Raw genomic sequence first — 69,594 nt, 5'->3', positions numbered from 1 at the left:
ATCCTTTTTGAAGGAATAACAATACCGGTATAGTGATGTGCTATGAAAATAATATAATCGTTACATTTGGATTTTATTTTGTAGATAACTAATCCACTTGTAAATTACTCGTAATTTTTTAATATTTTGTGATGTACAGACTGCTACTTTACAACCAAGGGATGGAATGCACAAAATTCTGGAGCTGCAGCAGTTCTTGTTGCAGATGACAAAGTAGAGCCTTTGATCACAATGGACTCTCCAGAATCTAGTGGTACAGAGCACATGGAGAACATCACTATTCCTTCAGCACTTGTGACAAAGAGATTTGGTGATGACCTCAGGAAAGCTCTGCAAAATGGAGATATGGTTAATGTCCTTCTGGACTGGAGGGAATCCCTGCCCCATCCTGATGAGCGTGTGGAGTATGAACTCTGGACAAACAGCAATGATGAATGCGGTGCTAAATGTGACATGCAAATGAACTTCGTGAGGAGCTTCAGAGGAATAGCACAAGCCCTTGAGAAAAGGGGCTACACCCAGTTCACTCCTCACTATATTACATGGTATTGTCCAGAAGCTTTTGTCCTGAGCAAACAGTGCAAATCGCAATGTATCAATCATGGGAGATACTGCGCACCAGATCCAGAGCAGGATTTCAGCATTGGATATGACGGCAAAGATGTTGTGCTTCAGAACCTGATTCAAATTTGTGTGTTCAAAGTTGCCAATGAAAGTCGCAAGCCCTGGATGTGGTGGGATTATGTGCACGACTTTGCTGTTAGGTGCCCAATGAAGGAGAAGAAATACACACGTGAATGTGCTAACGGTGTTATCAAATCACTTGGTGGGTCTTGCTAACTTTGTCCATGAGATTTCATTTGCTGTTATATTGGTGGTTGTTTAACTAAAAGAAAAATGAATATATCTTTCTTGGACTATTATCAATCTGCCGTTTTACAGGATTGGAAATTGAGAAAATCAACAAGTGCATTGGAGATCCTGAAGCCGATAAAGAAAATTCAGTCCTTAAAGCAGAACAGGATGCTCAAGTAAGATAAACCATAATACTTCATTATGTAGGATATACATCTAGATATTTTTCATTAGTTTTATAGCTGGCTAATCTTTATGCTTCTATCCTTAAGATTGGTCATGGTTCTCGTGGCGATGTCACTATACTGCCTACTCTTGTCGTCAATAGCAGACAATACAGAGGTATGGCTAGTATCATCATGTACATTTTTTCTTATATAGCCAATGCTCTTTTTATGTAGCTCATTTTTAACCTTAACTTTAGGTAAACTGGAAAAAAGTTCTGTGCTAAAAGCAGTATGCTCGGGATTTGAGGAGACAACTGAACCTGATATCTGCTTGCGCGAAGGTTTGTTAAATTTTACCATTTCGTTGAGAACTGTCCCTGAAATCCTGGACTTCCTATAACTCTGCATTCCTTCTTTGTGGGGTGTTTTTTTTTTTTTTGTAGATATTGAGACAAATGAATGTTTGGAGCACAATGGAGGTTGCTGGTTAGACAAGGCTACCAATGTTTCTGCGTGCAAGGTACAATTTTAATAGGGAAAAATGCTACTCGTTTAACTTATTCATCATTGTTCATGCCTAGGTAAAAATTTCTAATTTACTGAGTTTCATAATTCTAGGATACGTTCCGCGGTCGTGTTTGTGAATGCCCTAGTGTCAATGGCGTAAAGTTTGTTGGTGATGGGTACACACACTGTGAAGGTATACTCTCAAGTTTTGTTTCTCGAAGTTTTTTTTTACACCATCTGTTTCGTAAGGTCTATGTTCCGATCTACCTTTTTTTTTCCAATGCTAATGGACTTGCCTTTGGCAGCTTCTGGCCTCGGTAGGTGCCAAATCAACAATGGGGGCTGCTGGAAGGAGACTAGGAATGGGAAGACTGTCTCAGCCTGCTCAGTAAGACAACCTCTTTCAGAGATGATCTAGTTTTCAGTTTTGCTTGTGGCTGCTGTTTGAAACACGAAACTAATTCCGGAACTGTACAGAATGAAGAAGCTAAAGGCTGCAAATGCCCAACAGGTTTCAAGGGTGATGGAGAGAACAGTTGCGAAGGTACTACTCTTAGAAAGGAAAAATAAAAAGAGTTGCCTGGCAACCCTGTGCATGTTGACATAATATGTTCATTTGTATCTATAGCTTGGCATAATTTATATTGCAAGACTAGTGCGTTTCCTTTTTTTAAAAAAAAGAATAATATCTTGAAACTCACTAGACTGGTAGGTGGGCAGTGTGCTCGTGCTTATGACCATTGCTATAGAAATTCCTCCATCAAAGCACTATATATCAAACACAATGATGGCTCCAAGTTTGCAACAACTCGAGCTTCTTGACTCTATGTGGAATATCTTTATTTCCGCTTGCATTTGCAGATGTCGACGAATGCAAAGAGAACCTTTACTGCAAGTGCAAAAATTGCGCCTGTGAGAATATATGGGGAAGCTACGAGTGCAGCTGTGGCGGCAGCAATATGCTGTACATCAGAGAACATGATACGTGTATCAGTGAGTCGTCTATCCTGAAACCTTTTAAGAGCTTATGGTCCAGTAATCTGAGCATCTGTAGCCTGGATCTCGATACCCTCAAAATGGATAGCCAATCTATTTCCAACATTAGTAATGTGATGCTACTTTTGCCCTTAATACTGCAGGCAAACATTCTACCTCGACAATTGGCTGGGGCTTCCTATGGGTTATTTTCTTTGGCCTGGCCTTGGCTGGAGCAGGAGCATATGCCGTGTACAAATATAGGCTACGGGTAAAACATCTCCCGTCTTTCAGTTCACTGTACCCCTGCAGGCTGCAGTCTTTCAATTCAACGTATATATAGCTGACTCGTAACTTTCCTGTGATGCCACTTCAGAGCTACATGGATTCAGAGATTCGCGCGATCATGGCTCAGTACATGCCCCTGGAGAGCCATGAAATGCCGAGTCAACAGCGCCCGGTCGAGCACGCAGACATCTGAAACAGCAAACCTTAAAATGAAGCAAGCGTAAGAGCTAGGAAATCGCGTCGGTGGCAGTCGCAGAGAAGTCGGCTCGGAGCTGCCCTTTGTGTGCAGAATATTGATCCTCCATACAGCCTACGATTGGTTCTGAAGGACAGAGTATCGATGGATAGACTGTTTTACTCCCCCTTTATTTATTTTTTCTTTTCAGAAGATTACAGGGCAGATTAGGTTGTGTCACTGCAGTTTAGAATTCATTGGTAGTCATCTCTCGATTTTATGGTCGTGTTCTGCATTCCACAGTAAATGTTGCCATTCTGTAAATACTGTCGTTCAGACTTGGGACATAATATAGTAGTGTTTTGATTGCCTGAATAAAAAGGCCCGGATCTGTTTCCAAAAGGTTGTCAAGGTTGTCGATGTTCAGTAAATGTTGAGCCTACTACTACTACTGTTTCCAAAAGGTATCTGCTGCAGCCTTAATCTGTGCAGCTCCATTTTGTCAATTGCTGAGGGTGATCTGCGACCGTGGCAGGGTAGACAGGCTGGCCAATGTGACAAGTGCCATGATGCGTGCTGTTTGATGATAGCTTGTGATTGGAAGAGCGCCCTTCTGCACTCGATCAGAGAGGTTAAGTGATGATGCGTGGTGGACCATGACCAGACCGGAGGCAGTGGATGAATCGATCAGTGCAAGCAAGCAAGCAATTTGGAGAGTCGCAGGACGAGGCCGCACCTGGGTGGGGGATTCGCTTTGCCTGCTGATGGGCGGTGGGGATCGCGTGTTCCCTGCCGGGGAGGGTGAGGAGCTGTTTGCGGATGGATCATGGCGATTGGCAGAGCCAGAGCTGGGCCCAACCAACCCCCACTGGCTGGCTACTGTGGGCCTCCGTTCGTGATATTCCCTCAGATTAGGCCCACATATAAATGTAGCAGGTAAAGATAGGGCGGCGTGCATTTCCCCTTGTCCACCACACACAGACACGGTCGGGTCGAGGAGCACGCATGAAGCACTCACTGGTGGTGACTGGTCGGTGTTGGGTCCGTCCTATCAACAAATAGTTCCCGACCCAAAAAAAAACAACAACAAAAAGAGCATAGCAGTTGTAGCAACGGTGCCGAACTACACTGGCCCTTGCCTGATTGATTGGCTCATCTGTTCTCGAGAAAAAGAAAAGATTGATTGGCTCATCCATGCCCGGACATGGCAATCGGCAAAGGCCGTCCGAAAAAGCGGTCGTCGTTGTCACTGCCGAAACCCGCCTTGGCACGCCGCATGCCGGACAGCTCGATCGAGCCGCCTGTGCTCTCCTGGGTTTGTTTGTTTGTTTGGGATCCCAGCTGGTGACCAGCTCCTCCTTTTCTCACTGTTTTACTGTGGCACGGCCGCGCACGGGACGCCCGGGGCGATTTGACTGCGGTCTACGTCGAGTCTGTGGTACACGTACTCTGGACATGACTACTGGTCCTACATACGGACATGTCCAATCGGTTTGACCATGATCCGCTAGCTGGAAATGAATGGTCATTGGCCCATTGCCCTAGCAGCCTACCTTTTTCTTTGGCGGGCAAAGATATCTCTTCGGTTAGTTCTTCAACACCGTCGTCACACCACGCGCGACACGGTGTATCTTGCCCGTGTTACGGGGGTACTTTTCAGATTTCACGCGATAATCTCGATCCCACCACACCAGAAAAAGTTAGTCGGATTAGATTCCCAAGCATCTATCGCCGTCGCAAATCCACGCCCCGATGTAGATTTACCAACAACCGCCTCTGCTTAGCTACCACTACTACTAGCACTTCCCGTGTAACGCAGTTCGTCGTTGCCAAGCATGTAACCATATCTTAAGCTCTCTTTTTTCTGGGTACTTTTGCCTTGCTTTCTACTGTTTCCCAAATGGACGGTAACACTCTTTTCTGTAGTTGCCTTTGCTTCTCGCAAGCTAGTTGAACTACCAAGATGGTCCGCGCAAATAGCACGGGTAGCTAGTTTTTTATGCTAATATCTGGATACTTTATTTCAAAATAAATAGACATAAATAATTGCATTTAATCGTGTCATGATAATAGACCAATATATTATCATATATTTTATTGTCATATTTTGTGGCATATCTTTTTTAACATGAATTAAAGAGAAAAGGTAATACCTTATATATAAACATATTTTTTGGTATTTACTTAAGCAACATAAAAATTTATACATTTTTCCACGAATATATTTTTTAAATTTGTTATTTGTGATGTCTTTTTTTTGTTTGTAAGTTTTTGCTGCGATTACAAAAAATCCTTATATTTTAGTAGAAGGTTCAATGTATATTGCACGAGTAATAATTAGAATTTAATTTTGAGTTTGACTTTTTAGTTGTTATTATATCCAAATCTCCTTTCTTTTCTTTGTTATCCAATCACCGGTTGCTACAGCCCCATGCATGCATGATCCCATTTGTTGCACCTTTTTTGCTATTATAAATTTTGCCCTTGGGTTCGTAAATACATTGTTGTGGCTACCAAGCTATGTCCTTAATCGTTGTGCTCATCACCTCTCTCTCTTGCTTGTGCCCTGAAGGCATCACCTCCTCTCTTGCTTGGGCCCTGAAGTACGTTGTGGTCACCAAAGACACATCCTTGATTGTAAATGTTGTTCCCTCTCGTTAGACATTACATGCAACATGCTATGGCGCGCTTCACTATTTAATACGGCTATATTGGAATTGTCGCCTTGTGGCTAGTGTCAAGTTGTTCCACCAGATCGTCCACTATTCTAATGGATCCAACAACTATTCTATCAAATCGACACCGTCTCTGTCTCCTGCTAGTGCCCTGTCGCGCAATCGCAGGCAACAACTACGGTGAATCGTTGAGTTTTGGGCCGAGGACAGACAGGTTGGTTGTATATTTTCTTTCTCATTAGTCTAGTTATGGGTGTTAGCCTAGCCTTACTCATTAGTGGCTGAAAAGGTCGGCAGCAAACAACAGTATACTATTGCATACATTGTTCGTCCTCTCTTGCTCTCTCGTGGCACATGAAAAATTTTAACCTATCATAGGATGATTGTTGTGCTAGTAAAGGTGATCCTTTCTCTCGATGTGGATGTGTGTCAATGGAGCTGGCTGCAATGATGATGGCTTTTTATCACTACTATAGAACAGGTCATCACTGGCGGTTTGAACCAAACCGGTGGTGATACGTTTTCACCGTCGGTTCGTGAGTAGCTAGGCGTAGTGAAGGTTGAAACCGGTGGTGAAAATGTACATTATCGCCAGTTTCATCCACGAACCCACGATGAAAATTGGAATCAGTTTTCACTGCCAGTTTGTGGTATAACCCGTCTATGAACCATAGCCCTTCTATATCTCATCCACATCTATCCTCTTCTCTCCGTTAGCCTCCCCCTTCTCCCTTCTATCTCCTCCTGCGCACCTCTCCCTCCCGACCTCCGATCCCCTCCGCCTGCATCTCCCTTCCCACCTCTTTCTCACCACCTCCCCTCCCTCCTCCGCTTGCCCCTCACTGGTATTGAGGAGCAGCGGCAGCGCACAAGGAGCAGGAAGTGACGATGGGCATGGGTGGTGGCAATGGCGGTGGTGGGTGCGGGCATGGGATGCATCAATGACAACACGCGCAGGCCACGATGGTGGGCATAGGCGCGGGGTGCAGCAGAGGTGACGTGGAGTTCATCTCCCCCACGGTACGATGCCTCCCTTAAGCTACTGCATTAGGTGGCTGGCTCCGGCAGCGTGGCAACCGAGAGAGCTTTGGCAGTGCCTTTTTAATTTTTTTGAATAGGCTTCACCATCAGTTCAAGGTTCGGCAGTGATGGGGACACTATCGCTGCTGATCTAAATCCAACGCGAGCCAGGTGGTGGTGTTGGTTTTAGGGCTAACAGTGATAGGCCAGTCTAAGTAGTGGATGGAAATGCGTGAGGCTAGCACCGTGGCCTCATCATCATGCAAACTGACAGGTCCATAGACCTGAGGTCCCCAATGGGCTCGCTTTCCCACAACGCCTGGCCCAACAAGAGGCGCAACGATACTGCACGCCTGGGCTAACCCAAATATGCAATGCCAGGCCGAGACCATGATCCAGCCACCAACCGGCGCCTCCGACTAGGAGGCCTGGTCGGTGCCCCGACCAGAAGGCTTGGTTCGGGCCGGGACCACAGTCCGACTCCCCCGAGTTCCCCTGACCGGGGCTATGCCGGACCGACGCACTCCGCTCCTCCCCGACCAATATGGTCGGGACCGACCGGGACAACCGATCGGGGATGCCCGCTCGGTGTGGGCCCGGGGAGTAGGTGGAGCAGATAAGGGAAAACACTCAGGTCAACCACCGTACAGAGGACCGTACCTTGCCACGCCCCGCGCACACACCGCACAATGTTGTCGTACGATGTCAGGCGGACACTATGCTACCTGCCCATCACAACGGAGCATGAACAAGGATGGAGGGCGATGGCCATACCGTACCCGGCGACGTGGGCAATGACAAGACTAGGCGGCGCCCATGCATTCTCTCTCCCTCTCTCTGACTTGTAAGGTCGTCCCCTTGGACTATAAAAGGGGGTGAGCCCTCTCTCTCCTAGACACACACGAAGCACATCAGAGACTCTCTGACTCTCTCCAACACTTAGCGCACGTTTGAGCCCCCGTCACTCTCCTTTACTCAGACCAGAGCACGACCGGGTCTCGAACACCCCCTTTTCTACTCCTCACTCATTTGTACCCCCACTACAAACTTTGAGCATCCGGGCTCAGGAAAACAATCGACCGACCGACCCCCGACTGGACGTAGGGCCCGTTGCCCGAACCAGTATAAATCCTGAGTCATTGTGTGTTAGGCCATATCCGATCTAATGCACGGCAAAAATACTTGAATTTACTAGTCGATCAGATTCCGCACCAACACAACCACTTAGTGAAGCTACTCTAATTTGTCACAAGTGTTCTCCTCCTCACACATTACAATGGCTATGGTGGCTGCCTCACCATCGCTGGTGCCAGCATGGCCCTCTTTCATGGTGATTTTGTCGTCATGATCTTTCACATATTTTTTTCTCTCTATAACCTACACTATAGTTTTGCAGTCTCGCACAAATTAATGGTTTTGCGTATGTTGGTGTTGTGTTTGTGATGCAAGCTGCTCCTGCCTACATCCGCACTTCCGTTGCCAGGTGTCCAATTTATGCATTTTGCCCTTGATGGCACATGACTTGTATGTCTTCGCTCTTCAGTCTCACTACTATTCTATCTCGTGGCCTTGAGACGCCAATTGAAGTCCATCGAAATGCTAAGTTTGGTCTCATTGCAAAAATTACATAGACCTAAATTAGATGAGTTTTGGTCACATCACAAAAGTTACATGCTTTAATTGAGAAAAGACCAATTTCCAAACACTTTTTTTCATCCCATACCGCATCTATCGACATAGAGTTCATGGAAGATTCAAACATGGTTTATTTCCATCCCATACAATATTTTTCAAAAACTTTCTTGTTTTATATTCCAAAATTACTTAATTGTTAATCAGATTGATATGAACTTTTTGATCGAATTAGTCTAGACCATTAGATCATAATAAATTCTAACGGTATATTTTCTTTTTTCCCTTAAACATCCCTTTTCTCTCTCCATGATTTCAATCGTTTAGTCAAAATTGGTCGGAATCCGGAATCATTTTCCCTATATACCTACCCACATGTGCTGCAAGCAAAGCAAGCAACTAGCCAACTAATGACAGTGAATAAATATGGAATTGACTTTCATCCACTAGATAAAATACCACACCAATTGTATCTTAGTAGCACCTTTAGATAAAATTCAATCTCTTATTTTATCTCGGCCTCATCAAAGAGAAATTATGGGGACTGAAACAGGTTTTTTCTAGTTGAAACGTTGATTTTCTATTCCTCAGCTGAGCTGATGAGCCGATGAAGATCTTCTTTCATGTCGCCGTATCTATTATAATAGTTTAGATTTGATATTAGAATTTGCTTTAACTGATATACTGGATACGTGATAGTGAACCTTTATAGTTATCCCAGTAGGACTAAAGAAACTAAGAACATGGCAATAGCTGCCAGTTGCTCAGGAAGGTTACATCACAGCATAAAGCAGCGAGCGTGCCCGCTCAAAATAAGACAAAATTGCATCTTGCCTCAAGAAAACAAACAATAGCAGTGATAACATCCAACACTTATAGCATTATATGGCACCACTGCTTCACAGAACGTGATACTACATTGCCAAAAAAGTTTAAAAAATATGGCATACAATCCCAATAAAAAGGGGTGATAATAATGCTATTATAACCTATCTTGTATCTACCCAACAGATTGTTTCACTTGATTCATTAGCCATTACAACAGGATCACATAATACTGCGTTGGCCTGGTAGTGCTCTGTCAAACGATATTTACAGTCAACCAAGACTACCACAGGAGAGGGAGTTACCTTCCGTATTACTGTCCCATCATTTTAGCTATCTCCCAGGCTTTTGTTATACAACAGTCCTTAAACTCATCCCTATCACTAACGCACATACTCCCTCTACAATCAAATGACAAACCATAAGCACAAGCTGAAGGCCGAAGGTTATACCACGGTTATGCGCTACGTGATAGTGATGAACCTTATATTTATCCCAATAGGACTAAAAAAACTAACGGACGTGGCAATAGAAGTCAAAAGTCCTATTGCCATATTGGTATTTTTTTAATTCCAAATTCAGTTATTTAGTAATTGTATTTTGTATGGAACCTTTAGATTAATACAGACCGTTAGATCTTCATAAAATCCGACGGTGCATATTCTTCTCTTTTTTAATTAACATGGGAATTTATAGATTCTCTTAGTGAACGTGGTGGCTTCTTTTAATACGATTGTATTAAGATAATAGATTTGTCCTTCTCGAACGGGAAAGACCCCAGGAGTCTACTCTGGCAATATTCTTCCTTTAACGCATATAAGTATATATGCAATTCCAAATGTAGTTGCTGTCTAATTGTACTACTCCTAGTTATTAATAGTACAAGCCGTTGCACATATCCACGCCTTTACAATGTGGCCGCGCATAGACCGGCGTGGTGCCAATCCTTCTCCTTGCATTGTGTGATTTCTTATCCGTGTCAGGTGTCTATTTAACCGTCGCATAAAGCAATGTCGATTGATATGATGCGTTTGCAGAGATAGCTACGTAGGACTAGCTCCCATGATGCTAGGTCAATTTCGTACTAGCGAATAGCGATTGTTGAGTGGGTAGCTAGCCACATAGCGGCGAGTTAACATTGTCTGCTCACGCTTATCATGTGTTTGGGTTTTTGTCTTCACACAATCGCCAAGTTTAATTTCCTTTGCCTTTTTTTTTCCTTTTTAATAAAACATTCGGCAGAAAGGCTGCGTATTACTCGCCGGAGTAAATTGTACGTAATGCTACAGTACGGACGTTTGGACTTTAAAAAAAAATCGGACGCTCCTACATATATTGCAATAGTTAAACATCGATGTCGCAACTATTATTTATGCATGTTTCACAGTGCATGTTGCATGAAACATAGTGTTCATGTTGCGGTGGGAATTTTCTATCCTAGATTCGAACGACGTAGTCATTTTTACACATCATTTTTCATGTTGCAAATAGTGACCGCTGGTGTTGCACTAGTTAATTTTCAATATTTCGTTGGAGTGTCCGACGGACGTATGAGCGACGTAAATTGTATTCTTAAGGCCAAAACCTATATAAATGATGAATTCTTCCTCGCCCAAAAAAAGGTAGATTTTGTGACTGGCAGTATTAACAAAAAGCCTATGAAGATATTCATGAACTGTACAAGCGAAGCGTGCGTGTATGGTGGAGCAGCGCCTTTTAGTCGATCGTCGTCACAGGAAATCATGGTCAAATCACACACATCGTACTGGTGCGAGAGCTTCGTGGTGCACGGCGCTGCAGCAAAGAGTTACTTACTCCTGCTACTGCTACTTGACACTGTTACTGTAATGACGACCAGTCTTTGCCCGTTGATGTGCGAACAAGTGGTGGGAATTGTCTGCGGTCGTTAGCGCTCTGGCGGGGTCCCTTTCCTTCCCTCCGTTAGTTCCCCTGTTCCCTACCCCGGCAGGACAGTACGCTAGAGCCGCCTCCTCCGTTATAAAAGTCAGAAACAAAAAGCGAACCCGTGCGGTGACAAGGGCGGGGAAAGTCGACACGCCCATGTTTTCTTGGCTTCCGACCCAAGCGGGCGTGCCGGCGTCTCCGACCGAGCTGCCGCCGGCCACCATTTTTAACCCAAGCAACTGAGGGCGTCCTGCATGCCGTCCTCCGAGCTCCGACCTCCGAAGCAAAGCGCGACGAGCCGCCGCGCGCGGGGGCCCTACAACGGCCACGGCGCCCAATCACCGGGCTCCGTCGTGCTTCATCTCCTGTTTCTCCTACACGCCCCTCCCACACGCGCAATGCCCATGCTAGGGAGCTACCAAGGCTAGGCTGACTAGTAACGTGCTCCTCCTGTTCAACGCCCTCATGATTCGTCCCCGTCCCCTCGCTCGAGCCGGGGAGACCCGAGCGCCCCGAGCCGTCACTGTCGGCGACGGAGACCCACGCCGGGTGCACGTAACCCCTTCGTCGTGGACACGCGGAAGACAACGCTCCTACGATCCCACTCCTACCTGGGGGCCCTACCGATACGGCAAGACCCGACAGCGACCCGCGGGCTCCACGGCGCACCGCTAGCTCCGGCGGGGCCCGGCGGTCCGCGGGAGCGGCGGATGGCGAGCGTGGCGTGACGGCAGCCTTGTCGTTGGGGCGCAGCGGCTTCACGCCGAGACTTCCACGACGTAAGCCAGCCGCGACGTGAAAGGGGGCAAGGACCAAGGAAAAGGAGGCCCCGCCGGTTGCGGTGTCCACGTCGCCGCCGACGAGCGCGCCGTGGCTGGCGAGCCACACCACACCACACCCACCCCGCGACGTCACCCGGGCGTGGTGGCCTGGCCTGGCCAGGCCTCACGGGTCCAAGCTTCCGCCGGCGGAGCCGCAGCCTGTACAGCCTCAGTCGAGCCCTTGAGCTAGGCTCGAGTCACACGGGCCATGCTGATATGATGCTGAGATGTTGATTGGTAAATCTGTACTTCGTGATACTAGCTGAGCTAGAATGATATTTATTAGGGTGGACAACATGATAAGCAGATCTTACATTGAAAATGTGGTAGCTTTACCACCATTCCATCTTCTTACTTGCATCCAAGTTGCTTCAATAAAGAGCACAAGCAAAATGCTCTTGCTTCGTTCAATCAATCCAAACAAGTCACTACTAATCGATCCCCAAACATGAATTTATCCGTGATCTCCAGGCCAAGCCAGGCAGCAGCCAAGCAGCCCTGATTTCTTCGCCTCCTCCACTCTGTGCCGATGAGGATGGTGAGCAGAAGTGCAGAACCGCGGTGGATGCAAGCCCCCGCTTGGAGATGGGACCTTAGGGGCGGAGACGGACCACGGGCATCGACGGTGGAGGCAGGAGGATTCGGGCTGGCAACGGAGAGCCGGAGATGGGGGCCTCAGGCGCGGCGGCGCCGACGGGCCCCTAGCGCGTAGTGGGGGTGGGGTGTTCGCGGCACCTGTGCGCCGCCGCTGCGCTGCCCTCCACAATCGGCCCGAGGAGTGGGAAGGCCGTCCTCATCACACCCATGTGCAGGATCTCCAACCGGATCCGCTGCTGCACGCCATCGACAACAGTAGCACAACGCAAGTCGCACGCCCCGCCGCGCCTCCGGTCAACGACCTTTGAGTTCTGTAGCGTTGCGTGAACAAAATTGAACCGGGGGTCACCGCAACCACCTGCATCGCGTGGAGCGATAGATTTTAGCGTTCCACGCTATGCAGGCTGATGGACCGTTTTTCACCGGGCATGCCTGGTCCAAGAAGCCGACTAGGCTAGCAAACACAGCTGGTTGCACCAGCTAGCTCTAGCCCGACCTCCCTCCGCGCTGCCAAACGGACCCAAAGCCACAGCCGCCGGTGACGAACTGTACTCGTGCTCCTTTGCTCGTTTCGCTGGTTACGAGGTGTGCTCCAGCTGCTTGAGCCCTGGACTTGGGCCTTGTTTACTTCCCAATCTGGGAGTGGCAAAGTTTGCATTTTGCCATAAATGCGCAACTGTAACATTTCGGTTGTATTTGTGAATTATTGTCCAAACATTGACTAATTATGCTCAAAAGATTTGTTTCGCAAAGTATAACAACACTGTGCAATTAGTTTTTGATTTCGTCTACATTTATTACTCCATGCATGTACCGCAAATTTGATGTGATGGGAAATCTTCTTTTTGCATAGTGATAAAGTTAGAAAAAAGTGGGGAACTAAGGCCATGTTTAGTTACCCCCAACTTCCAACTTTAACACTATGCAAAAAGAAGATTCCCCGTCACATTAAACTTGCGGTACATGCATGGAGAACTAAATGTCGACGAAATTAAAAACTAATTGCACAGTTTTGTTGTACTTTGCGAGACGAATCTTTTGAGCCTAATTAGTCAATATTTGGACGATAATTCATAAATACAAACGAAACGCTACAGTGTGCTACAGTGCTGGCACAGTAATTTTGCATCTCCAAAGTTAGGCAACTAAACAAGGTCTAAACAAGACCTCCTCCGGGCTCGAGTTCCCCACTCCGATCCCACCTGACGGCTGAAGGCGACGTTACATTACATACGTGGGAGCCGAGCCCGGCGGATCGGACGGCTGGGATGGCGCCGGCGCGGGCATTCAAGGCCTGCCGCGCGCTGGCAGGTGCCCACATTCGGCTGGCATTCCCTCCTCATTTATTACTACTCCCATCCTGTGTCTGCGCCTGCGACTCTGCGTGCGGTGCAGGGCCAGGCCAGGCCAGGCCAGGGATTGTGCATTGACATGCATGCGCCACAGAGGCAGCGCAGTTTCATGTATTCTTCCCGGACAATGTATCCAGCTGGCTGCGAAAAAACTCTGTTCTGTTCCTCCGCATGTGGAATCAACTACACGTGCGAATAGTTGTACTAGTATTTTGCCAGCGAAAACAAAAATTTCTTTCTAGTTTTTCAACTAGACGAAGAAAGAAAATTCTTTAGGCCACCTAGTACTTGGCACCTTTTTGAATCAATGAGACCATGACGATGGTACAGGCGCGGCAGACAGCAAAGTAGCACGCCTGCGGCACGAGCAGCTGCAGCCCAGGTCCAGTGTCCAGGCAGGCAGCCCAAGTCGTGGTCGCGGTCGTGTAGGGGTGGGAGCAACGGCCAGCGCAGCTCCTACTACCTCATCGATCTCCCGGCAGCAGCCAGCGCAGCAAGAAATACAAAAAGGAGCAGAGCATGTCGTGCGTGCATGCTTTGCGCTCGCAGTTGTTGCTGCAGTCCCGTCCCAAAAGAAAGGGCCCCACGCTTTGCTTTCCTACCAATTTTTTTACACAAGAAATAGAAAAAAAAATTCCCCCACCTGCAACTCTCCTGCGAGTGAGTTGTGAGGGAGCACTACTCTGATTCTTTATTACGGAGTGGTCGTTAACAACAACAACAACTACTAGGCAGAGGCAGCTGAGGTCTCAGGAGGAGGATGGGTTGCTGTTACTGTTAGTAACACCACGGCACCACGGGGCTTGGCTTCGTCCCCCCCATCCCCTCTCCTCGAATTCCATTCCTTGTCTTCCCCGCACCCGCATGCACCAATCGCCAGCACTCGCCTGCCGGTGTTCGTGCGTTCGTTGCCCCCTCCACATCCATCGGAAAGCTACGCATCCCCAACCGCCTCTCCTCTCTGCTCTCTGTCTCTGTCTCCCGGCGCGCCTCCCTCCCTCCCCCTTCTCTCTCAAAGGGGGTGATGATGCGCTCAGGTGGTGAGGTCTGATCGGAGGACTGACTGGGGCAGGGCAGCGCTCGCCGGCCGGCCATGGCTATGGCGGCTGCCGGCGCCGCAGTGGTCGCCAAGAGGTGCATGAACCCGGCCTGCGGCGCGCCGGCGACGGCAGGCGGAGGGGACTGGAGGAAGGGCTGGCCGCTGCGATCCGGCGGCTTCGCCCTGCTCTGCGACAAGTGTGGGTACGGCCTCCTCATCTTCCCCTGTCCGCTCTGCTTGTCCTACCTATCCGCCCTCGGCTTCCCGACTTCTGAATGGGGGCGGCATGAATCGGTTCATGCCGTCTTCCCCTCTTCGCGTTTTTTCGATGCTTTGCGACTTTATACCCCTTTCTATATTTTTTTTTCTTTTTCTAAAAAGTGATGATGATTTTACAACCTCTTGAAAGTGCGGCGATTTGTGGATTCGTCCTCCTAGTGGATTCCCTAACAAAACCCAGCGAATAACCTGATTTATGCGGAAACCGTGCCGAGGTGGAGCCTGTGGAAACTTGCAAAGTTGCGTTGACTCTCTGCATCCACTGCTGCTTGGGTGGGTGGTAAAATTCAGACAAAGCAATTTCGATTTCGTAGGATTTGTTGATTCACGAGAGCGGAGAGCTCACGCTCGAGCGGACAAGCTCAGCTGGGAATTTCGTCAGTGTTCAGTTGCCCAGAGCTCAGCTGTTCGTCACTGAAAACTAGAAGTACACTGACATAGTGACATGGGCATCGGTCACTGTGGAATTGCCCCCAACCAGTTCTGATTGGATTGATGTCAGGGATGACCTATACTTCTGTAGTTCTGTTTGTAGAAGCGACTATTTGCCGAGCCTCTTTTGTGCTATGTGATTGGATCAAAACTGCTCTTGTGGTAGCAATACTTTTGCCCTTAGTTATGAATTGGTTTTGTGCATGAGGCCGTCATATTTGATAAAGGAACTACCGTTTTTTGCTTGATTGGCCCTTTTACTCAGCAAAGCTTTACTGTTTAATTCCGTAGATTGGTCAGTTTCTGATTTCTTTTGTGTGGTTTCTGGTGGACATAGGTTGGCATATGAGCAGTTTGTATTTTGTGATATATTTCACCAAAAGGAATCAGGATGGAGAGACTGCTCATTTTGTGGGAAGGTGAGGAGGTGACACAAGTCGCAAATAGTATGCAAGTTCTTGCGCTGAGTTGCATTGCAACAGTATTCTGATGAAATTTTACTATTTCAGCGTCTCCATTGTGGATGTGTTGCTTCCAAAAACTCTTACGATCTACTTGATAGTGGAGGAGTTCAATGTGTCATTTGCATGAGAAATTCAGCAGCACAGTCTGTAAGTATCCTTTTGTCGCATTATCCACCTTCCTCTTCCAAATCATCTGATTGTGTTTTTTACAGGCTTCTGGTCAAGTGGTCCCAAAGCTTTTTCCATGTCAAAATAATCAGCGCATCTTTGGTAAAAGCGATGAGTTATTGTTAGGAAGAAAATTTGAACAATCACCCTCCCTTATGCTGGATTCCAGAAATGATGATATTGCTATTGTAAATAAGAGCAATCACCCATTCATGGTGAAAGGCATAGAGGCTGGCCAAAGCAGTAGCATCTTGAGGCAAAAAGACATAGAGAATGGTTCAAGGCAGATTAAATGGGAACAACCAACCCTTAGTATTGGGGACATGGGAAGGCCTTTCTTAACTAGGTCTCAGAGTGCATTAGAGTCACCTCAATATACTCGAAGAGATGACAATAAGGATCCAACTACAGATAGCACAACAAGTGAGTCAATTTCAGAGGCATGTCTTAGCATGAGCTTGGGTATTGCTAATAATGGAAACAAGATGGAGGCTACTTCAACAGTGGAAAGACCTATACTATCACCCACGACATCCATTGCTGAAGGAAGAGAAATTACCACTACATTATCTCCCTTTCAGCATGCACAAAGGGCTCGGCATTTCCTGACCAGACCACCAAGGGTTGGTGAAGGTGCTGTTTTTGATCCAACGAAAGATATTTTTCCACATCTTCGTGTTGCTAGGCCACCTGCCGAGGGAAGGGGCCGCAATCAATTACTTCCTCGGTATTGGCCAAGAATAACAGACCAAGAGCTGCAACAAATATCTGGAGAGTATCCTTGATGAATTTATGAACTTCCTGGTGACATTGACTATTGACATTTAGTTACTTATAAATACCCCAAAATAGTTCATTAGGCTCGTAAACCTTTATAATATGCTGCATAATAGTCTATTTTGTCATGGATGGTAGTTTTCTTTTGCCTTCCTTGACTATATTTTGCGTGAAGTTCGAATTCCACAATTGTTCCATTGTTTGAGAAGGTCCTAAGCGCGAGTGATGCAGGCCGCATAGGGCGCCTTGTTCTTCCAAAAGCCTGTGCTGAGGTAAGTTTAACATCCCTTTAGCTTCCTTTTATAATGCAAGTATGGTTTTATTATACATTGCTGATTTATGTTCCAAAAGTTAATTGGAAAGGAAAACCGAAAGCATGACTTTCCTCATGTCTATATTCCATATAGGAAAAGGACCTTAATCCTGTACATTGAATATAGATAACATGGAGAGACTGATCCATGTAATGCCTAGCACTATCGTATCTATGTAGTATTGCCTTGATGTTACTTGAGTTCCTATAGTATGTGTCCACGGATACTCTTGTAGTCTTATGCAAATAACTAAATCAAATCTTTTCATTGTTATGATCTACTGCGTCTGTTCACAAAATTACTGCTAGTGCAGGAAGCTGCTTCAGGCTAGACCATCTTCCTTTTCCCATTGTTTCTCTGTCATCCTAAGTTAACAAGGTGCTTTGTGTAGGCATATTTCCCCCCGATTTCTCAACCGGAAGGTCGCCCCTTGACAATTCAAGATGCAAGAGGAAAAGAATGGCATTTTCAGTTTAGGTTTTGGCCAAATAATAACAGCCGAATGTACGTCTTGGAGGGTGTCACACCATGCATACAGTCCTTGCAATTACAAGCTGGTGATACAGGTGATTAGCAACTCATTTCTTTGGACACGTTCATAAGAATCGTCACTGTTTGCAGTATGCACTTCACTATTTTCTTGAATGAAGTCCATTTTTTTAGACTACGCATGCCATGTGAATCTTATTATTTCTTACATGCTTTCCATGCTATAGTAAATTATGTTATAGAATTATGACATGTATTCCATGTTCTCTGAATTTTTTTTACTGGAAAGGTTTCTGTAATTACTAATGGTTGTTTTTTGCAGTGACCTTTAGTCGGATAGAACCTGGAGGGAAACTTGTTATGGGCTTCCGGAAGGCCACAAATACTGTCAGTCTGCCAGTAAGTTAGATTTTCCTATTAATTTCTCAGTTAATCTATTGTTGTTGTGGGTGTTTATTTTTCATCTGCTTTCTCATGTTTCACTTTGATGTTTGTATATTACTTTCACACAGGACTCGCAGATCTCAGCTATTGCGAATGGTTCCCTTCTCAGTGAGACACTCTTTTCTACTGCAAATGAGAACTTAGGAGTAGTAAGTGGTTATCCCGGATTCCTTCAGACAATAAAGGGGACTGCGGATCTCCATCCAAGCTCTCTATATGATCATCATATGAACTCAGCTGATGGGGATGTTAGTTGGCTTAAGGCAGATAAATTCGGCAGCAGGCCAGATGAGGGGTCTCTGCAGTTTCTACAAAAACGAAGTCGCAATATTGGTTCCAAAAGCAGGAGGTTCTTAATGGATGCTGAAGATGCCATGGAGCTAAAGCTTACCTGGGAGGAGGCCCAGGAGTGGTTGCGTCCTGCTCCCTCTGCAAAACCAACTATTGTGATGATTGAGGACTATGAATTTGAAGAGTATGATGTAAGTTTACTGTTCATTTTATTGTTCATGTTCTGGATTATGCAGCATCCTCTCTGGCAGGCACAAAAAGCAGATCATTGTTCATGGCAAAATACTTGGATGATCTTCAACCTAATCTTACTGTACTCCATATATGCAGGAACCCCCTGTCTTCGCAAAGAGATCAATTTTCACCATCCGTGCAACAGGGTAAGTAAATTATTGGACAAAAGATAAAGTATCATTAATTTTTGTTTTCTTTTGAGTGATTCTGAATAGTATACACAATGGATGACTTGTATATTTTTCACAAAACATTTTAGAGACCTTTCCCAACATAAAAAACCTGAAATTACTTATGTGCTAAGATCTTTTGCCTCATAATCTCATTGAGTGAGATGCATCTAGTTCCAGGGTGATGTCTTTACTAGTTATAGAAGATACTGGGACAGGATTTTATACCTTCCGCCAAAAACGACATGCCAGAATACTTTGAGAGGTGGAAATGAAAAGAAAAATAATTGAAAAAGTGATGATATTCAACCAGCTATTGCATTAATTGTGGAATCATACCATCTTGAAATGTCATGTACATATTATTCGCATCAGTGTGCCAGTTTTGTCATTTTTTTTTCATTTTGTATTTGTAGGGAACAAGATCAATGGATTCAGTGTGATGATTGCTCAAAATGGCGCCGGTTGCCTCTTACTGTTATTGTTGCTTCCAAATGGACGTGCACTGACAACTCATGGGACCCAAAAAGGTAATGCTATATTGTGTTCTCTGCTGATATGTTGGGTGCTGTGTGGTCAAATCAATATTTTAGTTAATCTTGAAATTCTGAAACCTTGGTATGATGATCACATTGGTGTGAAACAATGCATTGTATATGGTTTTCATCTGTTCTGTCATTTTGTTATGGAGGCTTATCCATAGTCTTGGTAGATCATGAATTTCGGTTACACTTAATCCTGGATTTTCTAGATTTATCAATATACTTTAAAAGATGACATTTTTCTCTCTTGTATCTCTCTCAGTAATTCTATCTAAAAAACTTCTTTGCATCAGGCCCATCTTTCTGTGATACTATCCCTTGCCAGAATCTTTATTCTCATTTTCTATAATACTTCAAATTCAACTGTTTCAGCTGCTCCTGCTCTGCCCCTGAAGAATTGACCCCGAAAGAGTTGCAAAGTGTTCTGCAGCAGTATGAAGGTACAATCTACTTATACTTCCTAACCTTTGATAGAGAATTTTTAAGATGCCGAGGACATGCCATGTAAGGACATTGGGTTAGCTTACTTGACCTTGTTAAAAATGGGAACTTTGTGCACTATACATAACTTTTACCATATAACAGTTGACTGGTTGAGTAATGAGGCAGCGAGGCACGAGATAAGTCAAATTGATCAGTACTATGCATAGAGCTCATGCTGCATCTTTTGCTAGTTACTCCCTCCGTTCCAAATTGTAGGTCATTTTAGCTTTTTTAGGTTCATAGATATTATTATGCATCTAGATATAGTGTATGTCTTGGTGAATAATAATATCTATGAATCTAGAAAAGTCAAAACGACCTACGATTTGGAACGGAGGGAGTACAACATAACAATGGAACATAGTACCAACTAGTTACCTGTTACTGCAGAAATGAGGAGGCGAAAGGGCAGCTACGGTCTGAAGCTGAATGTGGCTGAAATGGATGCATCCAGCCTTGATGCCTTGGCCACTGCTGCGGTGTTTGGTGATGTCGGGAACCAAGGTACAGCTTCAGTTGCGACAACCACAAAGCACCCCCGGCATCGCCCTGGCTGCACATGCATTGTGTGCATCCAGCCACCCAGCGGCAAGGGCCCGAAGCATAACCCTGCATGCACCTGCAACGTCTGCATGACCGTCAGGCGCAGGTTCAAGACTCTGATGATGAGGAAGAAGCAGCGGCAGTCGGAGCGAGAGGAGGCCGAGGCGAGCAAGAAGATCACATGGGCGAACAGAGACGAGCCCGAGGGGAGCAACCTGTCAAGATCCCCACAGACGCTGGACACCACCCGAGACAGCAGTGATGTAACCATGTTCGACAAGGTGGCCGACCCGAACAAGGGGCACATCGACCTCAACTTCCATCCTGCTGTCCGGGATGATCATCAGGGACAGCACGGTGCGCAGCAGCCCCGGCCGGTGAGCATGATGGGCCTCCTGGAAGTCGCGACCCGGCCCCTGGACAACTACATGAAGCAGAACGGCCTGACGAGCCTGGCCGGGGAGCAAGCGGGCGGCAGCTCCAGCACTGCCACGGTCCTGCCGGCTCCGGTGGAGAGCGAGGAGCGGACGTCCAACGAGGGCCGTGTCGCGTCGGTGGAGCGGAAACGGGAGCCTGACGCCATGGCCGTCGACGAGGCTGGCGACAATCAACAGGACAAGGCTGCCGACGATGCTCCTCTTCCTCCTCCTGCTGCTACTTGACAGCGTGCGTGCGTGCGTGATTGATGGGTGTTGTCAGTGTGTTGACGTGCGTATCTTATCGGCTACTCTTGGTGTTTTTTCAGGAACAGCTGGTGAGTTTTGTTGTGAAAAATCAAATTACGATAGGTTTTCACCGTGTTGCTTCTCCTGGAGTAACTTACGTGTACGTATGAGGCTGTTCAACCGCAGGTGCGCTCTGTGTTGGTTGGTGTTGTATCTAACGCTTAAACATTGGTTTCAATAACTCACATATACCTGATTTGTACTGTACATCCTATCTATTGTACTGTACCAGGCTTGCATGCCCATAGAAATTTGCATCCTCCTGAGTAGGGTTTTACACCAGTAGAAAAATAAGTTTGCGGAAGGAGCATGTTAGTGTGGGTGAGACCCTGTTGCGAAAAAGACGTCCTCGAACAATTAAAGTTCTGAAAGAAAGGCCTAAATGCAAGAATGCAACCTTGGCACCAATGTTTACCCAGCAAGCCCATGTATGCTATGGACTTTCTTTCAAGAAGGCCAGCCAGCTCATTTACGTCGGCCCAATGCATGCCCGGCCCACCGTGGCGCCGCCCCCGTGGGCGATCACATGCTCCTGTGTGATGAGGGGGGCCCACCCCCACCTCCTTCGTTCCCAGATCCCGCACTCCACTCTCTTTCAGAACGCAACACAACACGCCACACCACACTGTCTAGCTAGCGCAGGAGCCGCGTACGCTCCCCGAGCCCCGAACGCGCAGCCGACCAGACCAGAGACAGCAGCAGACACAGACACACCTGCCCGTCGCAATGGCGATGCCGCCCAAGCCCGGCGACCCGCCGCAGCGCTCGCCGGGGCGGAGCCCCAACCTCAATTTGCCTTGCCCGCTCCCGCCCGTCCCGGGCGGGGCGCCGCCGCCGCCTCAGCCGGGCGGCGGCCTGCCCCCGCCGCGCGTGGGCCAGCACCGCCGCGCCAGATCTGAGGTGGCCTTCCGCTTCCCGGACGACCTGGGCGCCGGCGGGGGCGCAGGCTTCGACGAGATCGGCTCCGAGGACGACCTCTTCTCCACCTTCATGGACATGGACAAGATCGCCGGAGCCGACCGCGACCGCGCCGCCGAGACCTCCTCGCCGCCGCGCCCCGCCAAGCACCGCCACAGCGCCTCCTTCGACGGCTTCGGGATGGGGCCCGCCGCCGGAGGGACGGGGGGCCAGCAGGACGGCGCCGGAGGGGTGTTCGGCGAGGTCATGGAGGCCAAGAAGGCCATGTCCTCCGAGCAGCTGGCCGAGCTCGCCGCCATCGACCCCAAGCGCGCCAAAAGGTGACGCCTTTTCTTCCATTTCCAACATCCTCGCATTCGGAGAACTAATAGCTAGGACTCTGCTTTGTAGTTGGTTGGTAGGTAGGATTGCAGATGAGATGGTTCCTACTTTTTGTGATCTACTGGTGGATTGGGGTTTAAGGACTTCTAAATTGTGTACCGATACAGAAAAAGGGAAGATTGCCAACTGTGGGTCTTGCCAACTCGTGGGGACTTGTGGTCTGGAATCATCATGGATAGTGAAAGGCAGCTTATAGGATAGGGTTGCAGTAAGCTGACCAACTGAATTGGGTACAGCTACTTCACCTGTTGTCGCTTGCGAAGGTTTCTTTCCAAGTGAAAGCAAGCACCCACAAGAGTATTGAAATGCTATTTTTTTTGTTTTGCAAGTTAGCGCTTTGCCTGTAAAGGTGCATTGTGTCGTTTACTTAAATAAGCAGAAGGCGGAGGTCAAAAGAGGCGGGATACTGCATCCATTTGAATTGCTTTTGTGGCATTTTCTCTTTGCTGGACACACCGTACCAAGATGGTTTTAAATAAAAGTTATTGAAGTGTCGTTTTGTTTAGTTTGGTTATCGTGTTGGTCCCTAAAGCTGCATCGAGTCATTTATTCTTACACATAAATAGATGGTGGGGGTCAAAAGAGGCGGGATACGGCATCGATTTGCTTTATGACATTTTTCCACACCGTTATGCATTACCAAGGTCCTCCAAGATGGTTCAATAACTTAAAATGGCTTACTTGTAAATTGGTTATTCTAGCTCAAAATTGTATGTTAGAACCTATCTGTTTCCCTCCTTGGTGTATTTAAAGTTACATCAGATATGGTTATATTTTGTTTCTCAAAGCTTTGTACTAGGGCCAAGCTATACGATTCCTAAATTTATGATATAGTGTTTTACTTGTGACATTTCATGCAATTATTTTCCATGTTTGCTCTTCTCATTGACTTTTGTAATATTTATCAATTAAAAAAAAACTTGACCTGTGGGGGGTAAGACAGCCCCCGGGCATTTTGCTAAGAAGAAGATCTTCTCACGCAGGTCGAGAAAACCCCCTAACCCCTGCCCCACCCTTACATAGTGGCACCGTAGCCCATGTGAGACGACCAACGACCTGGGCCGGGCCTTAGACCTATGCTTTGGCTTGGGACAGACAAGGGAACTTTTTTAACCTCAGCCTGAAATTCTCTCCCAATTACGCTTCTGTATTGTTAAACATTGATACAAGGAAGATAGCATAGGGCAGTTCTTGCATAAACATCGTCAATAGCAATGCATTTATTAGGTATATTTCTATCTCAGTCCTGAAGGCTGCTTTATGTTGTTGTCTGTTGAATAAAATTTTAAATTAGTACAGAGGTGGGAAATGGTGGAAAATTGTCAGATATTAAATAGGAATGCAGCGTTTTATGGTATTGTTTCCACAAGGCATTTCTATTATTTCATGCCTAAGACCCTCCAAGATGTTAAATGAAGATGGGGTGAATGTTGGTACTGTATTGATGCATCTTATAATTCAAAAATCATGAGTTCAATTTTTTTTCCTGTTTCAGTTAACTGCATTGCACATTAGTATTTCCCCAAAAATTTGCACTACAAGGAAGCTGTGTAATACCTGGATTTATAATTTAGGGTTACTCTTGTGCTGGTTGGTACCATCGCCCCTGGTTGCAGCCATGCATTGACTTTTGTAATATTTCCTCAATGATATATTATGTATTATCAGGTGAACTTAACTATAAGTGATAATAACAATGATAATGTAGATATTCATTTGTGTTATGAAACATTATCATATGGTAGCTACTTTAGCTTAATTCATTAGGTTCACCACAGCTGCTTGATCGATTTTCTTTCGAGCATGTGCCCCTTGAAACTTGTTGAAACCAAACTATTGTGGTGTTGTTTGGAAATTTAATAATGTTTGGCTTGCTGCTGAGGAGCAACCGTCTTTTGATTCATTTCCTAGGTCTGCAGCTGCTCTCAATTGTATTTTGTCTCTGCAATTTTTCCGTTGAAATTTAGGACGATAGACAGAAGAATGTACAAAGAGAAGGTTCTATTAAGTAACTGGAGCATAGGCAAACTGATTTTTGTATTCATACCCATTACACTTGAATTTAGCAAATTAACTTTCATCTGTCCATGTCAATGGTTTGAACTTTACTATGTTATGTAAATTATCTTACAGACTATGTGATTCCACTAGTCGAACTTTATTATGTTATCACGTAAATCGGTTCACTGTGTCATCTTTTGAATCATCTTAATCAGCTCATTGTATTAGCTGCCTGTATTTCATGAGTGTCAATTGAGTTCCTGAGCTTGTTTTGGTGCAGAATCATAGCAAACAGACAATCTGCAGCTCGGTCAAAGGAAAGAAAGGCTCGATATATAACAGAATTAGAACGGAAGGTTCAAACTCTTCAGACAGAGGCTACTACTCTTTCAGCACAGCTGACACTATTCCAGGTATGTTTCATCCTTCTGTTTGTGTCATGTACTGCTGCACTGTGTTCAGTTCATTTATTTCCAGTTTAAAATGACAGTGTGCGTAATGACATTTAATTTTCATCGATACTGCGCAAACAACTGCACTCCATGGTCCATACTTGCAGCATGTATGAGCCAGATTCCAATTGCTTTACAAATCACCAGTCAGAATAAGGTTTTCTCTGAACTGATGCACTTCCCATGGGAACTCAACACATGCTAGGATAGTTTTCATGGTCATGGTGCGTTTTGACTAATGCTATGCAGTGATATGGGAAAAATATTAGTTGTGGTTGTTTTATGGTTTTCTCAAGGATTGGAGATTTGAATGGTGATGCTCAGTATGTGACAGTAAAAAATCTGTTTTCCCTGTTGACCAACACTGTGGTTTTGGCAATCCCCATTGATCCGATTCTTATTCAATCGACACCTTGTTACTTTGTTAATCTTATATGATCAACTTAAAATTTTGAATCAGTACTTTCCAGTATATTTGCTGGACTGGTTCTGTTTTCTAAATCTCTGAGCAGGACTAGCAATTTATTATGTCCATGTCTTTTCTATTAAATTGCTTGATGTCCTTCATGCTATTGTGTTTTACTGGCAGAGAGACACAACTGGACTTTCTGCAGAAAATGCAGAGCTCAAGATAAGGTTGCAGGCCATGGAGCAACAGGCTCATCTGCGTGATGGTGAGTACTTAACTTCCTCATATTTTTTTGACAATAGGTTCATGTTAGTGGGTGTCTCATTGTAGCAGACTAGCTTCATATTAGGCAGATCAGATAACTTAGCCAAGGGATAGAAGTTCTTTTGGTTAAGTGTTCTAGTGCTGACCATAGACTTTGCAAAATCTGAAGCATTGTTTCAGAAGCTATACCATGCGGGGTCATTTCACACATGGTTAGCTGGTAGTGTATGAACAATCTGCAACCATTGAACTGATTCTGAAAAGACTCTTATTTACTGATGGAAATACCCATACCTTTGCAGCTCTAAATGACGCACTGAAGCAGGAAGTGGAGAGGCTTAAGATAGCAACGGGTGAGATGTCGAAGTCAAATGAACCATATAATATGGGAATGCAGCACGTCACGTACAGTCCTTCATTCTTCCAGCTATCGGAGCAACACGCAGTTCAGCACCATGGAAATATTCAGCTGCCGCCTCATTTCCAGCAACCTCCTCCCAGTGTCCCAAGCCACCAGATGCTATCCCACCCCAATTCCCTCTCGGATATGATGCAGCAAGACTCCCTTGGGCGGCTCCAGGGGCTAGACATTGGCAAAGGGTCAGTGGCTGTGAAGTCGGAGGCAGAGGTCATGGTGAAGTCAGAGGGCAGCTCTATATCTGCAGGTGAAAGCAATAGCACCTTCTAGTTATACCATACATCTGCCTTCCAACAAGAATTCGTTTCTTTAGAGTTCTTTTGTTCATAGTCTGACATCCTCGAACTGCTTCCTCCTTCGCGGTAGGCTTATTTTTTATTCAATTTGTTATATCTAGTTAACATTGTTCAGTTGTGAATCGATGTCATCGGGGTGGCTGATTCTGTAGGGACATTGATATGTTTGTTTTGGGTTCATTCTTCTGTGTGTTATGGTTGTTTCGAGTTAGGGGTTGAGTGGGCACTGAGTGATTGGTTTTGCAGAATTCCTGTTCTCCATCCGTTTTAGCTTGTTGTAGACTTAACAATCATGGGTTCTCCTTTTGGAAATGTGTACATTTTGTGTTGCTATGCTAATTTAAGTGAGATCTCTTGATGCTCAAAGTACGCAATTGTGTGTGAAATGTGTGGTTCCAGCAGTAGCTGAAGAGGAATGTCGCACACAATTTAGCTAGCGAATGCTAATGCAAATGGAAAATGCACAACAAAAATTAAGTTGATTTAGAATTAAAGCGAGAGATCTTATACTAATATGGCCAAACTGACATGTTTGCAAATAAAATAAAATAAAATAAAATAATGGAGCACCCTTGGTGTGTTTGGTTCAAAGGATGGTGCGGGATGGAACATGACGATCTCATTTTGGAGGATTTGGAGGATGTTTGGTTGGAGGATATGTGAGAGGAGTCATCCTTGGAAGGGAATAATTCGCGGGATGATTCCATCCGGCCCGTTCGTTGTCTCTATCACGCAATCGAGTGATCGAGCTGCGGCACTTAGCGAGTAGCGCACGGGGAAGCACTTGGCGGTGGGTTGGGTAAGCTCCGCCGCAGGGTTAACGCGGCTAGTCGGATGACCTTAAGCTCCGCCGCAGGGCCAGCGCGATCGTTCGGTGAGCATGAGCCCCGTCGCAGGGTCAGCGCAACCAGCCAAGCGAGCTTGAGCAGCTCCACCATGGTCACTGGTCAGGGGGCGGCGCGTGTTCTCCCACGGCCATAGACGTCGTGGACTTGAGGCGCGCAAAACAAACCCCCGCTCCCCTCATGGCCTGGCTTGGGGGCAAGAACAGGGAGGAGAAATGGGAGTGGCGGACGGCAGGAGTGGAGCACGGGTGAAGCAGGGAGAACGAAGAAGGACAAGGTCCTTGAGAAAAAAAAGAATCATATTGGACAGATATTGGACAAGTGGGGTCCACTTTTAGATGACAGGTGGGGCCCACCTACTGTGGCTGACGGTGTTAAATATACCATCCATAGCATTCTCACACCCCCATCTCCGAACCAAGCACATATGCTTAATTTGCAAAGGATCTCATAAATGCTTGGTGGATTCGCAAAGAAATGACCCAAGATAGATTGAATTTGCAGTGATTAGTCTTTCACAATCTACCTCGCTATCCAGCCGAGAGCAGTGGCCGCCCAGGCAGAGAAGTTGTGCAGCACGTTACTGTCTGTGTGTTAGGCATTTGTCTTCTACGTGTGTCGACACAACACTAGTCGTGTGTTACACACACAAGTCACAATGTGAATTTCTCTTCTACGGTAATGGTGTTGACACAATATGCGAGGTTGTGGCCTGACTGGAGCTCCATAGTTTTCGACTGGAGATTGCCGAGTAGTCGTCCGGGCAGAGAAGCAGCCCTTGTATTGCAACCAGGGGCCGATCTACAGGCGTGCAGCCCATGGAGCCCCTCCTAAGCTTCCTCTGCAATTTTTGGACATAGATTAAGGAGAGAAGGAAGAAAAGAGAGAGGAGGAAGAAGAGAAGGAGGGAGAGGAAGAAAAGGAGGAAGGAAAACCCTCCTAAGTTGCCATCCTGCTTGCGCCGTTGATTGCAACCGACTGTTGTATGTGTAATATGCATTTCTCTTTTATGTGTGTCAACACCATTCATGTGTTATACACGTGAAGAGATGTGTTATACACATGAAGAGTTGCCTTAGTCAAGAAGAGTGTTATATAAATGAAGAGTTATCTTAACCAAGAAGAATTGTGATGTCATGACATAGTATATCATTATATTGTTGGAAGCTACTATGCTGTCCTAGAAGTTATGTCTTGGGTGTCCTTTAGTCATAAAGGAGTTATTATGACTAATATCAAGTTATCACATCGGTTGCCATTTAGTTGGCTAGTAGCTGCCGTATAGGTGCATAAGGTTTGGCAAAGAACCAAACACCCTACACTCCAGTACTTTATGTGAAATCGATGTAGGCGAGCTACTATTTTTTTAAGAAACAGGAGGAGTATTCCCCTACTGATTAATATATATAATAACTAGAGTTACACCAAAACAGATTAGGAAATAAAGAAGGAAAAAAGAAAAAGAAGGAAAAAAGAAAAATAAGAAAGATTACAATGTTTGATCTAGCCATTGAGATATGGGAATTTTTCAGCCCTCTTTTATATTAAGAATAACCAGAGTAAACACTGATTTTAAAAACAGGCTAAATATGAAGGAATTGATGGAGGAATCCCTTGAAAGATCAAATCATTTATTGACATCCAAATGCACCAGTCATGACGATGATGACTTCCATAAAGAAGGGCACATGTGTAATTTGAAACTATCCAGGATGTCAAAGACTCATCAGAGGTATCAATGTAGGCGTGCTACTATTCCTAACCGTTTGCATTGTGTGTCGTGTGTTTGCGACACTTGTGGTGCGGGGGCTTGGAGACCGCGGCGCAGCGGATGACGGTCTCGACGTCGCGACCTCGATCGTCGCTATGTATGGGCTGGTAGCTCGTGGCTTCCAGATCAGGCGATTCATGGAGGGTTTGGCATGGCGGCTCACGGCTCACCTCGTTGCTCCAAAGCTCTCAGCTCCGCACGGAGCACACACCGTCCTGCTGGTGATGCCCGCCGTCACCAACGGACCGGTCTCCCTGCCAGGACAGCGACGACCGCCGCCGGACAGCGGAGCTGCTCCCTCAGCCATGTTAGAGATAGGGTTTGGGAATGGGCTTCGATCAACAGCCTCGGAAGAAATGGCTTGCATAGTTTTGTTTTTCCCTAGAAGAAAACACACACAATTTAGAAGAAAACACACACAATTTAGATAGAGATGGTACCGAATACTGAAAATGAAAGCCTAATGAGCTGCCCAAGTGGAGTGACCAGTGGCGACTCCCATGACATATTAGGTGTCGCCAGTTGATGTTGCAACTCTTGGCAATAGCTCAGCAAAGTAGCCTATTACATATATATTTGTTGAGATCTGAATGGATTTGATTTATCTTCTTCACGTTTACTTGATTTTCGTCTTAGTTGGGTACCGAAAGAGTGCCGATTGCGTGCATTTATTTTGCGCTTAGATTATCGTTTGTGTGTTAAGCATTTTCTCTTTTACTAATGTCAACATTGTTTGTGTATAGGACACACAATTTACAAGATGTATAGTGCGCGAACAATTCTTCCTCTAAATTTACATTTGAATAGCATAATATCTTTGTTCCTTCTCTAGTGTAAGAAGATCTTATTAGCCACTACCATACAGCATATATTATTTTAATGAAATCGATGTAGCCATTCACATGATTCGTATTTTCTCGAGTAAAAAAAATGCATAATGTGTTGTGTGTTTGTGACACTTCTAAGTTCCACTATGAGACTGGTACGTGCGATATGATGTTGTCTGAGGCATTTTTGCTTGGGAGCATCAACACCATCCTAAAATGTTCACGTTGCCACAAAATGGCTTGCATATTTTGGGTTTTTCCCTAAAAAATGCACAAAATTTAGCTAGAGATGCTTCCGATTAGTGAATACAGTTGCACAAATGGAGAGGGAACCCTGCCAAGGAAGAGACCAGTGGTGGCTCCCAGGACATCTTAGGTGTCGCCGGTGGATGTTGCAACTCTTGGCAATAGCTCAGCAAAATAGCTCATCCTATCTATATTTGTTGAGATCTAAATAGATTTGATTATCTTCTTCGTGTTTACTTAATGTTTCATCTTAGTTGCATACCAAAAGAGTGCCGATCGTTTGTGTGTTTCGCGACTAGATTGCCATTTGTGTGTTAGGCATTTTCTCTTCTTCCGGTTTCAACATTATTTGTGATTGTGTGTATAAGAGACACAATGATATGTATGTATTCTGATTGATTAGAACTAGTCCACCAACCCATGCTCCCACACAGGCTAAAAAAATTAATTATATTATTTAAAAGTTAGTTTCCCTAGCTAATAATCAAAATTATTTATTTGGAGTTTTTATTTATTTAACATTCTTACAATACTCCAGTCTTGATTTATTTTAATTGGTAATTCCTCTATACATTTTTTCATCCAGATTCATACTTTTTCACCTCACAATGTACCTCCATACATTACGTTTAACACTGAAAATTAGTATTTTTCATCTTTTTTTCCTTTCATACATATATAAATGGTTTACACGGTGACACACATCGTGCATATATACATGAACTTAGTGTTTCTATTTTAACAACAACATAAAAAGGTAATTTAGAATCATACAGTTGTTTACTTTTGCATATTTCTGTACAATGAACATGCAAATAATTAGATTAAAATTTAGGTGCTTACTTTAGGTTATTTTTAATAACTACATATGTTGGTAATTTAGATACAGAAAGACATTTTAAGTTATTTTCTATAATGACATGTATGGACAAGTTAGACAAAGGTTATAGGTTACTGTGAATTTTTTTTATAATGCGGAGGTGATTAGTTTAGATGTCAATTTTAGGATTTATTATATTTTCTAAAAAATTACCCACCTATGTCATTATAAAAATTACCCACATATGCTATTAGAATATTTTTATAATAATAGTGCTGATATTTTTTTAGAAAATATAATAGATCATTGGTTTTGATTATTACAATCTACATTACTGATGGCCAAATATTTTTGATTTTTTTGTGAGAATTTTCTAGCGCGTCTTATGAAAATTGATGCGTGGTCTCCAATTTACTATCAAAATTGTTACCTTGAGCTCTCTCTTATCTGTTAAATATGCTAACACAATACTTAAATAGATATAAAATTATTATCTACAACTAATTACTCTATAATACTTTCATCCACATTTAGAATCTTTATTTTTTCACTTTACATTACAGGTACGCGCTTGAATTTGTTTAATGGACTCTAAATTTGAACTATATTTTAATATGAAAATCTATATTCTCGTCACTTTCTCTATATATTTATAAATGGTGACACACATAGTGTGTATATACCCTAATTATCATTTTCTATATCAATAGTGTTAGAATAGATAATTTAAAATTATATATTGATGTATCTCTGGTATATTTTTATTGAAGGTGATTTGGATTCAAATTTTCAATAGTGGCATATGTGGGTGATTTAGATAGAATTATTTTTTTATAATTTTAGTGGTGGGCAATTTAGATGTAAATTTAAGAGGTTATTTTAAAAAACTATTTATAATGGCATAGGTGGGTAGTTTAGATGAAAATTAGGGGGTTACTTTAGTTTATTTTATATAATGGTAGAGGTGGGTAATTTAGATATAGATTTAGAGGTTACTTTAGATTATTTTCATAATGGCATAGATGGGTAATTTTTTAGAAAATATAATAGATCCAATGGCTATGATGATTAAGCCTAGTGAATTGATGGCTAGATGTTTTGCTTTTTTGAGAGAATTTTTAAGATTTCTCTCTTTTTCTAGAGTGTCCATGTAGGATTCCTATGTGGCGTCACGTGGAAGCAACGTCCAATTAGTAATAGTAAGATAAGATGCTTCCTCTAACTTTATTTTTGAATACCGTAATATCTTTGTTCTTTTCTCTAAATGTACTGTAGATTTTGTTAGCCACTATTGTGGTAGCTACATACAGTGGTTTTACTTGAAGCTGAAAGCTGCAAAGTAAACTGAGAAAATCTAAAACCATTGTCACCATCGCCATTCCAAATATCGGCCTCTTCACCGTGCTCCCAATCCACCGGGCCCTGCCGTTTCTTTTGCTTCGCGCTCGATTTCTCCTGCCTCGGCTTCTTGCCTTCTTGCTCGCGCCATAGAATTGGATGCTAACTAGCTGCTAAGGTAGTGATTGGTAAGCTGCATACACCCCTAACCAAGCTTGTGTAGTGCAATCGAGCCGTGATTGGATCCCTGCATAGGCTCTTAGCCAGGCTTAGCCAATGTAAAAGGGCATGTACGGCCTGCATAACTGGGAACCCATTTCATTCTCGTCTCCAGCAAGCCAGGCTTGCACAAGCCCCGTCCGTCCCCTCCGCTCACCTGCACGGCCGGCCGGGCCCCCGTGGTGGAGCCCGCTCACCGGCCGGGCCCGCGCGGCGGCGTTCCCCTCTGCACGGTCGGCGGAGCTCCCGCATGCCCGTCCGACCCCGCGCGGCGATGCTCCCCCGCATGGCCGGCGGAGCACCCAGCAGCAGCGCACAGTCGGCGCAGGCTCCCGCGGTGGCGCTCCCCCGCATGGCCCGCGGAGGCCCCGGCGGCGGCGGCGGCCGCGAAGATTGGAGGACGACGGCAGGTTCTTCGATGGCAGAGTTAATTAGTAGTGCGTGCGTTCTTTTTTAACCCGCGTCTCCTATATGTTATCGGAGACACGGCTTAATTCCGTATCGTGTTTTCTTTGGCAGTTTCTTACATAGTTAACCCGCGCTCCCGGCGGAGACGCCATCGACCATCTTCCATCCTAGCAAGTGGATCTTGCTGCCGGGGGCGGGGGCGACGCGTCGCCAAGCTCCTCAACGTGACCACAAGGAAGGTCGCCGAGGCAGATCTGCGGAGCTCGCCGGCCGGCCACGCCGTGGTCGCGCGATCCGCCCCGGCGCCGGAGGGCATGCTCGTGCTCCGCGACGAGAGGCTAGGACCCTCGTCGTGCGTCTCCTGCCTCAACCCCGTCACCGGCGGCCACTTCGTCGACCTCCCGTCGGTGAGGACGCTGCAGCGTGGCAGCCGCAGGGCCCCCATTTCCAGGACGTTCCGGGAGGAACACGAGGTCACGACCGCCGGCTTCGCCGACGAGAACACCATCGTGGTCAGTGGTCTACTTCGGCAACATCAACCGGAAAAGCCAAACCTGAGGACTTGCACTGGACACTGGTAGGTGGACTCGAATCGCCTCTCCTTTCGACGGCGAGCTTCCGGGGTCACTAGCGTCTACTGCGTCGACCACGAAGAGCTCATGGTACGTGGTCGACCTGGAGCAACAGTGCCCGCAGCTGCTGGTGGTGGTTGCCGCCGCTGAGCTGAACATGAGCTAGGTTTCGCTTTCGCACTGTCAATATGGTGGATGACGACGGCACGCTCATGTGCTGGTGTGCAGCTGGTGTGCAGCCGAATGCAGATTATTGCACGGTTTTTGGATGACGGAAGCAGGGGCCAAATGGAGACGACAGTGATCGAGTTATTCCATGTGGATTTGGAGGCTGGAGATGCTGTTGCCAATCCACAACCTTTAGGTGATTAAGCTGTGTGTTTGCCGGATTACTCGGAGCAATGCTAGCTGCGCGCGTGCTGCCAAACACGAGAAATTACCGCTCACAGTGTACTTCTCTGGCTCAGACAGTTCCAAACAAAAGTCCGAAGGCGTCGCACGGCCTATCTATATACCTTCATTCGAGGGTGGATTTGCTAAGCACATCACATCCTATATATGTCACCCTCACACATAGCGAGAGTCATATGCTTTTGAGAGTGATTTTGTGTTGCTGACAAACTATTGTTGTTGTGATAATTAGGTAGCGCCAAAGTGTTCGACATGCTGATCGAAGTTGATGCAAGGACATGGAATAATGGAACTAGTCGTCAACTAGTGTTAAATTGGGGTTGAGTAGTTATTATGTACTGAATTTTCTTGTAATTCATAGAGTTATATGCACGTTCACGAACTGGTTTGTTTTGAAATGTTTTCACTTTGTTGGTAGGATGATTTTTCATGTATGCTATATATACCTCCAACCTCCTCGTACTGTCAACTATGATCATCGCTTAGCCTCCTTGTCTTTGCTGCTGGATCTCAATTTCAGATTCCAAATTTATAGTTTCTGTCAGTGTACAACTAGAGATGGCTTTAATTTATTCTCCAGTTCATTTCTTCAGGATTCAAATAACGGATTTTCCCATGATTTTTTCTATCAATGGATTTCCCTTTACCTCTTTGAGCAGTGCATTTTTTTGAGTAACTTAAAAAGATCCTTATGAAAAATATATTACCTTTCAAATAGACATTTCTTTAGCTTATTGTTTTTCATTTTTATTGTTTTGGGCAACTCATGCATTTGCATGGCCCTTTACAGCCCCCCAGCTGTTCTGCACAGTGACTGCAGTTTGTATTGTAGATATATAGCAGTACATGATGTATATATTATCACGTGCAAACTGCTTCATTCCGTGAGGTGAAACCCGTTCCTAGAAAGCGATTAGCAACAATCCACTATTGCTGAGCCAGGACAACATGTCTAGACAGACTGAGCTGCGTGCCTACTGCGTTGCAACGATGCCATAGAAACCCATGTCAAGAGTGGTATAGTATAGATCATACAAGATTTTAATTTTATGCAAAGAAATAGAAATCGCCAAGAGAAAAGGAGGTCAATTTTGTCATTGTGAATGGGACGACGATCGCTCCACAGTCTTTACTCGTAGTGAAGTTTAAGAAAAACGGAGTTGGAAAAGGGCATTGCTCGGTACTTTTGTTCTGGTGTGTACGCCGTGTGCAGAAATGGACGGCGGCTACTGAAGAAAAACTGGAATCGGACGGGGCACGTCATCACTACATTAATTCAAGGTCTGCCATAATAATATCAGGAATATCCGTATAAATCATGAAAATATCTGGGGATACATTAATTCTTATACTATTGATAGACTTGGCAGCACACCGGTTGAATTATATTTGTTAAAAAAAAATGTGGCCCATGCCGCCTAGCAGGTTTGTATATGTTAGTTTATATTATATGCTAAGTCATCTGTAGCGGACAAGGCGAACATGTAACACGTACAACACTTCTCAATTTTTTTTTTTTTTTGCACTTTGCTGGATAGGGTTGGATTGTGTGTTTCCAGTATTTTTGCTTGCAAGTTTAGCCGAACTACTGGAAGGACCGTGCTGCGAAATGGACTCGGAGGTGCAGTACTGTACTACTGTTCTCTTATCTTTTCAAATGCTTGTATAGGCTGTCAGTGTCAGGTTCGTCCCTGACGAAAGCGACTGATCTTCCTCCCCACTGGTCGGAGTGGCCCCCGCCCCATGCACGCGAAAGGAAAGCGACACCCAGCAAATACGCCTTCTGACACCGAAAGCGACTGATTGTCTCAGGTTACAGCGGTGGGGCCCGACCAATGGACTGACGGCTGACTCGACACGCTGGTGTGTTGCACGAGAGAGCCTTCGCTTTGATTCCCATAAGACAAGTGTCATGTCCGAGAGACCGATCAGCACTCACGGCCACCTGCTAGCTAATCAGTGTAGCTAATTTCCAATGTCAATCAAGTGTGTCGTGTGACAGTCACTACCACGATTCGTACTACTGGCAAGACCGAGTATTCATTCTGTGATTGGCCGACGGGGTTCCATTATTCATTATCATGGTAGTATATTTCTCCGATGGCTGGCAAGTTTTAGTAAATTACCGACCAAGAAAAGCTGACCGGTAGTAAAGAAAAGATACTAGATAGATCCCCCTCGGCCACTAACTAGGAACCCAGGTACCCCATGCATGTTTTTTTTTTTTTGGCCTGGGTGTGCTTGCCTCCTGCTTCGGGGCAAAAGTCGCAGTGCAAGAGCCGTCCGGACACTGCCGCCGGATAAAGTGAAGGTGACAAGGTCCATCTTCACGGTCTGACAAAAGCACAGGACATTTCTCTTTGTCCCTGCTGATCTGAGAGTTGCTGTCACTGTCACAATTAGGACAGCCTCGATCTCTCTCTGAGTTTCAGAGACGTACTGGGCCCATGCATGCGTGCTCAACTTGGGACAAATGCTGTTTCTGGACCAAGCAGAACGGCAGAACAGAAATTACAACAGCCTTCCTGCAGGTCCACCTCGTGAGCTGATGACCCTTTTTTTAGAAAACGTGACTTAGCACGTATTTCATTAAGAAGAAAGCAATTTATAGAAAATAAAATTTGATGCAGTCAAACAGAGCTTGACCAACACAAAAGCACAAAGAACTAAAAATAAAGAAACAGTACTGAAGAAAAGTACAACCAAACTCTTAGCTGACAAGCGACCGAAGCAGCGACCACAACAAACTGACAACAGGAGGAGCACGAAGGGAGAGGACACACCCTGCCCTGCCACCCTAACAAGGCTACCCTAAGAACTGAACCTGCAAAAGGGATACACCATCGCCAAAGATGCCAAAGGAGAGCAAGCTCAAAGCACAGAGCGATGGCGAAGCATCCACTGAATAGCACGACCACGGCGGCAAAGCATCCGCCAGAGTAGAAGAATGATGATGGCAAAGCATCCGCCCGGACCAAACAGCGGTGGCACAAAGTCCACCCGACCAACACAAAGAGGCGACAAAGCATTCGCGCAGAATGATCACCATCTGCAACAACACAACAGGGCGGCAAAGCATCTGCCACGATCTAGGCAACCAAGGCAATAGTGTGTAAAACAAAGCGAAGGTAGGTGCATAGGATGAACCACACCGACCAGTCTTGGGGACTCGGAGGAGGAAGGGGCAAACGAATGATGCCTCCAAGGAGGAAAACGACGCCTGAGGGCATCGCCATCATTGGCCCGCAAGCAGGCAGAGGCTTTTGCCTCAACCCCACCCCCCAGAGCATGCCACGACGGGATGGAACCACCAATGTTGGCGGCAACCACACAAAGAGTGGCAGCCAAAGCAGTGAAAGCACAAGTGGAACACATCAATGGCAAGGCGGCGGCGGGGCGGAAGGGCAGCGCCTCCAGAGACTTCACAACAATGCCTCCGAGGAGGGGAACCCAAAGGCGCCTTCGTTGTTGACCAGCACAGCACCGAGCAGGGCTTTTGCCTGAAGATCTTGGTTACGAGACGAAGGCAGACCACCACACACACCACCCCGACGGCAGGGGCACCGGGCACACCGCAACACCCCCAATGGCCAGATCCGACGGGCCTGGGGGACTGGAGAGGCGAAGCGAGGGAGGAGAGAGGCCCCCCACCCCCACCCTGCAGCCAATCACAGGCGACGCCCCCCGCCTAGGCCAAAGTGGCCACAGGCGGCGGCCCCCGGTAGCGGCCGGATCCGAGCCCAGCGGCCGAAGATTCGGCGAAAGCTGGGGGGAGCGGCACCAGCCGTCGAGAAGTGGCAGGAACGGTCGGAGCGAGTGGAGAGGAGAAGAGGAGAGTAGAGGGGAGGGGGCAGAGCGTGGGGCCGCCACCGCCTACGGCCGGCGAGGCCCGATGGGGAGAGGCCGGCAGCAATGTGCGGGTCGCCCCCCCCCCCCCCCCCCCCGAGTTGCTTGGGAGGGGCAACGCGAGAGGAGGGGGGATCTCGCAGTTGAGTGTAAACCTAGTGTGACCCGTCAGGAACAACCCGGGCTGATGACCCTGACCTAGCACATGCATGGCATTCTATTCTATCAGAAGTCTCTCTCTTAAGTGTGTGCCCTCTTGCATTGTAGATACCTCTCCGCTATGACCTTGCACTCAATCATTTCATATCAGCTTTGACAAAAAAAGCAGCAGCCAAAAGAACAAAAACATATACCCAGGGGTCGAATCTTTTTCTTTATTTAGTTTTTGTGGACATTACTACTACGGATATATGTACACAGTGTCATCATCTGATTAAAGCTCACTAGAAAACACAAAAAACTTATGTCAGGATATGAGATATTGATCTTTTTTTTCGGGTAGGATATGATATTTCTTAGCTTGAGAGAAAGCATTCGATCAATAATCTATATTGCATCATCGATCCAAACAAAAACCACCCACCTAGTGGCATGCTGGTGCAGCTGAAGCGTGGAGTGTACGCGGTCGCCGCCCCGTTTCATGTGACCGACGCCGACGATCGACACATGCTGGCCAAAGGGCAGCCGGGCGACGGCACAAGTGCGTAAACTGTGCCGCGCATCGGGAGAAAAGTGTTCGAGATTTCTGATGCACCAAGGCTATAGCCTGAAGATGTCGTCTGCCTAGCGTTTCGGTGAGTGATCACCACTCCATGGCGTTTCGGAGTACTATATCTTTTTTGTTTATTTTTAGCCAAGTAATTAACCAGGAACATTATCAACTGGATCCAATATACAGCAGCTCATTAGCCAAAACCGGCCTACAACAGCCAAACGACACTAAAAGTAGTTTATATATATGAATTATCAAGGAAAAAACTTTTTGACATAATACATTTTTCATTACTGTACTAGTACTGCATTGCAACATGTATATACTTGGAGAGAGAAATTTACGTACTCTCTTTGTTCCAAAATGTAAGTCATTTTAGCTTTTTTAGGTACATAGATTTTGCTATGTATCTAGACATAACCCTATATTTAGGTGCATAGCAAAATCTTTGCATCTAGAAAATCCAAAACGACCTACATTTTGGAACGGATGGAGTAGTATGCAAAACTAAGAGATATGTACTGCTTCAGACACATCTGTCTTCCGGGAAATTATTAATGTACCTTGGATTTGCATATGATTTAATAGCAGGAAATAAATGAGATTATATACTCCTTGTGGAAGATGGATATCTCTGTGCATTTATATATGGCAGTGCTTGAATGCAGTGACCTTTGCACCCCCGTCCCTCTTCCAGTTTATCTTGATCAAGCAACTGCCCCGCACCCAATTTTTCCCTCGGAGCTCATGGACGCCGCCGGAACAAAAGTGCTGAACAACCTATGGTGTTGTACTCCGTTTTCAATTGAATTTCTTCATGCGCCTCTTTTTTCTTAAGGTACAACAAAAAGGGTTACTTGTAGTGCAGAGGTAAAACTAGAATTGATTGGATATGTGAGATTACGCTGTAAAGTTAAGAGGCCACTGAAATCCTAGTCACTATACGTACCTCAGATAGATTTGAAAACACATGACAAAATCATTCTGCCATTGAGCACACTACTTGCCAAAGTGTTAAATCCCCACCCACGCCCTCTCCTCTAACACGCATGTTTTGAGTAAAGTTCACTAGAAACAAATCGCCTATGTCAGTATGTGACACTACGTGAGGGAAACATTTGCTCAATATTGCACCCCATACAACAAAGTATCCTTGCAAACAAAAAAATACAACTTTTTTTTAGATGAACGGAAAAAATACACCTCAATTAAACTATAGGACATCGTCGATCCCAACGTAAACCGCCCACCGGTGGCCTGCGGCTGTGGCCTGCGGGTTCAGCGTGGACTGTACGCGGTTGCAGTTTGCAGCCCCGTTTCATGCGACTGACGCCGAGGACAGGACACATGGCAGCCGGGCATGGCAGTTGGCAGGCACACAGAGGCAGAACAGAAGCCTCTGCGACAGCGATATGATGTTCCGTGGTCAGTGGCCCACGACCCGAAACGGGTCCACCTGGGTGCTGACCTACGTATGAATCTGACTTCTTGGAGAGAGAGAGAGGGAGAACGACGACACAAGTGCATAAACTGTGCCGCGCATCGGGAGCATGAAGTTCGAGATTTCTGACGTCCCAAGGCTAGCCTCAAGATGAGCTCTGCATCTGCGGATCGGATCTGCCTTGGCATCGGGCGGTGGGGTCACTACTCCATGGTCATGTCATTTTTCTTTTTTGTTTATTTTATTTTAGACAAGTAAATAACCAATAACATTATCAAAATACACAGAAGGTCATGTATAGCCAAAACCTACAACAGCCAAAAGACATTAACAGCTGCCATCTGCCAAGATTTGCAGTACTAGTTTATTTATATACCTGGGCCATTAATGCTAAAGCAATTCCCAGTATACGAGAAATCATATATTTTGTTTTCATTTCGGTACTACACTGCGACATGTACTATATACTTCGAGAGAGAAATATATCCATGAAGATAGACGGATATATGTATTGCATCATACACAATTGTGTTTCTGCAAAATTATTAATGGACCTTGGATTTGCTCATAATAAAATAGCAGGAAATAAATGAGAGATTAGATTCTCCTTTTAGAGGATGGAAATCTCTGTGCTATTATGGCAGTGCTTGAATGCTGTGACCTCTGCGCCTCGTCCGTTTTCCAGTTTATCTTCAGCAACTGCCACCAAAATTTTTTTCTCTCTCTCGAAGCTCATGGACGTCGATCGTAACAGAAGTGTTGAGCAATCCCGTTCTTCCGCAGTGCTATACTCCGTTTCGAACTTCAGTTTCTCTCACTATTCATTTTTACCTGTTATATTTTACCATTCTTTACTCGGGTTTGAATGGCAAGGCTGTAGATCAATGCACTGGCTACTATGCATTGTATACTAAGTTAGTAGTCCTTAATAGTTGCTAAGAGGATTTCCAGGGATGGGTTCACCTTGGTGGTATGATGGAAGCTCTACGCATGATTTGCAGAACAAGCTGCAGTGATGTTATGCCTAAATTTTAGACTTTCTTTGGTCAAATATTTTACGCTTTTACCAAGATCTTGTCAAGTTTTGGAAACTTTGAGAAATAATAATAGAGAGTAAAGAAAATGGATGTGTATTTTCTGAGTTGTTTTCTCAAGGTACCATGCCTGGCTATATAGCATCTACGTAGCACGACAGAGAAAAGAAAATTGCACGCAAGAAATGCTATATAGTGCACCATTGGGTCGATTTTTGTTGTTCTGCTAATGGAAGAATTTTCTATCATGCTGGTAGAGATTTATTGACCTAGGAGCTAGGAGCTAATATGTTCAACCCTATATGTGTTTTTTTGCATCTTTTTGGTAGAGAGTATATGAAAAGATAATTATGATTTTGTGCAAATCCAAATGTGTGCGACTTGTCAAAGATGACAAAAAATCTCTACATTTGTCGGTTAGAATTCCGCTTGCTAGCTACACGACATACTGACATGTTTTGGTTGACTTGTACAAAGGTGTAAATACATAAGCGACAAACAGGAGATGCGCCTACGCAATCAATTCAGCAAACGGTTCAATAACGGAAACCGACAAACTACATACACTTGGATATGCTTATCAATTCCAACATATCCACGGTTGCCATGTCAGCAATGCCGTTGTCGGTACCTGACAAAAAAAGGCGGTCCGTTTTGCACATGTTCCACCAACCCCCTCACTACTAACCAGCTACCAATATTGTCGTGATCTCTAGATCCAATTTCGACGTCATAGTAATGCTAGCATATCGTGGAATTTGTCTCTTAACGCCATGCATATTGACTTTACGTTACGTCGCACGTAGGCACCGAGTAAAGAGGGGACGGAGTTGCCGTAACATTTTCCACCAAGTCATTGGTGCTCCATAGCAATATAATTGTTCTTCTCATTTTAGAAAGTTCTTCTCCTAGGATACAACTCATCTACATAGCCACTTTGGTCCAATAACCATATTGCTCCATCCATAACACATGAACATGTATATTTTAAATTTACATCTACCATGCATATACATACATATTTACCGTATCAAATGCCACCATACATCAGCCCAACCCCCAGCCCCCAGTTTTGGCAGTCATCTACATCATTCCTTTGTCCACACACTAACAAATCGTATAGGAAAAACAAAACAAAAAAAGGGTGGATGGAGATAAATGAAGCCACAGCAGGCACAGGCAGGCAGGTCGCCTATATAAGCAGGGGCAGGCGAGTGCCCACAAGCTATTCTCTGATCTCGGACAAACAGATCAGAGAGAGCGAGGCAACCCAAACCAACTCCACCTGGAAACCCAGACAAGACCAGACCAGACCAGGCCCCAGAGGAAAAGGGGGGAAAAATTCGTAAAAGAATTTCAGAGAAATCTTTTTCCCTGCGTGGAAGGGCAAAACCCCTTCGATTCCGCGGCGCTTTCATATTCCTTCCGATTCGATTCGATTCCACCGCGGCCGCTGCCGCGAGTCCAATGGCGGCGTACTGCGGCGCCCACGGTCGGGGAGGCGGCCGGTGGTTCGTGCCCGGCGCCGATGGCGGGCGGGGGCTCCCGTGGTGGAGGGGCGTCGGCGCTGGCTCGAGCCGCACCGGCACTGGCGGGGAGAGGGAGACGCTGGCAGCGGTGATGGCGAGGAGGGCGCCGGCGCCGTCGACGATCCGGTGGGACGCGATGCGCGCGGCGGAGGCGGCGGCGGGCGAGGTGGTGCTGCGCGTGCACCCCACCAAGGAGGCGGAGCGCCGCCGCCAGGACGTCATCGGCTACCTCAAGCGCCTCATCGGCTCCTCCGTCGGCTGCGAGGTACGTGCTCCCCTCCGGCTCTCCCTCCCTTCCCCACGGAAACCTCACTCACGTGCGCTAGCCTGTCGGCGTCTTCGCCAAATCGCTAGTCGCTGTCCGGCCGCCGCCCTCGGGTGTTCGCGCGGCCGCGTCGCGTTCAGCATTTTTGGGAGAAAATTGAAAAGAGGTTTAGCTTCCCGTTCCGTGTCGTGCGGCCGTGCTGCTTCCATTCCCGGGAGCCTCGCGCCGCTGCGTAACCCGGAATCCCAATCCCAATCGCTTGCGACGCACGGGTGCGCTTGCTTGCTCTGCGCCCGTCGCTTTCGCCTCGGGGGCCTGGAGCCTAGGCGGTGGGCGATGTCACGATGAGATACTATGTGATTAGATTAGGGATAATCTTTTTTATTATATTCTGCGCTTATCCTGGATGGTCTTATTTTATTGATTCCATGTTGACTAACAGTTATCACGTCATGTCGCAAGCAATTTTCATTTCTCTTACTTTTTACTGCATGGTTAGATCTGTGGCTTTCACTTTTACCCGTGTTCTTAAGCGGTGGGTTTTCTGTCTGACGTGGAATGTAGTCACTCTAGTGTAGGCCCTAGCTTTCGCCGTGTTTTTAGAGAAAAGACACGACGCATCCGTCCATGCCTGCTTCATGCTCATGCGTGTGCCTCCGCTAGTTCCAATTAATCCCCGTGCAGCGTACCGCTCCACAGTTACTTGCTATGCTCCTGTAGCTTTCGGCTTTCGCCTGGTCACTAAAATTAGGATTTGGATTATGGCTAATCTTTCTGTGTGATTTGGATTAGAAATAATCTGTACGTGCGATTCGGATTAGGGCTAATCTGTTCATTGATCCCTCATTCCCTACCAACCATGGTCTTTTTATATTGGTAGCTGCTTGAGTCTTGACTAATCATTCAGTCGTCGGCCTCAGTAGTCAGTACTTTCCTGTGTCACCAAGTAACCTCATGTGGCTAGTATTTTTCCTGTCTGTTTTTTACTAAGGATCTGCCTGTTCTCTGACAGTTGGGTAACTGGGTTATATCTGTTGCTTTCGCGTTTACCCTGTGTCCATGAACGATTAAAAGCCTTCCTGCTTTGCTTTGCATAGATTGTAGCGCCCTGTTGTGTAGGCTGTAGCATTCTCCGCATCTTCATCTTCAGAGAAAAGGCACGATCCATCCATGGGCATCGTGCGAGCCGACGAGTGGTTGCTAGAGGGGGGAACAGGTCAGCCTTTACCGCCTCCAAAGAAAGTAACTCCAGGTCGCGATCACGATCGTGTCTGAATTGGTTTCTTGTATTCGCGCGCAGTCTGTGTGCATGCGTAGGTGAGCTGTGGCACTGTCACTACATTCCTGCCTGGGTGCTTCATCACGTGCCTGAACCGAGCAGGCATCAGAAACTTGTCTCGACACCGTAGTGCCATATCTGCTCTACCTCATACAATTTTGCGAGTGAGACAGAGCTGGACTAAAGATTTTAGGCTGATGCAGCGTCCTATTTACTGAAAGCTGGTGAGCACCTTCTTGTTAACCTCGACATGCAGCGGCCACACGGCAACATTTGAGATAGGAATGCCATAGAGCATGAGCAATATTTTAGTATGTTCCTGCCACTGTCTTTTATTCAACCGTGGTGCGTGCATGGGATCTGGAAACTTCTATTTGACTGCATTTAACAAGATGAAGCTAGAGCATCATGTTGGCATTTATGAAAGTTCTTCCTCACTGTATAGTGTAGCATCACCCACCAAATCCACAGATCCGCAAATGTCTCCATTTTCGCTGTTTTGCTCATCATATTTTTTCAGCTTCGTAGATATTGAATTTGGTAAGAATGTTGTATTGTTGTGCCTAGCCAAATACATCAGCATGATAGGAATGTGCCGCTATTACATTTCCTTGCACCTGTAGACAACTGTATATTTTTTCTTTATTTGGTTTCGCTCGAAGATCTTGTACTGTATTCCAATTGCTTAAATGTTTGAGGACTCCCAAGCAAGTAACAAAAATGGATAATTATATTTGGTATACAAACAATTCTATTGAACAATTCTTTTTTAGTCAGAATACAAGTGCCATGTTCTAATTGTCGGATTGAAATGCATTTAACATTTTCTTAGTTGATTTGCTATTAGTGTGCTGCACACTTTTTTCTCACCCGTAGTGTGCAGCACATTTTCTCCTTTCTTTTGATCACTGAGCACATTTTCTGAAATAATGCTACTTTTGTATTATTATGATCCAGGTCTTCGCGTTTGGATCAGTCCCACTGAGGACATATCTTCCCGATGGTGATGTTGATATAACAGTACTGGGGAACACATGGTTAAACAGTACGTTCATTGATGATGTCCGCCGTGTACTAGAGTCAGAGCAGGATAACTGTGATGCTGAGTTCAAACTAACAGGCCTGCACTTCATCAATGCTGAGGTGCATATTCCTACTTCTGCATCTTATGTTTAACCCATTCATTTCTCAAAGTAGTTGACACACATTTTTTTTTCTTGGATATAAATTTGAGGCACGTTATTTTTTACAGCTCACATTAACTTTGATTTTGTTGTTCAACCAGGTTAAGCTCATGAAATGTGTTATTGAGAACATTGTTGTCGATGTCTCTTTCAACCAGATTGGCGGTGTATCGACATTCTGTTTTCTTGAGCTGGTAAGCAAATGCAAACTAGAATTGTTTGGTCTACTTTATTTTTTTCAGTTTGAAAGACACTAAGATTGAACTACTTACTGTTGCTGCTTCAGGTTGACCGTCAGGTTGGAAAAAACCATTTGTTCAAAAGGAGCATTATGTTAATCAAGGCTTGGTGTTACCATGAAAGCCGCATATTAGGAGCTCATCATGGACTGATATCAACTTATGCATTGGAAACACTTGTTCTTTACATATTCAACATGTTTCACAAATCGCTGCATGGTCCTCTGGAGGTAAATTTTGGAAGTCTGAGCTTCATTTTGGCTTCTTATGAGCATATTTATGCAATATGTGAACTAAATATTTTGCATATATCTGCTTTATTTAACAGGCCTTTTATAGGTTTTTGGAATATTTTAGCAAGTTTGACTGGGACAAGTATGGAATCAGCTTAAATGGTCCTGTTGATTTGTCATTATTGCCAAACTTAACTGGTGGGTTGTGTTCTTGTATTATTTTATTTTGTTAAGGGGTCACCAGTGTCGTGATCTTTGATCTAATTATTTACATGTGTGACTTGCAGTTGAACCTACAGCAGGACAGGATGAGTTATTATTTGACAAGGAGTTCCTTCAAGGCTTTTTTGATAGACTTGTTGTAATTCCAAATGAGTCTGACGGATGTGACACACAATTTCGTCAGAAGTTTCTGAACATAATTGATCCACTGAAGGGCAACAATAATCTTGGCAGAAGTGTCAGCAAAGGTTAGAATAAAGCATTTTATTCTGTACTGCGTCACCTCATTTGCTATGTTTACTAATACCATATTTCATACAGTACACATTAATGTGTGTGCGCGCGCGTGTGTGTGGTGTCAGTGTGTGTGTGTGTGTTCTCCATTTTCTCTCGAAAAAAATTGTATGTGTGTGTTCAGTTATGTAGCATGTAGTCATGTTCTATCCTGCTTTACCTGGGGAGGAAAACCGAAAAAGGGATGTTTATCACATTGTTTTTCCTGCATGCATATAAGTCCTTTTAATGGAGGATTTTTATGTTTAGTGTTCTTGACGTATGCTAATTTTCTGCAGGAAACTTTTATCGCATACGGAGTGCTTTCTCATTTGGAGCACAAAAGCTTGGTCAAATTCTCATGTTATCCCCTGAGTTTATTCGCAATGAAATTTATGGATTTTTTGAAAACACTCTTAAGAGACATGGAAAGGGAGAAAGACCAGATATTGGCAGCAGTTCATTCCAATCCTTGCTTGGTCCTGAAAATGCACTTAGTGAAGATGGGTCGAGGTTGAAAACTTCTTGCATGAATGAGGGTGAAAACAGAAGCTCGCTGCCTGACAAGGACTTGAGTGTGACAGATGTGCATAAGAATTCAGGTAGATGTCAACCATGTGTTGTGCAGGATCTTCCTTGGAACAAAATCTGGTTCATGGAATATGCGTCTGATTTTTGTGCAAATTCAACATATTTGAGCCATCCATCCTTTTCTTGCGAGAATGGTAATGGCAACAGTAAAGAATGCTTCGAGAATTATGCAACGGAGGCAGATTTACAACTCGTCAGTGGATTACATATGTCACAACAGATTCATGCAAACCAACATATATTGACTAACTCTACTCGTACAAATATCTTGGATTTTTCCAGTTCTTGTCCTGTTAATGAGTCAGATTGGAATGCTGCTCTCCATGCAGATAAAAAGCCACTTCCACCTTTTTTGCTATCAAATATGCTGGATGTCTCAGGCGATCTGGATTTGCACTTGGGATGCCTTCGCAAAGTTCAGTACCACCTGGAGTCCTTGTTTGATGAACTCCTGCAGGCTGTTGAAGAAGCATGTTTGGCTGGTGTGCTAGATGAGGATTCTTTCAAGATTCCGACAATGATCTTCAAGTCAAAGTCAAATACTGGTACTAGCCTATCATTAGCTTCATCTATTGATGGCGAGAGAAGGAAATTATCTCCAGTTTATTGCTCTCATAGCACAGGAGATGATTCTCAGCAACCACATGCCGAGGAGGCCCAAGTGGATGTGGGTTGGCAGCAGAATTTGCCATTGTGCTCCAACGGATCAGCATTGTCCTCATCTCCTTTAGCTAATTTAGATAACTATCCTGCTTCTTGGTTTTGTGTCTCTACTAAGTCACGGGGAACTGGCACGTACATTCCGAAAGTGGTAAGAACTCTTAGCATGCAATCTTATTTGTTTGCACTCCATGTTTCGAAAGTACTTTGCTTTCAGTAAATTGACTTAGTTCTTGCTTGATGTATTATGCACCAACTGTCCACTATGGTCTATACTACCCCTTCTTTCCTTTAAAGGATAAATGGATTCTTGTCGGTTGTCAGTTGTCACCTCATGGTCAGGAAGAAAATTGCAGATAGAAGGTTTAGGTTGAGTTTTGATTATCTTCATTACCAAACCTCTAATTAAAATTTTGGTAGGCTACAGGCACAGTACGTTTTGGTACAGTTCTAGGAAGCATTTTTTTTTTTTGAAAACTTTGGCAGGAGCACTGCCGTGCATTTAAGAAGAATAGAGGTTTACACTTACAACATTAGGGCGTATTACATATAACAGAAAGACTCAGACACTCAAGGCTAGAAAACTTAAACATGGAAATTAAGATAGAAGGAGGTCATGTCGTGACCGGGGCGTCCCACAGGCCCTTGCCCTTGTCATCACTTCTTCTCTGATCATCTCAAATACTTGGATTGGCTGCAGCGCTTTGTTGTTGAAACTTAAACAGTTCTAGGAAGCATGTGTCAGTATATTTCTTCATAAAATCTTCAAGTGGTTATTCATTTGATCTTCATTCATGTTTTCATTTCCAGAATTACTATTCATACCAGGACCGGATGGCGCTTGAAAGAGAAATCATGCGAGAAAGAAAGCAAAGACAGAGGGTACCTGGTCGTCAGTACTATTCAGCTGAGCAAGGATATTCCAGTTCACAAACTGAGCACACCACAGCTCAAAGAGAAACAAGTCAATCGCCCAAGAAGCAGACCAGTTCGCAACAGAATGGTTATTCAAGTAAGAGCTCAGTTCCAAGTGAAGATTTTGTTGAGTTCAAGGAGCACGTAGCAACAGTCGACGGTGGAACCAAACAGGCAGTTGGAAGTGGTTCTGTTGAGAATGGCAGACAGACAAGGCCACCATCATCGTCAGGGATGGTACTTCCTCACAATGGTCAAGGAAATCCCTCAGTATCAAATACCTGTCAGCCCTCCTCACCTGCCTCAGCCGAGGGGAGTCTTGAGTTTGGATCGTTCGGGCCTTTCCCGTTGGAACTTCTCTCGGTGCAGTTCGAGGAAGCATTCACAGCTCCCCCCACTGGAAAGAGAGCTGAAGAAGTGTCTTCCCCCGCCAGCAAGGGGCCTGCTGAAGCCCCTGCCTCAACGGCGCAGTTCGAGGAAGAATTCCCAGCTCTCCCCACTAGAAAGAGAGCTGAAGAAGTGCCTGCCCCCGCCAGCAAGGGACCTGCTGAAGCCCCTGCCTCAAGGGCGCAGTTCGAGGAAGCATTCCCAGCTCTCCCCACTAGGAAGAGAGCTGAAGAAGTGCCTGTCCCCACTAGCAAGGGGCCTGCTGAAGCCCCTGCCTCGACGGTGTTGAACACTAAGACTGTTGAAATGGAAAACAGGTAGCCATTTCTCATGGACTAGAATTTTGACGTGACAGTTTACCTTGCAGTTATTTGGCGCTCATGTTCTTACAGTTGCGCGAGTTATTATGCTTCTGCTGTTTAGTTTTCTACAAGTGATGCTGGCTAAGAGAATCTCATAATGTTTTGAATGAAAACGTGCAGGTCACAAGAGGTGTACCGACTGAGAGATGAGGCTGATTTCCCCCCGCTCCAAGCTGGTTGCCGTTGAGACTGAGAAGAGACAGAGATGATCCAACAAGCTAATCGTAGCGGTAGAGAGGAGTGAGAGGGGAAGCTCGCTCGTGGAGTTACAGTAGGATGATGTCTGATAGGTGCCCCAGCAGGATTTTCGTCCGATAGCATAGCAAGTTTGGATGCTATTGACCGTCGTGGTGGCAGTGCGGTGCCGTGTAAAAGGATAATAATAATCCTTGTCTCTCCTTTCTTTTCTTTTGTAGATGAACATTTAGTTACCTTGTAAGTAAGCAAGTAAGTAACACCTAGCTAGAAGGCGTAGTGTAACATAGTTTACCTTTACAATAGAAAATCCCCAAAAAAGAAGTGGATAGGAAAAGTGGGAAACTCTTTTACAAAAAGGAACTGTGGCTCTCCGTGTAGATTCTTTTTGTGGTAGCTTTTGAAAGTGGAGAAATGGAGAAAATGCATTTAGGTGCAGCACCTTGTGTTCTGTGTTTTCTTGCTTCCATGCATAACTCTATCATTTGTTTTATCGGATAAGGATGCATAGCTTTATCATGGCATGCTCTAGATGGAGACTCTAGTGTTGTGGATATCAGGCGTATTTTTGGGAGATCCGAAGAAGCATTGCAATCTCATAGCAGTGCAGAGTAGGAAGTAGGAACTGCAGCGTGGGTGTGCTAAGAAAAGAGGGGGCGAGAACTGACCTGAGAGGCTGAGACGCTGCGATGCAAAATGACTCGTCGTCGCCGTGTTCCGGTCTAAAGAGCGAGCCTGCCGTAAGCCTCGTAAGTCCGCGGCCGCGTGGGAGCCGGAGCGGAGGCGCCAGTGCGCCACCATCAAGTTGAAACCTGCTGCGCTACCCCGGCGCGCGACCAAACGACCGACTTGCTCCGCGCCGGCGGCACGTCGATCGCATTCGCACGCCTGCTCGTCGTTCCCGAGACGTGGCCCCGGCCATGCCACCGGGCTCGTCCACGCCGACGGAGTTCACGGCCGAAGCGATTGCCACCGACCACCGTTGGCTAGACCTGATGGATCCGGATGTGTTGGCGTGCACTCCGGCGGGCGGGTGGTTGAGAGATACTTGGGGTAGGCCGACGGCCTGCTTCCTCGGTTACCATGCACAACACACACTCTGGTGGTCCGAAATGACCGGCCCACAGAATGCGGGGTTCGAGGACGCGGCCCGCTCTGGGTTGTGAGCGAGAGGGAGACACTCGAGACCCGAACAGCCCATCAAACCTCTCTAGGTTCAAGTGGAACAAATCTTTTTCCATTAAAAAGGATAAATTTTTACGCAAGTCCCTACGCCCTGTGGTTCGAATTCAGCAGATGACGCAGTAACACATTCGAGAGTAATGTGCCAACGGCTGAGCCACGTACAAGAAGAAAACCAACCTTACAACATCATGTACAGCACACAACTGAAAAATGGCGGCGAGACTCCCGACGCCAGCAGATTTACACCCAGGCTGCTAATGAAACTTTACATGGCCCACTTTGTATGTACTCCCCAGGTTGGGAAACAAGGCGGAGTGGAACACTGATGGTGTTTATTGCCGTAATATATACTGGGATAAAGCGTGCTGTCGTCCAGCCTTCACCCGTTCCCATCAAATTGAAGCTACACTGACGGCCGGAGAGAAAATGTACATCTTGGTGTCATGCACGTCAACTGGAGCGCCGAAAGTTCCAATAACATTTTCTGAGAGAGTTTCGTGCTGAAAAGGAAAAAAAAACAAATTCCAACGAGAACTGATTTCAGTTGACCCGTGTGCTTCATCAAAGTAATAAAGAGGTGATCTGAATTTATCACCCAATAACCATTGAAACTATTTGTCATACCTTCCACAGATCTCTGACGGAATAGGCAGCTGACCCGTCAAGGCCTACTGCTGGCAATTTCATTGTAATATTAGCAGCCTCCGAACAACGGTTCCATAAAGCAACAGCAAGCCGATTTCCAGACAGGGGGCCAGCCCACACCTGCAAAACACAACACGAGTTACATTGTGAGTCTGACATCCTGATGCACCGAAATTCGAAACAGTGCTAACAAGTTTCATTTCTGATAGCCCGATTCCATGAATGCATGAAACAACTACTCTACCCGAAAAACTTGTACTTACTAGACCAGGATTATCGTATTTATGAGAACCTTATACATAGAACAAACCCTATGGCTAAAACATAGCCTCACATAAACTGGAAATTGACAGTTAAATCACCTCGCGGCATCCATATTTTCCTTCTCCTAAAATTCTTCTTCCTTGAACTCCAAGAGGATCTACAGAAAATAGAACACATGAAAACTCAACAGTTTACATGGTTAAATAAACATTATCAACTCAAACTGTTCTGCCGTGTTGCCAGAAATGATATGTTGTTAAATTTTATGCAGAAAAGAATAATGTAATCAGTTACTTTGTAAAATTTTATTTTAATAGCCTATGATGCTAATCCAGGATAACATGTACTCTCTGAAAAAGGACTCAGAATAATACCTTGGTTTACTTGAATAACTTCTTTGTTGCTCAATATTTCCAATGTTTCTGAAGTCATATTTCTGACATCACAGCCAATTAATAGAGGGGCCTGATACATAACAATATGTCAATCCAAGGAACTGCTAGAAACTAACGCATTAGAAGATCACCTTTTTCCAAATTGGAAGGAAATATCAGGAAGTGGAGAATTGACACAAGTAATAAAACTTATATCACATTTATTAGCAGACGGACGAATAGTGCAGTAGTTGGACACCCAGTAGTTGTGCCAACACGCCAGGGTTCAAACCCCGGTCATGCACAAAAAAAAAAGGTCAACCGTTGGCTCGCACCAAATCAAATACACCCAGGCGCTGCTGGCCCTAAGTAGGTACTGCTGGCTGGAAAAAAAGTTCATGGCTGTCAGGCCGGCCTTTGGGACTTTTCTAGGCCGGCTGTGGGCTAGGTTTATTTCCATAACAAAGCCCAAGAGAGGCTCTTCTCCCTCTGGTCTAGTTTTTTTTTAAAAAAAAACTAACATAGCATTTTTATCTTTGTAATCATTTGTTAAATGATTAATATTACAAGCTGAAGAAAACGTCCAGATATATTATTGATATTATGGTGTGATCACTAAAAACATGGTGTAATAAGAACAGCAGTACAAGACATGAGTCAGATACATAAAGTCTGAGATTTTGAGCAATGAAAATTACATTTTTTGTTTTACAAGACTGTTCAGTTTGGCCTCTACCCAAGTACCCTATTAATGATTGAAGTAGTAATCAAATGTAACCGACAAAACATTGGTCCAATCTTCATGAAAAGCTTACCTTCATGAGAGCCCAGATGCTAAAATGTGAGCGATACTCAGCAAAGGTCATGCCACCATTCCCTACCTCCAGCATATCTGGGTCTGAGAAAAACAGAGATTCAATAACAATATATGACGCCCACTTTTAAAATCTTTTGAAAGCCTAATTACCATTCCAACCACCAGGTCCAGCATATGATGCCCACTTGTTATTCTTATCAGCAATGTCTGTCATGCTTGTTTTCACCAGATACATATATAAGTCAGTTTGAGATCACATCAACATAGCTAATGTTATCTCTCTCTCTCTTTTTCCTGGAAAGAGCATGTCACCTTTTCCATGTATCCGTTATGTCACCTGTCGTACGCCAACTATTGCCAACTTTTCCAGCCCACAGTGCTGGATCATACTCACCCCTAAGACAGAATAGCATGATAGAACATTACACACATCTGAATTCAACAAGCTTAGAAATTGAGCATGACATGTAAACTGTAGTTTCCGCCCAAAGGAAAGAGGCTTACCACTCACACAAAGAGTAGAATATTTGGCGGCCAGTTGAATTAAGAGCATCCCGCATAGGAGGATATCTACGAATATGACACCATGAAACAAACTTTAGCACAGCCACATCATGCTAAGGTGATATGTGTTCTAAACTCTGGTCAACACTAAGTGAAGGCATGTGGGTCTCCTTACCTTTTCTGAGGCTTTATTCCCAAATTGTAGCAGTTGTCATACTTCAGGTAGTCAACACCCTGAACAAAAAATAATTTCCATATTCATGTATTAGTACAGTAGCTTCAAGTTTAAATACAGTTTAGCATAGTTCAAATCTGCATGGCGCAAATAGGTAGGTTGATATTAACACTTCAAATCAGTATTGTTGTGCAGCAACTATTTATACATCAATAGTTTAGTGAATGCTTGTTGGCCATACCCATGAAGCAAAGAGCATGGCATCATCATTTTCATGATAGAGTGATCCAGGTCGAACTTGACAAGTAAATTTCCTGAAAGATTTAGATTGTTATGTTTTTCCCATCACCTGAATCATTGTTGTTGATGCTAAATTAACTAGCAAACAGAATCCGGAATTTTAACATCTATAATTGAGACGATCACTTACCCAGCATCTGAGTATATGCCAAGTTTTAAACCTTTTCCGTGCACATAGTCTGCAAGAGCTTTGATGCCTGAAGGGAAAGTCTTTGGATCAGGTAGCAATTGATCCTGCAAGTTACAATTACAAGAAAGGCCTATCAGAAGCTGTAGGGGTAAACTGTTTATGAAATAAGTGAGCTAGAGTATTGACCCATCCCATATTTGCCACAGCAGAAATAATTTAACCAAATCTTCAACCATCACACGCTAACTAGCAATTCAAGTTAAGCACATGTATCCAAATGCAAATTGACAGAGAATTTGGAAAACCATGGATTGAAAGCAGCGATGATGCCCGGTACCTTCTTTCCTCTTTTCACATAGGACCAGCAGTCATCTGAGGAAGCAAGCATGAAGCAACAAACAAGAGATAAGAATTTTTTTTAAAAAAAAAGGAAGAAGTTCGAAGAGGCAACAATCCCCGAATTGAACCAAGTGGTATACCAATATTTACATAGTTGTAGCCCAATTCGGCCAGTCCCGTCGACACCAGCGCGTCAGCTGTTCCACAACAACAGGGGAAATACACTTTAGTTACACGTCTGAGCAAACTCTGCTTTAGAGAAGGCATTTGCCCCTATTACAATTTACACGCAAACACTAGGTCTTGCCTGCAAACATGCCACTTGAACAGTGAACCTCATTAATCCCACACGTCTATCCAACAGCAATCCTTCACCTACCTAAATCTACTTCGAGCAGTGGGCGGCGCACCAAATAAGGAAACACTACGAATTGGGCTTAGATTTTGCAACAATTTTTTTTTTGAAGGAGGCATTTTGCAACAATTGAAAAACTAGAGTAGCCGAACTGCGGATTTGACAAGCGAGAAATGAGGAGGAGATGGAGCCCGCGGTGGAACCTGTCTCGCGGATGACCGTCTCGTTGATGTTGCAGGCGAAGAAATTCCAGCTGTTCCACCTGCACTCGAAACGAAGAAACGGATTAATCATAATCACCCAACGGGAGAGCGCGAAGACGCCAGCACAAGCGCGAGGCGGAGCAGCAACTGCAGTCGGGAGCGGTGCGGGGAGCAGAGCGGAGGAGGAAGATGAGCAGAGCGATTACCCCATCTGCGGGGTGAGGGCGAGGCCGTTGTTGAGCTGCAGCTTGCCGTAGTTGGAGGTGTCGTAGAGGCGGCGCAGCGTGGCGGTGGCGAGCGGCTGGATGCGCGGCGGCGGCGGCACCCTCGCGTCTGCCGCCGGCGGCGGCGGCGAGAGGAGGAGCAGGAGGGCGGAGACGGTGAGGAGCGGGAGCGGGAGGCGAGCCACCGGCTCCATCTCGGCTCGGCGATGCCTTCCTGCCCCCGAATTCAAAGCGGCGGTTGATCTGTGCTGTGCGGGCCTGTCAGAGTTTTGTGACGCCGATGCGAGGCAGGCAGCGAGCAGCGGAGTGGAGCTACGGGAAGGGAAGGATAGCGAAAATATGGGCCCATCCGTCGGTGGCTGTGTCAAGTATCAGGGCCCACGTGACATGGACACGTTGGTCTGCGTGCATTTATAGACCTTTTTATTATCTTTCGGTCTATCTGTAAACAAAAGATATTTATATCTACAGAGGATTAGAGGAAAAGGATGCGACACGTGGCATGGCAGCAGACCTGCATTATCCGATCGGACAGGGACGTCTGCTGAACATAATATATTGTCCTGCTCATCCGATGGCTAACCTTTTCTTAATTGCTGATTTGACTCGCTGATCGGATCAAATCTCAATCCCAAAAACTTATTTTAGTTGACAAAATTTCCCATGTCATGTACATAAACATTTCCTTTTCTAGTTCTTTGCAGAAACTTTGAGAAGGACTAATTTTGATTTCGTATTGTTGGCCACTTGGCCTTGGCCGTTTTGATCGGCTAACGGATGGACCGTGCTGCAGCTGACTACGACGTACATGCGGCACACAACATGTAATTCATTCCAACTTTCTAAAGAGTCAAACTATTCAAACGAATATTTATAGCACCGAATAAATATACTATAAAAATATATTTAATGAAGAAATTAATTGTACTTATTTAATTACTTTATTATATAAATTTTGTCAAATTTGTAATGTTTTGACTCTTCAATTAGAATGACCGAGCTACCGATTACATCTTCGGACGGACGTGCACGGCAGCGTGGGACGCGTGTACGGCTACGCCTGACCGTCGATCAGCATCGCCACGAGGGAAGGTGTGCCTTCCACGCCAGTGATGTGTGCACGGGCTCTTGTTCGTGCTATGCATGTACGCTGTGGCTTCACGCGCCCATGCCCGAAGCGGCGTTTGCCCCCGCTTGCACAAAATTACTCCCCGACGACCTGTTTGGCGTACAAGAATCTCAATTAGTTTTTTAAAAAAATGCCTTGGTGCACAAACTAACAATTATTTACTCGTACAAGTTACATGTATAAGTAAAAGGCTCGCAAGCTATAGCTCGATTGATAAACACGGATCGGAGTGGACAAGCAAAACTGTTCTGCACTTTGTCACAGCAGAATCAACAATGCACTGATGTCTCCTTTTCCGATTCATGAGTCATGAGTATTCTCCTCAAGAAACCAGTTTCAGGAACTTGAAAAGAATGGTAGTCATTTTCTAGGACCACCAGTAACCGTGTAGTTTCTCTCCAAGAAGACAGCAGACCGATGAAATAATCTAGCTTATCCCTTTGCTTATTTTGTGTGTTATATGGAAATAATTTTGGTTCCAACAATGGGAACAAATGAAACCTAAACAGCAAAACCAAAGATTATGTAGCAAGCATGTCCGCCAAACCAAAAGAAAACATTGCTCCATATATTGTACTAGATGTACGTAGTGGATGGAAATGTAAATAAAGGATAGTATGATTTTATCAACGCAGATGCAATAATAATATTAACCATCCAGAGACAAATAATTAATGGGAAAACAATAAATCAGATAACGAATCAACATGAAAGCATCTACTACTTCTGCTGCCCGTACAGTTTACCTGAGGAGGACCAATTAATTGCTCATATGCTTGGAGACCCCACTTTGAAGGTATGTAAAATTGTAACCCAGAGGCCTTCCAGAACCAAAATAAGCCACATCTTTTAGAGTCTTGTTCCTCATATCAACTGCAATCACCGATGCCTTGTCCTTATTATCGAGATCAGGTTGGTGCATGATGTAAACAACATCAGCCTCATGCAAGCCCTCAGAGCAGGGTAACCTGCACGGCGGAGTCCCTTCAAGGTTAGCTTCGTATTTTTAACCTGTTTCAGAATAGGCAGCATTTGGGCAATCTTGGGGCTATCCACTGGGACCTCAGAAAAATTGAAGGCGCAGTCCTCCTCCCAGTTGTTGTTCCCCGAACCAGTATCTGAAATCTTCGTTTTCTTTGTTGCAGCCACCAAACTTTGAGCGAAGTATGAAGCAGGGCGAAGTAGAACGTGTCTTGGTCGCGGCAACGCAAGAGCACAATCTCGCGGTCGGAGAAACTGACGCCGCGCGGGATGGGCGGTAACAGCTTAAGTGACGGCGGGTTGTTGTTGGTGCCGGCCTGGTGGACGAAGTAGTCAGCGTGGAGGCGGTCGTCCTGACGGCGGATGGGGAGGCGGAGCAGGACGAGGTCGTCCTCCGAGTAGAGGGCTGTGGGCAAATCGCCGAACCACGGATGGGTGGCCGCCCAGAAGGTGACGAGGACGCTCTCGCCGCCCCTCGTGAAGCCCTCGGCGGTGGTGCCGTTGACGCGACAGCTGAGGTAGCCGTACGAGTCGAGGAGGATCGACGCAGGAGGAGGAGAAGCCGGATCCTCAGTGTGGATAGGTGGAGGGATCCTGAGCAGTTCGTCGTCCATGGGAAGAGTCGACGCGGAGGTGAGATCGAATTAGGGCGGCGGTGATACGTGTGCTACGGATGACCTTGGTGATGCAGCGACGACTGCGCCGCCGCATGTGCTGGGCCTTATCGTTCGTGTCGATACATATTGGCCCAAGTATCCGTAATTGTCATACAATAGAGGCCCAGAATCAACATAATATAAGAAGGTCGAATTCGACGTGCTCAACACTATGCATGGGCTTATGAATGGACCAAAATTAACAAGCCCGCCGCCTACCTCTCGATCTCGAACCGGTCGGTAACCTGTTCTCAGGAAGAAGAAAAAAAGATTAACGAAACCACTGCTCCGCTTAGCTCCTGCTGCTCCACCTGACACAAAAACGAAGAAGGAACGTCAGGCGCCTTGAATGGAATCCAATCAAATGGCATTACGGCGAGACCTACCGCAACAATACTTTGCTCCCTCCATCGATTTTCTGAAACTGAAAGCGAGACATTCTTTGCAGGGCAATTGAAACTTGCCCCCGGCGGGCTCCGTCTGTGTCCCCATCGGCGACTTCACCATCAGTCAAGTCCATCATCACGAGCGCAGAGTAAGGGTTGCAGCGGCCGCAGCGCTGCCAAACCTGACGGCCCCTGGGCGAGACGAGATGGCGAAATCTTTGTACGTTGCGCCTGTCCTCTTCTCGCCATCTGTATATCCCTCCCCCTCTACCTGTCTGCGTGCGTTGGCCTCCCTACCAGAGTACCAGTGCGAGCAATTTCAGAGTCTGACATGCTAAAACTTCCAGTGATGAACTTACCAACTCTGACGAAAGGCACGCAAATTGCAACAGACACTGCAAGCTCCCACACTAACTTTTGTGTGGTAACATTTTCCTTTGTTAGTCCACTGAAAGCTTTTGGGTTGGGTTGCTGATCGTCTGCAGTTCCACCTACTGTAGTAGGCTCCATGGCTGCATTTTCTTGTCTACCAATGCTCCACCTCCCTAAAGGCTAGCTAAAGGTCAGCCCTGATCATTGCTGCCACCATCCATCCATCCGAAAGAAAGGAGGACGGGCCCATTGGCATCGCGGCAGCTGCAGGCCAGGATCGCCCATCCTTTCTCCTTTCTGCGCGCGGCCGGCGCAGAGCAGACGCAATGCGAGATGCCCTTGCCCCCACGGCCACGGGGTGCCTCTGCTCGGCTCCATCTTCTTGCTACGTGACACGAGGATTTTCTGGGCGGCGTCTCTTCCTCTAGTTGCATTGCAAATTGCACGGTGAGAGTGAGACCTCCGCATCGACCGTCACCTGGCCTGGCCACCAAGCAGACGAGGACGACAGCGCTTGTGGACGTGGCGTTGCTGTGGAGTGTGGCACGGGTGACAGCAGTGAGCTCAACAGTGCGCTACGGCAACAGTGCAGCAGGAGGAGGCCAGGCCCCTGGCTACTCTCGAGTCGAGGAGCAGGCCGACCAGTGGATAACTGAAGACATACAGACACGTCCATTTCACCTGAAGAAGCATGGGGGGCTCGCCTAGTAGCCTCCGGGCTCCGGCTGAGAACGACCTGTCCTCCCTCTTGGACTGCCACCGGATTCCCTGTTTGCAAGTACGGACGTGTCGTGGTTAACTTGGACCAGGTTTCTCTTCTGTTGCTGTTTTGTAGTGTTGATCTTGTTTACACAACTCGTTGTTTACTGAACTGTAATTGTATCTTGTTGATTGAGATCAGTGTTCGTTAGCATCCATCGTGCAAGAGTTTCTCAAGTGCCGGGTACTTGAAGGGAGCAATGACAGAGCTCCAGGTCCATTTAACCCTGAATGCCGAAGGTGAACAACAAGAACCTCACTAGAAGACATCTCTCCTTAGGGGGGAAAAAACGTTTTCTAGCACTGAGTGGCAAATAGATTTCCCTCTATTTTTATATTCAGGCTGAATAGTACTCAACTAGTCACCTTTTGGACACATCAAAAAAAAATCGTTCAAGAGAAGGACACAGGCAAAGAAAGAAAATCTGGAAACTAGTCGGAAAGCACACGTGCGAATCGAGACGCGACGTGCGTCCGGTACTTCCCAAGTAACAAACGTAAAAGAAATTCCGTATGTACATCTATGATTCCACCAGAAAATTTAGATAGTTTTAAATATGAAGCTAGACACTGAGACGTATGTAACATGAAAATTATGACGCAGGACGGCGTGGTCTATATAGAAAGTCAGGATCAGGAAAGTACTCGTCGTAATAAGAGTAGAACTCCGACTAGTATTATTGTAACCAACCAACATATAAGGTGAGGTAGGAACCCCCTCCAAGTTAATTCAATCCAACCAACACATAGGATATAGGGTATTATGCAATCTAGCGGTTTGAACCTATCTAAATCGTGTGTCTGCGTTTAAATTCAAGTTCCTAATCTCGACGAGCCTCACTAACCAAAACACTACCTTGAGCACCCCCTCAGTAGGTTACCGAGTCTAAACACCGACAGCTGATGTGCTAGGTAGGTGATCTTGCCTAGAATCCACTTGCGAACTCGATGGCACAGGTCATCATCAAGCCGATTGTCGTGTTCGAAGCAGGCGCAACGTTCGTCTTCGACTCCTGGGCATGCATCGCAGACGGTGCTGGAAATTTCTGATGCCACATTGCGCCGACCCCAGAGAAGAAGCAGCAGACCATAAAGCTCCAACGCCAAGCTCTGGAGGAACTCGTCGAGAATTTCGACGAATTTTCAATTTCTGACCTAGTCAGAGGCTGGGGGGACGAGTCCGAGTACAACTCGACTTCTTCCAGCAGTCGGATTGACTTTCACAAGCCGGCGTATAAGCCATCGTGCGAGTCGAATTACCACCAGAATCGATTCCCGTTCAGACTTCACAACGTGACCGCTGTTTATCAGGCGGCCCTGTCCAAATCACAATCCGATACAGATGCGGTCGAGGACCTCGACTACTACTCGGATTACTACTCAGATTGGGACGAGGAGATTCCTTTATTAGGTCCACAATAGGGCCTGGTAATCACATCAACTCCCCAAGGCAGATTCGTGCACTGGCCCAACATGAAGCCAACCGCTCTTGCTAAGGACAATGATTCGCGCCTCGTTGCCTTCCCCGACACTCTCCCGTACCAGGAGGGAGCTCCTCTGTCACCCATCTACGAGGAAAGCGACATCGCGGAGGTTATTATTTTAAGCTCGGGAAGCCACTTTCCAGAACGAGAACTCTTCCCCGTCATTGCTGGACAAGAGGACGAAGAAAAAGAGCAACGGGAAATAAACCCGTGACACGAGCATCACCTAGATGACGTCTCGCAGGATGAGCTCACCACCAACATTGTCTGAGAAGAGATCGAAGCTCAAAGAACTTGACGACGAGAAAGAAACACCACAAGAGCAGAGCGCCGCCACTATCTTGCAGCAGACCTACCAATCTAGAACCTGGATAACGCCTTTGAAGCAGTTCAAACGTCTCACCATCGTACTCCCTTGGCTATCATCGCGTCTATTGATCTCATTACCCTCGCAATGCCCCACAACAAATACACTAGGCAGTTGGCTGAACTAGCAGAACTCGCGTACGAACAACTTGATCAGCAGAATCGGATATAGTTAGTCCAACGCACCACATTCCAGCGAAGTCAACATGGCAGTAGCCATAGAAGCCCTCCGTCCAGACCAAGTCATCTCGGCGGTGCCAGACCAAGCCAAGCTAGAGCCGAAGGTAGTTGGGAAGGACCCTCAGGAGGTCGAGGCCACCGTGGGACTAACCCAGAACCTGAACGCCCAATAGGAGACCTCCGCAACAAGACCAACGCTAGTCGCGACGCCCGTACCATCATCGATGGACGACGGCGTGAGCGCGAGCAAGAAGTCGAACATCCAGGAGATGATACTAACGGGTTCCCCGCCTTCTCCAGACGTGTGAGGAGGACAACTCTACCCGAAAAGTTCAAACCCTCGGGCATCACCAAGTATGATGGAAAGTAAGACCTAATCCAATAGCTCCAATGCTACTCACTGTCAGTACAAGTAGCTCAGGAAAACGACGACACCAAAGTCATCTACTTCCCTATCTGCATAGAGGTGTGTCACTCAAATGGCTCGAATCGTTGGACAAGAACTCCATTGACTCGTGAAAGGACCTCAAGGTGGCGCTCACCAACAACTACGCAGAGGCAATGCAATGTCCTGGTAACATGATCGACTTGTCTCAAGTCAACCAACAAGAAGGCAAAATCCTGCGGAGCTACTTACATCGCTTTTTCGACAAGAAGGCCACAATTGTGGATGTCACGGAGCGCAACGTCCTTGACTGCTTCCAAAATGGCCTCCACGACCGCCGGATATTTCAAAAATTCGGTAGAAGACACCCTGCTGATGTCAAATCTCTCAAAATTATGGTACAAATATGGGCAGATGAAGAAGATAGGGAGATCGCAAGGTTCGAATCCAATCACAACAAGGGTCAGCACAACAACAATTAGAACAATGGTCAATGCAATGATAAGAACCGCAATGATCGCCCTAACAATGACAACCGAAATAACTACTCGGGAAGTCACAACCGCAAGCGCAAGCCAAACAATACTATCGCAGCAATCTCGCGGTCGTCTAAGAAGGGTGGCGGCAAGAACCAAGACATACCGTCATTTAATGAGCTCCTGAAGAAACAATGCCAATGGCACACATACCACAAGCACTCTGTGTCTGATTGTTTCAGTCTACGCAAAATCATCAAGAAACTGCCACAGCCATCTGGCACCAAAGACAAAAGCAAGACCAAGGAAGACAAAGACGATGGTGACAATGGCAAATTTCAGAACCCATCCAACACCGACAACGTCATTTTCGGTGGAACCACGGGTACTGCTACTAAGTGGTCCCCAGAGCTCACTCTTCGAGAGCTAATGTCCATTGAACTTGCGACGCCAACGTTCCTCAAATGGTCTGAGGTGCCAATTACCTTCTCCAGGAAGGACCAGTGGACTAGTTTTTCAGACCCACAACGATATCCCCTCGTCCTGGACCTGGTTGTCGCTAGCTCCACACTTACCAAAGTACTCATCGACAGCGGCAGCGGTCTCAACTTCCTGTTCGCCAAGACACTGAAGAAGATGGGTGTAACGACCCTGGTTGATCAGCCGAGTTAATCTTAATCCGAGTCCCTAATCCCGCTGTCTCAGCTCTTCCCGAGCATGAGCGCTCAAATCCGGTTCTCAGCCCCGACCCCTGAGAACCCAACCAAAACCTCTGGATCCTTTCTAAGTCCCTAAAGGCAGTGTTCTTTTCAATCTTGGAGCTGTGGAACAACCGAGATTGACTGGTGGACCCGCAATCTTTCTCCCCGGATCTCCCGAGGCAGACGCGCCCGAGCAGCATGCGCCCGCTTCAAATCTTCCCCGCCGCGTGGCTTGATCCCTCCGACGCCCACCGCCTCGCCCAGTCACCGGCCGCGACAGGATGGATCAACACGCCCTTCCCCCCAATCACAGCGGAAGCCCTCTGCAACGCTTTCTGCCTCGCCTCGTCTCGCTCGCGCCCACGCGAGCCGCGCCAAGGTGCCCCGTCGCCGCAGTGGCAGAGTTTTGCCGCTGCTGCGTCAGACCGCCTTGCGACCCGCGCCCATCATCTCGCCCGGATCCCCGGCTGCAAGCCCCGATGACCTTCGGCTTTTCCGCCTCTCCACAGTCACGTCGCCCACGAACTCGCTCCACGACGATTCCGCTCTCGCCAACCACGATTCCGACCGCGACAGCTCCTTTTTCCGTCTTGCCAGTATTATGCCCCGACAATCCGCTATTTCGCGCTCGCCCGCGCCACCGCTCGCCCTGTCACTTCGCCTGCTGCAACCTCGCTTGTGGCGCCTTTCTTCCTGTCACACCCCAGTCAAATCCGCCGCTCGACGCGACCAGACTACGCTCGCCTTCGCCAAATCTAAATCCCGGCAAAACCGCGCCTGCGCCGCCTTGTCTCCAGTGCCCAATGGCCGAAGACCCTGTCTCCGAAGCTCTGTTCCGTCGCCCATCGCCGCTCAATCACCGCCATGGCAGCGCACTTCATCCTTTCTCTTCCCGATCTTCGTGCTGCCCGAAATCTCTCTCTTCCCCGCAGCTATAAAAGGGAATACCAGAGTCCCACCGGAGTTCCTTCGCCGTCGCTGTTTCGCCGCCCATACTCTGAGAGCACCTGAGCACTTCCGCTGAAATCTCGAAAAGTTTCCCTCTCCACTCAAACCCACTTCTCCCCAACCCACCAGCCGTCTGCTCCTCTGCGCTGTGTTAAAGCTCTCTTGTCACCCACAAGAAGCTCCGCCGCCGCCGGAGCACCGTCAAACCTCGCCGCCACCCAAGCCTTAGTGCTTTAGTCTTCCACCCAAGTCTGGTCCTTCCTGACCCCAAAGTTTCACCAGTAGACCTGAAGGTAAGCGCCCGACCCCTTTTTCCGTCTCGCCCGACCTTGTCTGTTCGTCGACCCCTATCCGTCTTGCCCGAAGGCTCGGCTGTATCTTTTCCCTTGACCCGAGGGCATCTGTGTAAAATATCGGGGACTTCTCTGTGTTAAGTCTAAGGACCCCGGCACAGTTATTCATGAACTTTAAGGGTCAGATCACAAGTTTACCTCCATCCGACCCTTTTATCCTGTTCTCCACCAACTAAAGTTGAACTCCCCCACCTTTTCTGTAGCTTTGCTACAAGTGTCTGAGCTTAAACTTGCAAGTGTTGTTGAAATAACCGTCTATATGCTAACTCCTGCATTTGCATTCATATAGAGATACATCTCACCGACGGCACCTACGAGCTTCATCCGGCGTCTGAAGACGGATCTGTAGCTGAGCCGCCTATCCCAGAAGCCAAAGCAGCCCCCGCTGAAGACCAGTTCACCTCCACCCCGCTTGAAAGCAAGCCCCGGAGCATGAACCTAACTTTCTAAACTTGCACATGCCTTCCTTCTTATGAATGTGCATTTACGTATAGGAGTTGTTTGCAACCCTAGATGCACGATATAGTTCCTTTGATCTGAACACTAGTCTGTTGGGTCGAGTAGTTGCAATACTTAAATAGGAATCGGTAAAAGCCAAGTGATTTCCTGTCACTCGCGAGTTATAGGAGTTGGTTGTTTTCCTTCTGTTACAACTATAAGGACGATGGACGGGGCAGGGTTTTGGTTAACTCTTTTGGTGGTCGGCTGATCGCCCCGTCTGTTTATTGAACCTGTTAAGGCCCGACAGTGGTGGTGCTCGTGATCAAGTGTTTGAAAGTACTAATCTCATACCCAGTATGGGATGGGGAAGCCTAGTACCTGATTGAACCTGGACGTGAGCGGTCGCTCCACTGTCCTTGGAACGAAGTTCCCCTGCGGCCGCACGTGGTGGCAAGTGTGGTCACACAACGGCAGAGGCCGGATCTGTGGAACCTTGCACGAAAGGAAGTGGACCCGACACGGGTTAGGGAATTGATGGGGAAGGCCGACACAGGAAGCGACCCTCGGTGGTGCACGGATGTCGTGAGGTTAGGTTCACCATGCATGGTTAAAGAACTCGAATCGATTCGTCTACCTCTCACAGTTTGAGACTGCTTGATCGCAATGCTACACTGAGTAATGAAGAAGTCTGATGATGACATGATCTTGATGATGAGCTTATATACATAAAGTTGGATGTATGCTTGCTTAGTATAAGTTGCCAACATAGACTGGTTAATGAACTTAGAATCTGAGCTAAAATTTGAAAATAAGGATCTAACATAGCGCTTTTAGGCAAACAAACCCCTCAGCCAAAGAGCCTTGCATGTCTAGAAGTGGTGGAATAGCTTTTCCCACCGGTCGGTTAAGTCTTGTTGAGCTTAGAAGCTCAGTCTTGTTTGTGGCTTCTCTTTTCAGGTGAAGTTGCAACTTCAGAGCTTGCTGCTAGCACTTGGCCGCCCAGCTCCCTCCGGGTTGGACGGTCGAGTGGGATCCTTCCTCGGACGGCGGGGAATGGGATCACTGATGTCCTGGCTGGCCTCACCAGGGACATCCGACCCCGACGATTAGCTTCCGCCGTGCTTTTGCCTTCTATTGTTTTCTTTCAACCTTTGTAAAACTCTGATTTTAACTAGTATGTAATACACTGTTAAACCAATGGTGGATCTGTTGTATTCTCTGGAACCACTCACCTTCGTGTGGGTTGTGCTAACTCGGTCCCTTCAAGTGGTTAAATTGGATGAAATTTGACGGCACATCGAGTTAACTCGATTAAGGTATGAGGATCGCGTGTTAAGCGACTTAACCATGCTTTAGTTGAGTTAATCTGAGGTGTTCCGTCACAATGGGCCTCGACATCACCGATATGCTCACCCCGACAAACTCTTCGTTCTATGGGATCGTCCAAGGAAACGCGGTTGTACTCCTTGGATGGGTGGTTTTGCCAGTTACCTTTGGGATCAAAAAACTCTACCGGATAGAATACATCCGGTTCAAGGTAGCGGACTTTGAAACATCGTACCACGTCATCCTCAGAAGACCAGCATTGGCCAAATTCATGACCATCCCACACTACGTGTACTTAGTACTCAAGATACCGGGACCCAAGTGAGTACTCTCCCTGCACAGAGACATGAAGGGGTCATACGACTGCAACACAAAAGCAGTGGAGCTAGCAGGAACTACCCAAGTACCAAACTCAATAATGCAAGTCTTCACCGCATCCAAGAAACTGTCCCCGTCAAAACTCGAGATTCCAGAAAAGAATTCGGGGGCAACCAAGGTCAAGTCGGCAAGTGAAGTAAACATCAAAACTATTGACCTTGAGACTGGTGATAGCTCCAAGACAGTCCTGATTGGCATAGGGCTGGATCATAAATAGGAAAGCTTGCTTGTCAGCTTCCTATTTATATCTTCGCATGGAAACTAGCAGACATAGCGGGGGTGCCCAGGGAGCTGACCGAGCACTCACTCAACATGAATCTAAAAGCTACAACAAAAAGGTAATGCCTATGATGATTCGTTCAAGATAGAAGGGAAGCCATCAAGAAAGAGCTGGTCAAACTACTCGTGGCGGGCTTCATAAAAAAAGTCTATCATTCAGAGTGGCTTGACAATCCCATCCTAGTGCGAAAGAAAAATAACAACGAGTGGAGGATGTATGTCGACTATACAGACCTCAACAAGCACTGTCCAAAGGATCCTTTCGAGCTCCACAGCTGGATGCGTCCTCCTCTATTTCCTTGATTACTATTCTGGGTATTACTAGATAGCTCTCAAAGAGGAAGACCAGATCAAGACCACATTCATCACCCTATACGGAGCCTTTTGGTACACGGCAATGTCTTTTGGGTTGAAGAACGCCGGCAAGACGTATCAACGGGCCATCCAAGAGTTCTTCAAGAAGCAGCTACATCGCAACATCAAGGCGTACGTGGATGACGTGGTCGTGAAGCCCAGAAATCTCGACGACGTGATTGCGGATCTAGAAGAAATTTTCGCAAGTCTGCGAGAGTTCCGGTGGAAGCTCAACCCTACAAAGTGCGTCTTCGGCGTGCCTTTCGGGAAACTACTCGGATTCATTATTAGTCACCAAGGCATTGAAGTTAACCCCAAGAAAATCTCCGCCATCACTGATATGCATGCCCCATCAGGTCCAGAAGCTAACTGATGCATGGCGGCCCTCAACAGATTCATCTCAAGGCTTCGAGAACGGGGTCTACCCTTCTACAAACTACTCAAGCGGCAAGACAAGTTTCAATGGACCGAGGAGGCAGATCAAGCTCTACAACTTGAAGGACTTTTTTTTATCAAATCCACTTGTCCTCACGGTGGCAAACCCCAACGAAAACTTGTTGCTTTACATCGCCGCGACTACCCACATTGTCAACACGGTGATTGTGGTTGAAAGACCGAAACCAGACCATGTGTTGGCCCGTCTACTTCGTAAGCGAAGTGCTGTCAGATTCCAAGAACAGATATCCACCGATCCAGAAGTTGTTGTACGCGATACTGCTCACCTCGTGCAAGTTATGATATTACTTCCAGGAGCACAAGATCTCTGTCGTTACATATTTCTCTCTCGAAGAAATTTTCCACAATCAGGATGCAACACTAAGAATATCATCTAACACGCAATTCCTTGTTCATTAGCTGCTGTTCAAAAAGGAAAAGGAAAAGACGAGCCAATCCATTTTTCTGACGCAACTTGTTCTGCCCTGATCTGTAAAGGCGGCAACGATCGATGGATCCTTCATCAGCTTTGCAGCAACAACATAAAAAGCCGAACAAGAATGAGGTTCCCACGCAGGAAAAAAACGAGTCAACCGGTCTTGTGATCTGTGCAAGAACCCTGATCATAGCCCCCGTAGCACACCACAATGTTTTCACATGAACGCGCGAGCGAGGGCGCGCGCCCCGGATCATACCACACTATACACAGCAACAGGCACGTCGCAATCTTTGCTTTTGCGTGCAGCGATCGGCGAAGTAAAGTAGCTAGCTAGATCAATCGCGATTCGTGCATGCAGCGTCCCCTCGCCGGCGGCGGCGGCACGGAGTGCAGGTGCACCCACGCGCGCCGGAACGCGGCGACGATGGCGCAGTGGTGGTCGGGCGCGTTGAGCGCGAGGTAGCACGCGAGCAGCTCCTCCAGGCCCCGCGGCGACCGAACGCCGTTCGCGGCGATCATCTCCGCCATGCTCTCCAGGAAGTCCTCCTCGGGGTCCGCCGAATCCTTCACCACCACCAGGCTCTCGTACATCCACGGCCGGAGCCTGGAGGCGCTCCGCCGCCGCCGCCGACTCCGCCGCGCGCAGGCCTCCTCCTTCTCCTCCACCTCCGCGGTCGGCAGCGCGGCCGCCTTCCGCCTGCGGCTCGGCGGCGGCCTCACGTGGAACCGCGGGCGCACCCTGGCCGTGGGCGACGCGGCCGCGCTAGTGCTGTCCGCCGAGGCCGCGCCGTGCCTGGTGAGGATGGGCCGCAGCTTGAGCTCCGGCATGGGCTTGAAGCGGTGGTCGTCGCGGCGGGCGACGACGTCGAAGACGATGTCGCTCGGCTGCGGGCTGCGCGGGAAGTGGGTGTCCCGGAGCCTGGGGTTGTCCTCCCTAGCCGGGCGCGGCGGCGGGAGGACGCGCTCCCTGCTCGGGACGTAGTAGGACGCCCTGTTCGGGGAGCAGGGGCTCGGCGCCGGCGCCACCGGCTTGGCGACGTCGTCGGGCTCGCCACCCGCGATCGCGGCGCCGCCCCTCTTGTGCCGCAACTTGTAGAACCACGAGCTCATCCTCTGCTCGTGTTGCACTGGCTGGCACTGGCAGCAGGGGAGTGTGGAGCTAGGAGCTGCCGCGCCGTGCGCCGAGGCACTTTTTATGGCGGAAAAGTTTGCCGCGGGTGGGAGCCGGAGAAAGTGGCGGTGGGGAAAGCGCGGGCTGCAGCTAGCTTACCAGAATGCTTCTGTCGTGGTGTTGGCAGTGGCACGGCCGGTGTCTGTCTTGGCTGATATGCAAAAGGATTACAGTGCATCTGCATCCTCGGTCACCTTCCGAACAGACATTGTTGTCATTTACAATTGTGCATGTGGGGTTCAGATTGTGTCTGTACAGTGAAGTTGAAATGCGTGCTCATGAATTACCAGCGAAGCGTATGATCTCTCGAACTGCCCCCGACATGGATTCATGAGACAAACATGCAAAAAAAGCACAAAGTCAAATTGTTTGAAATTCAGACGATCTGCGTAATCTGGGCTCTGGAAAGGGAAGGGACACTGGACCACAGAAAGGTCCGGGGACTGAAGACCCGGGAGGGAGAGGGTCCCAGCCCAAAGGTGACTGTTGAGGAGGATGCAGACAGCACAGTGATTCAGAACAGCTTTTTTTTTTTTTTGAAACCTTCAATGGCAGGAGCTGCCTTTCATTCAAGAAGAAGAGAGTTCAAGTTACATCTAGTTTGCGATTACATAAAAAGGATAAGTCTCACGAATGCTAACCGTAACAACACGAAACAACATAAATAATTAAGATAAATTGAGTTCTGCCTCGATCAGAGGTTTCCCACAGGCCTGACGATGCAAACAGATATCCTCTTGGATTAGTCCGAGTACCTGGTCAGGCCGTCTGATCTTGTTGTCGAAAACTCTCCGTTTTCTCTCCTTCCAGATGTGCCAGGCTATGTACATCAGGATAGCCGCAATGGACCTCCTTCGCCTGTCATTGCATTGCTCTAAGGCTTTATTCCACCATTGCTCCAAGTCTTCTTCATCAGCTCCCTGTTGAAT

General features: G+C 46.5%; 6 protein-coding genes across 6 annotated transcripts in view; 4 read left to right on the top strand and 2 right to left on the bottom strand.

Annotated features, from left to right (window-relative positions):
- Positions 1-3,369, top strand: part of LOC117845555 (vacuolar-sorting receptor 1) — a 7,187-nt gene extending 3,818 nt beyond the window's left edge. Inside the window, exons 2-12 of the mRNA XM_034726616.2 lie at positions 140-826; positions 943-1,031; positions 1,128-1,197; positions 1,280-1,363; positions 1,466-1,542; positions 1,641-1,722; positions 1,835-1,917; positions 2,007-2,073; positions 2,391-2,522; positions 2,669-2,775; positions 2,881-3,369. Coding sequence (XP_034582507.1) covers positions 140-826; positions 943-1,031; positions 1,128-1,197; positions 1,280-1,363; positions 1,466-1,542; positions 1,641-1,722; positions 1,835-1,917; positions 2,007-2,073; positions 2,391-2,522; positions 2,669-2,775; positions 2,881-2,985 — 1,583 coding nt within the window. The 3' untranslated portion in view covers positions 2,986-3,369. The remainder of the gene's footprint in view (positions 1-139; positions 827-942; positions 1,032-1,127; positions 1,198-1,279; positions 1,364-1,465; positions 1,543-1,640; positions 1,723-1,834; positions 1,918-2,006; positions 2,074-2,390; positions 2,523-2,668; positions 2,776-2,880) is intronic.
- An 11,139-nt stretch (positions 3,370-14,508) lies between these two features.
- On the top strand, positions 14,509-21,395 carry LOC117846613 (B3 domain-containing protein Os07g0679700). The gene is made up of 12 exons (XM_034727841.2): positions 14,509-15,036; positions 15,882-15,963; positions 16,054-16,155; positions 16,221-16,951; positions 17,129-17,225; positions 17,659-17,833; positions 18,079-18,155; positions 18,269-18,682; positions 18,822-18,871; positions 19,312-19,425; positions 19,810-19,877; positions 20,311-21,395. The coding sequence occupies exons 1-12, from the start codon at positions 14,888-14,890 to the stop codon at positions 21,123-21,125; spliced, it is 2,874 nt and encodes a 957-aa protein (XP_034583732.1). The 5' UTR covers positions 14,509-14,887; the 3' UTR covers positions 21,126-21,395.
- A 386-nt stretch (positions 21,396-21,781) lies between these two features.
- LOC117846614 (transcription factor RF2b) lies at positions 21,782-26,693 on the top strand. The gene is made up of 4 exons (XM_034727842.2): positions 21,782-22,426; positions 24,769-24,901; positions 25,530-25,614; positions 25,916-26,693. The coding sequence occupies exons 1-4, from the start codon at positions 21,915-21,917 to the stop codon at positions 26,299-26,301; spliced, it is 1,116 nt and encodes a 371-aa protein (XP_034583733.1). The 5' UTR covers positions 21,782-21,914; the 3' UTR covers positions 26,302-26,693.
- A 15,360-nt stretch (positions 26,694-42,053) lies between these two features.
- LOC117845114 (uncharacterized) lies at positions 42,054-49,583 on the top strand. Its single transcript, XM_034726030.2, has 9 exons — positions 42,054-42,611; positions 44,848-45,033; positions 45,176-45,268; positions 45,361-45,543; positions 45,642-45,744; positions 45,834-46,016; positions 46,341-47,443; positions 48,103-48,911; positions 49,077-49,583. The coding sequence occupies exons 1-9, from the start codon at positions 42,285-42,287 to the stop codon at positions 49,141-49,143; spliced, it is 3,054 nt and encodes a 1,017-aa protein (XP_034581921.1). The 5' UTR covers positions 42,054-42,284; the 3' UTR covers positions 49,144-49,583.
- Positions 49,584-50,448: 865 nt separating this feature from the next.
- On the bottom strand, positions 50,449-54,957 carry LOC117845115 (alpha-galactosidase 3). The gene is made up of 15 exons (XM_034726032.2): positions 54,649-54,957; positions 54,443-54,501; positions 54,025-54,081; positions 53,883-53,917; positions 53,546-53,649; positions 53,357-53,429; positions 53,116-53,174; positions 52,941-53,006; positions 52,749-52,832; positions 52,587-52,651; positions 52,435-52,517; positions 51,620-51,710; positions 51,344-51,402; positions 50,961-51,101; positions 50,449-50,836 (listed from the first exon to the last, which is right to left on the bottom strand). Exons 1-15 carry the CDS (start codon positions 54,858-54,860, stop codon positions 50,729-50,731), a joined length of 1,296 nt encoding a protein of 431 aa, XP_034581923.1. The 5' UTR covers positions 54,861-54,957; the 3' UTR covers positions 50,449-50,728.
- Positions 54,958-67,445: 12,488 nt separating this feature from the next.
- LOC117843344 (uncharacterized) lies at positions 67,446-68,775 on the bottom strand. Its single transcript, XM_034723917.2, has one exon. It carries the CDS (start codon positions 68,602-68,604, stop codon positions 67,825-67,827), a length of 780 nt encoding a protein of 259 aa, XP_034579808.1. The 5' UTR covers positions 68,605-68,775; the 3' UTR covers positions 67,446-67,824.
- Positions 68,776-69,594: the final 819 nt, after the last annotated feature.

Source organism: Setaria viridis, chromosome 2, assembly GCF_005286985.2.
Source record: "Setaria viridis chromosome 2, Setaria_viridis_v4.0, whole genome shotgun sequence".
NCBI lineage: Eukaryota > Viridiplantae > Streptophyta > Magnoliopsida > Poales > Poaceae > Setaria > Setaria viridis.
The sequence above is the reverse complement of the archived record's forward strand: the minus strand, read 5'-3'. Positions and strand labels throughout refer to the sequence as shown.

Bases quoted from the DNA above. Each gene is read 5' to 3' on its own strand.
- LOC117846613 (XM_034727841.2), top strand. From the start codon at position 14,888: ATGGCTATGGCGGCTGCCGGCGCCGCAGTGGTCGCCAAGAGGTGCATG. The intron at 17,834-18,078 runs GTGATTAGCAAC...TGTTTTTTGCAG, and splicing joins ATTACAAGCTGGTGATACAG to TGACCTTTAGTCGGATAGAA. The intron at 18,683-18,821 runs GTAAGTTTACTG...CCATATATGCAG, and splicing joins ATGAATTTGAAGAGTATGAT to GAACCCCCTGTCTTCGCAAA.
- LOC117845114 (XM_034726030.2), top strand. From the start codon at position 42,285: ATGGCGGCGTACTGCGGCGCCCACGGTCGGGGAGGCGGCCGGTGGTTC. The intron at 45,544-45,641 runs GTAAATTTTGGA...TTTATTTAACAG, and splicing joins CGCTGCATGGTCCTCTGGAG to GCCTTTTATAGGTTTTTGGA. The intron at 45,745-45,833 runs GTGGGTTGTGTT...TGTGACTTGCAG, and splicing joins ATTATTGCCAAACTTAACTG to TTGAACCTACAGCAGGACAG.
- LOC117846614 (XM_034727842.2), top strand. From the start codon at position 21,915: ATGGCGATGCCGCCCAAGCCCGGCGACCCGCCGCAGCGCTCGCCGGGG. The intron at 24,902-25,529 runs GTATGTTTCATC...TTTTACTGGCAG, and splicing joins CACAGCTGACACTATTCCAG to AGAGACACAACTGGACTTTC. The intron at 25,615-25,915 runs GTGAGTACTTAA...ATACCTTTGCAG, and splicing joins ACAGGCTCATCTGCGTGATG to CTCTAAATGACGCACTGAAG.
- LOC117843344 (XM_034723917.2), bottom strand. From the start codon at position 68,604: ATGAGCTCGTGGTTCTACAAGTTGCGGCACAAGAGGGGCGGCGCCGCG.
- LOC117845115 (XM_034726032.2), bottom strand. From the start codon at position 54,860: ATGGAGCCGGTGGCTCGCCTCCCGCTCCCGCTCCTCACCGTCTCCGCC. The intron at 53,430-53,545 runs GTAAGTGATCGT...TAAATCTTTCAG, and splicing joins GGCATATACTCAGATGCTGG to GAAATTTACTTGTCAAGTTC. The intron at 52,652-52,748 runs GTGACATGCTCT...GGTGAAAACAAG, and splicing joins ATAACGGATACATGGAAAAG to CATGACAGACATTGCTGATA.